The sequence below is a fragment of the Silene latifolia genome, chromosome 8 (genome assembly GCF_048544455.1).
Source record: "Silene latifolia isolate original U9 population chromosome 8, ASM4854445v1, whole genome shotgun sequence".
NCBI classification, from domain to species: Eukaryota; Viridiplantae; Streptophyta; class Magnoliopsida; order Caryophyllales; family Caryophyllaceae; genus Silene; species Silene latifolia.
Window position 1 is genome coordinate 63,812,663 of NC_133533.1, and position 72,089 is coordinate 63,884,751.

Here is a 72,089-nt window from a genome sequence, read left to right on the forward strand (position 1 = left end):
GGACGAGGTTCAAGAAGTAAAGATTATAATGGAATTGATACAAGGTAATGTTAAAGGTAAAGTTGTTGAGAATGACGATACTGAACCTATCAATCCCGACCGATAAAGTTTCCATTGTCTTAAATGTTAGACACTAGAGAGGAAACTACCCCAAATTATTGAAGAATCAACAAATTAGTTGTGGGACATCTAATAGGATCTTCTTCTTTAAATGTTTATATGATTTAACATAAATTTTGCTATTAGAAACCGATGGTGGTTTTCATCATTGTATGCGATACATAGAATGATTAGAATATGACGACTAGCAACAATGATGTTGAGAGATAGAGTCATTGTGTAATCAATCTAGTTTTGGGTTTATAGTTGTACTTAATTATGACTATTAAGTGCATAAACTCTAAATAAGAATACAAACTTGTTAAGATACAAAAGAGGTTTCACTTTTGTGACCCTATACACCACGATTTGATGTATGGCTAGCCCATTATCAAGGTGATTATATTCTAAAACAAACTAGAATGATATATCATGAATATGATGCAAGACTCAAATTGGTAACCCAAGATTAAACCTTAAAATCTGGAATGATGAACGCAAAGAGTTATCGAGTACTCTTGAAACCATTAGATCTTATGGTATATGCGTATCTTGTATTCAAAGCAAGATGTCTCGTGCCTTTTGGTTGAAAAGGAGATCGAGGTTGTAAATCATTGATCCAAAATAGGTTGATCATTTTCTTTTACCAACGATTTAAGTTGACGCTAATGTGTTCACTTAATAAGGTAAATAGGGAATCCTTGAAGAAGTTCAAAGAGTTCAAAGAATCATGATTTAATCATGATGAGATTATCAAAGTGAAGACTTTGATATAAGCCAAATGAAATGTGATTTAATATCACAAGTTAATCTCTCTTGACACACATTATGGGATAATGTGTGGTTGGATAAGAAATCAAACGCTATTCGATATGGTTTGGACTTCAATCAAGTTACTTTGAGTTACTTGATACTTTTGGGGATTTTATCATTTTGTCTAAATTATTTTTCCACTAAATCTAAAACGGATCATATGAGATATGATATGGTAGGGTACCATGCTTGTAAGTTTTCACAAAGAAACAAATGCTCATTTTTCCCTTTCAATTATCACGAGTACGACGGGTTTGCGGCTCATGAAGCTGTCTTTCTAAAATACAAGTTTATTTCTAGAAGACAGAGTGGGAGAAATTATTCAAGAGCCACAAAGAATGCCACAGAGAATGTTATGTCGCAAGAAACTGGTCCTTCTTGACTACATGAGACGTTTTGTGTAAGATGTTGTTTCTTTAAAACCTAGGAGGTTAAATTTGTCACTTGTTGAAAATGATGAATTCATGCTACTTTTAAGAAAGTAAAAAGCTTATAACTTACAAAGAAATTGTTTGATTCAAGTTACTTCTGGAAAGTAATGACTTACATAAGAGTGTTTAAGTCACAACTCACTACAAGGCTTAGAACCATGAAAATCCGAAATTAAAAGGCTTGATTAGTGTCAAAGGGTTTTTGCACTAATAAAGAGAGATTTCAAAGCAAGATTGGTGGCAAAGAGTTTTGCACTGGTTGAAATGCTTAAGTCTATTTCGATCTTCTTAGGGATTATGTTTCATTATTATGAAATACATAGCGAGTGAATCTAAAACCCACTTCTTCAATTAGAAGGAATGTATTCAATACATGTCTTGAGTTTTGTAGATTCTTGCAATCCTAAGATAATGAGTTGGAATCAATGTTTTGATCATGTTATAAAACTTTTCTCGATAAGTCGAGAAGTTGTGTTTATACATGAAGTTTAGTGGGAGTTACGGAAATTTTAAATAGTCTTATATGTGGATGACATATTGATCATTGCGAATGATTTAAGACTTTTGGAGTAATATAATACATCTTTACTATCTAGATTTATGAAGATAAATCTACATAATATTAGCGTCTAATAAGAATTCTTATGTGGATAAGATTCATGACTAGTTCTATCAAGTAGAACATATTTGATTGATTCCATTTGCTTCCGCTGCCGAATCAATTAAATAGGAAATGATGTATAACACTTCATATACTTTGAGTATGATGAATTATTTTCAAAATCGAATTTAAGTAATCTCTACCAAGTAAGCCATAAAGATTACCCTTAAGTGCCTGCAGAAGCATTAAGGAAGTAAAGCAAAGTGTTTATGATGCAATTTTGTGTAAAGGGGTTACACAAGTGACAATTGACAATTGAGATTGCGCATGGTTTCCGACAAAACCATAATCAAAACACATTAGGATGGTTAAGATACCATTGTGGCTATGTTATTTAAGAAGTAGATTTTCTAGAATCGTTCTAGGCAATAAAGAATAATGAGAAATATTTACAACGGAAATTGAGTACACTTGCAATCATGGGATGTGCAAGAAGGATGAGTCCCGAACACTGTGAAAACAGTGGGAGCTATTCTAAGGCTAGAAGGCCAATGTCTTGATTGGATCTCGACACGTACTCAGAAAGTTTTGTAATGCAAATGTATACATTACAAAGGAAAACGAGTATGTAGTAAGGTTGAGTAAAGTATAAGAAGTTGATAAAACCTACTAACCAAAGCCTTCTCATAGGCTTAACATGATGAGTCATGTCATTTCAATTAAATTGAGATGAACAACTACATTCAAGATCAAATTAGATTATAGAATATGAAATAGTAATCAGGCATTGACTATTCATATGTGATAATCGCATTTGTCGTTCGAGTTTTTACTTTAAAAACTCTTTTATTATACTTTGTTACATCCAAACGGGTTGTAGAGACAATTGAACCCCGTTAAAGTGAACACGGATTAGCATTGTATTCGCCCATAGTCACTTACATGAGGTGACGTCTCGAAGTGACTAGAGTGTGATGCGATTGATGGCAAGTGCAAGTGTCATAGAGTCATGTGAGATGACTAGTCGATCACATAGGCAGACTGTTAGGAACACTTTGTCGGGCAGTGACCGCTTATAGAGTTCTGGCAAATTTATATAGCCTGGTCGTGGCGAGAGCTACTATAGTATTCTAATGAGTCGATTCTTTTGACTAAAGACTGTTCGCCTAAGGTGACACAGTTTCAGATTAACTTTGATTTGTGTTACTACGACCTTCGTAAATGGGGTCAAATGGGCACATTTTGGGTTATGATGGCTGTGGCTAGTCGAAGGGAATAAGTGTGATAGGAATTGTCCACCCCCTTGTCAGGGTTAAAACAATATCTCAGGGCCACTCGAGGAGTAATGAACTGGAAATGCGTGGCCACGCTCGGAAGGTATCTATGATAGATAAATCCGGTCAATTAGTTATTCTCCAGATCGAGGAAACCACTCTCGATATGATCACTTGCAAGTACGACCCGAAAGACACCTTGCATTGAGTGGGAGATACTAATAGGACAAGAGAATTGGTGACGCACACTTGTCGAGGACAAGTGGGAGATTGTTGGAATATGTGTCCTCGGACAATAATGCGATCACAACTGTTGATCATGATGATCACATGTTTAAATCTCGTTTTAAGAATACATGTGGGATGTAATAATATTTACAGTCAACTGGTCCACACATATCGGTAATGATTGGCTGACTAGAGTTTGACATTACTGTCGTGCGACGGTGGTGATCAGTTGATCCCCTTAGGTCATACCTATAGGGAATATACTCTTAATTGATTATTTAATTAATCGTATACCGATACGAGTTAATTAAATTGCTTAAAATTGACGGATGATTTTGTGAGTATAATTAACGTATCTTATTGTAATATGATTAAATGAGACACGGTCTAAGTAATCGAATTGTTTTATTACTTAGATGAAATTATTGTTTACGGAAACAATTGAAACGAAATGAATAAATTATTATAAATACAGAATGTTGTATTTTATAATTCGGAAACACTTTTGGTACAAGTAATTACGAATTACTAGTCAATTTTGTAAATGACATATTTTGTGAGTATGTTGATTTTTAATATGTTAAAAATACATTACATTGTAACATGTCATGTAACATGTTACATGTGACAAAATTGACAAATGACAAAATAAAATGGACCTTCCATTTTATATTGTATGTACCGAAATATTAGAGGGTTTTAGTGGAAAAATTGTGTTGATTATTTTAATAAGAGAAAACACAATGATGACCTACCTATATGTAGCCATGCAAGCCTACAATTCTTGGGTAGAAAAACTAGCCCATGCATTGGGCACATATACTCCCTCCAACCGGTTTCACTATGAGAAATGTAGAGTGTTTTTCCTCTACATTATTATTCATTCACTCTTATAAAAAAAATTTCTAGTGTAAGAAATTTTTACTATTCTCTCTACATCTTATGACATTTATAGAGAAATAAAAACTCAAAATCTCCTCCCTCTTGAAACAGATTTTTAAAAGGACAAATTAATTTTGTGTCATATTTTAAGTATGATTAATATTATTACTAGATCTAAATAATATTAGTTATTCTGAGTTTTTCCTTGGGTATATGCTTTTGGGAGAGATTCTATACTTGAATCTTGTTCATCCATCATTGGAAAGCTCAACAACTAATAAGAAAGAGATCTTGTTGGTGCCCATAAAACCGAAATCATGTAGTAAGGACAATGATTTCTTCTCTTTTAATTTAAGTTTGCATGCATAAGATTTGTAAATTAATTTTATGACTAAATTAATTGAAACATATATGAATATGTAAAGTAATGAGATATAGATTTCTAACAGGTGGTGGTATTAAAAATACACTTTTCTCCATTAAAATTACACTTTTTTCTATTAAAGTTACTCTTTTTTCTATTAAAGTTACATTTTTTCTGTTAATGTTACATTTTTCTATACTATTAAAGTTACATTTTTCTCTATTAAAATTACACTTTTATCTATTAAAATTACACTTTTTTCTGTTAAAGTTACATTTTCCTCTATTATTAAAGTTATACTTTTATCCATTAAAATTACACTTTTTTTTGTTAAAATTACATTTTTCTCTATTATTAAAGTTACACTTTTCTCCATTAAAATTACAATTTTTTCTATTAAAATTACACTTTTTTTGTTAAAGTTACACTTATCTTTATTAAGGGTACCCTCTCAAGGACTAAATTTTATACTCTCAATGGACTAAAGTTACACTATCAAAGGACTAAAGTTACACTCTCAATGGATTAAAGTTACACATTGAATATGGACTAGAGATATACTCTCAATGGACTAAAATTACAATTTAATGGACTAAAATTACACTTTAGTTGGCTAAAGTTACACTTCTGGACTAAAATTATAATTTAATAGACTAAAATTACAATTTAATGGACTAAAATTATACTTTAATTGACTAAAATTACACTTTAGTTGACTAAAGTTACACTTCTAAAACACTAAAGTTACACTTATAAGTTATAAATCACTCAATTTACAATGAGTTGTCTTAAAATTTGAAAAAAAAAAAAAGTATTTCTCAAAAATTGACGTAAAATTGCTTCAAAATTTCAAATTTGTCGTAAAACGCAAAATTTGTCGTAAACTTGCTTCAAATTTTGAAATTTCAAAATAATATCCGTCAAAACCGTTTTCTTTTGGTTAAAATTACACTTTTTTTGTTAGAATTACACTCGTAAAATTTGTATAAACTTTGAAGTATAAGAAGACCTTTTTTTGTTAAGTGTATAATAATGAATTAGTGAATGTATAATAAAGTTAGAGAGAGAAAGTGGGATTAATTAGTGTATAGGAAATTCATTAGTGTTAAGTGTGTTTGTTGTCTTCAATCTCAACCATCTATATTGGAGGATCTAATGGTAAGGGATAAGACTTAGGGACTCAAAACATATGGTGGACTTATAAGAACTTTTCTCTCTCTCTCTCTCTCTCTCTCTCTCTCTCTCTCTCTCTCTCTCTCTCTCTCTCTCTCTCTCTCTCTCTCTCTCTCTCTCTCTCTACTTTTAAGTCTATAAGTTCTATTAAGAGCCTTTGGATGGTGAAAATGGATGGCCAAGATCAACCCCAAAAAAGTGTGTTTAATGGCTAATCTCACCATCTCTCTCCTCCCTCACTAATCCATCATAATTAATCACTAATTTACTATATATTTGTTTTCCACTCACTCATTTCTCTCTTTTACACATTTCACTCCTCTCTTCTCTCAAACCCTCAAAAAAAATCCAAATAAATAAAAAAACCCAAAAAATTCAAATAAATAAAAACCCAAAAATCCAAATAAATAAAATAAAACTCAAATAAATCAAAAAACCCAAAAAATCCAAATAATAAAAAAACCCAAAAAAATAAAAAATCCAATTAAATCAAAATCTTTTTTCCTTATACACCACTACCTCACCCAACGCCACCCACCCAACGCCATCGTCTCACCACCCGATCTCGTTTCACTTTCAGTTAACATTTTTTTTTTTTTAGAATCTGTCTTTTTTTTTTTTTTTTTCGGTTTTGTGTTAAATTAGTTGTTTGGAGTTGTTTTTTCTATTTGTTAGTATTAATCTTAGACATATTAAAGTTATTATAATGCATATTTTGACATTTCAAATATCGTCTTGTTTTTTATTTTTTCAAATGTCGTTTCTTTAAAATTCGTCTTGTTATATAAATTTTTCAGTTTTAGTATTTAAATTTAAATGTATATTTATTTATTTATTTTTCTCAAATTTCAATGTTTATAACTTCAACCTCTTATTTTATAAAATTATTTAAAATCTCGTCTTGTTAAATTTCGTCTTATTTTATAAAGTTTTCAGTTTTAGTATTTAAACTTCAACGTGTATAACTTCACTGACATTATGTATAACTTCAATCCACATTATGTGCAACTTCAATCTCATCTTTTTATTGTGTTGGTTTCAAATCTGAATTTATATTTATACTAAAGTTATACAATTTTGTATTAAAGTTATACAAAAAAATCATTATAGTTATACTATTATGGACTAAAGTTACACGATTTTGGATTAAAGTTATACAAAAAAGGACTAAAGTTATAATATTATGGACTAAAGTTACACAATTTTGGACTAAAGTTATACAAAAAATGACTAAAGTTATACTATTGTAGTCTAAAGTTATACAGAAAAAGATTAAAGTTATACTATAGGTAATTTATAGAACAAGTTTATATAAATTGTCATACTGTAATTGTAGTTTTTTTCTGTAACTTTAATACAAAATTATGTAACTTTAGTAAAAAAATGTGCAACTTTAGTCTAAATAAAAAGGAGAAATGAGAAGAATAAGAGATTTAATATTATAAATTTATAACTTTAATCCATAATGATATAACTTTTATCCTAAATATTGTAATTTTAATATTTAAAGGGGACAACTTTAGTCGTAAATAGTGCAACTTTAGTCCATAATAGTATAACTTCAGTCATTTTTTGTATAACTTTAGTCCAAATTTGTGTAACTTTAGTCCAAAATTGTATAACTTTAGTCCATAATAGTATAACTTCAGTCATTTTTTGTATAACTTTAGTACAAATTTGTATAACTTTAGTCCAAAATTGTATAACTTACACAAATTTGTCAGTGAAGTTGCATAGTATAACTTTAATCCTTATTTGTATAACTTTAGTCCAAAATTGTGCAACTTTAGTCCAAAATTGTGTAACTTTAGTCTTTTTTGTATAACTTTAGTCCAAAATTGTGTAATTTTAGTCCAAAATCATGTCACTTTAGTCCAAATTTAAATTCAGATTTGCAATCAACGCAATAACAAGACGAGATTAAAGTTGCACATATAGCCATTGAAATTGCAGATAATACCAATGAAGTTGCACATAATGAGCATTAAAGTTGCGCATAATGAGCATTGAAGTTACACAAAATGTGTAATAAAGTTTCAATAATGGTCATTGAAGTTATACAGATTGAAGTTTGAATGGTGTAACTTTAATGTTTATCTAACTTTAAAATAAACAAAAAACTAACCAACACAATAACAAGACGATATATGAAAAAAACTCTTCAACACTGAAAATTGCAAAATTAGAATTAATATTTTCAAATTCAAATTGTATAACTTCAATTTATACAATGTATAACTTTAAACATTAATAGTATAACTTTATTTTGATTATTCTATAACTTTAGCACAAAATACGGAAATTTAAAAAAAGCGAAATAAAAAAAACCGAAATACTAAAAACCAATTCTAGATCTGAAAGTATTGTAACACTTCAAATTGCAAAAAAAAAAAACCAACAGTAATATTGCAAAAAAAAAAACGATTACAAATCGAAAAAACCAACAATACTAACTTTAAACCAACAATTCTAGATCTGGAAAAAAAAACTCATAATCTAAAAAAAAAAAAATGTAACACTAAAAAAATAACATTACCAACAATAAAAAAACGGAAATTTAAAAAACGTAATTTCTAAACAAAAAATAACCAATAAGTCAAAAAAAGAAGATTCCATTTTATTTATTATGTTGAATTTATGTAAATTTAGTATTGTAATACAAAGTATATGTAACTTTAATTTTACAAGGGTGTAACTTTAGTCGTAAATAGTATAACTATTGTCGTAAATGGTATAACTTTAGTCGAAAATTGTATAACTTTAGTCTCATAGCCTAAAAATGTCATTGAAGGACGAAATTTTGTAGATCTTAGATAATATTTATAATTTACTAAATCTATTCAGTAGTTCTAAGATTAAACCTAAAAACATTAGATCTGAAAACACATATAACAAGACATATTTAAACAATACGAGATTAAAAAATTTAACCAATAAAATAATTCTGAAAAATAAAAAAACCTTAATTTCTCAACAACATCTCCATCACCAACCATCACTTAATTTAACAATAACAAAAAAAAAAACAAATAACAATAACAACAAAAAAAAATCAAAACATAACACAAATCATACTACAATAATAACAATAAATAAGATTTGAAAAATAAAAAGATCTAAGTATAAGAAAAAGGGGCGGTGGTGGAGTAGAAGAGGGAGGTCGGCTGGTGGAGGAGAGGAGGTTGTGCAGTGGTGGTGTTGTTGCTGTCGTTGTTGCTGTTGTCGTGGGGCGGCAGGAGGCGGTGGTGTTGGTGTTAGATCTGGGCAGAGGAGGTCGCGTGGTGGTGGTCGTGTGGTGGGTCTGGTGGTGGTGTTGATGACTGTGGCAGTGGATGGAGGCGGCGTTTGAGGTGGGTCCAGCCGAGAGGTTTTGGTGTTGGTGGTTGTTAGTTAGTGATGGTGGTGTGGTGGGGACGGTGGTTTGGGGAGGTCGGCGTGCGTGGTGGTGAGTGGTGGTGGAAGGGTGGTTGTCGATGAAGTTGTTGTTGGTGTAGATGTGTTGTCGATGAAGTTGTTCTTATTTTTTTTGTGGTTTGTTTTTTGTGGTTTTTTGTTTTTTTTGAGAGAATGAGAGGAAAATGAGAGAGAATGAGGGTATGAGAGAAGTGTGAAAGAATGAATAATGAGAGAAGTGTGAAATAATGAATAATGAGGAAAATGAGAGAGTGTTTTGTTTTTAATATATATACACACACACACAAAATACACTTTTTTGTTTTTTACCAAATCTCAGATACACTTTTGACTATCGTAGGTACACTTTTTACAAGAATTCTATATACACTTTTTAATAATGTAGATAAACTTTTTTTTTATCAAATCTCATATACACTTTTGACTATCGTAGGTACGCTTTTTACGAGGAATCTATATACACTTTTTAAGAATGTAGATACATTTTTTTTATTCGGTACACTTTTTTCATCAATTCTATACACACTTTTTAATAACGTAGATACACTTTTTTTAGGTACACTTTTTACCTCAATTATATACACTTTTTAAGAATATAGATACATTTTTTTTCCTAACCTAGATACAATTTCTACCAGAAATATTGAATATATCTATACTATAATCAACTTATCTAATAATATTTGGACTAATAAAACACATCCCTGTTCCCAACTCTCCTCACCAGGTTATAATGCCAACAATCATCCAACATAGTTTGAACAACTTTGCACGTTAATTACACCATGATCAAACTAAACTGGCTTATATTTGCCACCAAAGATCACAATATGAACCCACTATTGCTGACTGTTACATCGTTGTAGACCAAATGTATACCACCGACCACCCATTTTGAGGAAATTGTGCTCTAAAAAGCGTGCTCGTCTGCCGAAATTGTTATCGTCGTCGTAATGGCACCGGTGGCATTGTAAAAATAATAGGTTAAACTCCAATTACCAATAAATCAATCACAAAACTACTAAAGAACACAAATTAATCAAAGAAACATGCTCATTGCCCAAGAAAATTAAATACCAAGAAGACGTAAATGAATGGAACCCACTAACCCAATGTATCTAATTGAAAAAACCCACCATCAAAAGTTGTGGAGAGTCGATGAATGAATTTATTTCAAAATGTGGATTAGTTATTAACCCCGGCAAAAGACTCAAGCATTTTTCGTGAAAATGGGGGTCAACCAAATTAATCCAACTCACTCAGTAATGGCGAGCCACATCGACTCCGACGATTTTTAGAACAACCTTGGACAACATGGGTGATGTCGTTGGTACGCCGAGTCATATGCGAGGTTGAAGATGAGGATAGAGGAAGGAGAAGGGGAGAAGAGTTGTCGGGGATAGGACGATTTCGACGGCGTGTTTGATCCCCATCACCTGTGCAGCTCGACGGTGGCGGCAACGTGGTTGTCGGTGGTTTTCATCGTTGCCATCTAGTGGTGGTGGTTGGTGGTTGGTGGTTGGTTCAGCTTTTGGTAGTAGATCAGGATGAGGGAGAGGGTGGTTATAAGTAAAAGGATAAGAATGAGGAAGAAAAGGTAAGGTTAGGGTTGATTTTCGGCAATTACACGTCAGGGTATTAATTTAGTTGGTCTTTTTAGCTTGTTCTCACCGTTTTCACCGAGTGATCGTTCTCACCGGATCTTGACTATATATATATATATATATATATATATAGGGTTGGGGTCAGGTGCGAACTAAAGTACGGTGCGAACCGTACGAACTAATCAGATACACAGTCTAATACTCCTAGATACACATCGTAAAAATGCTAGATACACATGGTATAACTACTAGATACACATGTATCCCGTAGTAATACGATGTGTATCCGGGCCGGTACTATGTGTATCTACCGCTCCACTAGGATCAACAAAGCCCACCACCACCTGCCACCACCATTGCCGCCTCCACCATCACCACCACCAGCCTATCACCACCCACCACTATACCCGTAGTAATATCATGTGTATCCGGGTCGATATTATGTGTATCTAGGTGGTATTTTGCGTGTCCACCGCCGCCGCCACCACCACTTCCCTACCGCCGCCACAACACTAGCCTCCCTGGACAGCCCCAATCCACTGCCACCATTAGCCCCCACCACCACCGCCACTACTACCACTACCTAGAAACACCACTGCCGCCATACTACCACCGACATCAACAAACACCACACCCAGTAGCGACATCACCATCACTTACCAGCACACGACCATGACTTATATCCGGCCCGTTTCTCCTCGCCATATCATCACGCGATCCACTATACCACCCACCTCACTCACCAGCGACATCACCATCCCTACCATCAGACACAACCATGACTTACCTCCGCACGATTCTGTTTTTTTTATCTCGATTTAAATATTAGATCTACAAAAAATAAAGTAATATTTCAACAAATTAATTGTTCCAGCGACATATTCGGCAAATTTGGACCCGAAAAATGGTCTTAGTCGACGTTATTATCGCCGGCGAAGAGCGAAAACAAGCGATGGTCGGTGATAAAATCTGCGAGGAAAGAGAGGGACGAAAATGGCGCCATCGACGAGCGAGATCTGATGGAGGAACATTGGTGGTGTGCCGACGAGGTTGATAGTGGTGCACGGCAGTGTTAGGGGTGGTCGCTGATGAAGGTGGTGGTGTTTGGTTTGGAGGAAAAGGAAAGACACGGTTATGAGAGGAGTGTATGCATTATAGGTGAGGTGAGAGAATGTAACGTGTGATTTGGTTTTTAAGTTAGTTCGCACCGAACATTACGTTTGCACGAGATCCTCTCTCTCTCTCTCTCTATATATATATATATATATATATATATATATATATATATAGTCGGGTTCCGGTGAGAATTCCTAAATATTTGAGGATTGAGTAACGAATGAAATATCACACCATATAAAAAACAATATCGTGAGAGAAATTGACAAACAAAACCCCGTAAAACTCCCAAAATCAGTGATACGTACATTTTATATAGCCTTTTTAGTCTTATTTTGCACGTATTTCTATGCATTTCTACACCGTTTTGTATTGCAATATGCCCCGAATTGGCTACTTTGGTTTGTTTTGTCTAAATTGCAGAAACGAACCTGAGAGTGGTGAAACCGTACTCTTTTCGTCCTGTTTAGCATGCATATTGAGGAGATGGGAATGTTAGAGCGAGAATTATGCCTTGAAGTGCGTGAAGGGTGGTCAACGAAGCAGTCAAAGTCAACTTGAGAGGCTGATATGAAGAAAAGCACTCGATCGAGAGGTCTTGATATTCGATCGAGTGGTTTGGAGGACACGAGAGGTCGATCGAGTACTTTTATTTACTCGATCGAAATGCTTGAAATTGGAAGTCCTCGATCGAAAAGGATATCTGCTCGATCGAGAGGAATAGCTTGAGAAGACCTCGATCGATTGGTTTGAATCCACTCGATCAAGAGGTTTTAGTTTCACACGGGCTTTAAGTGACCCGTGATTAATTTTATTTCGTTAAGTTTTATTTTCCTATGTAAGCTTTCATTAATTAGGTCATTAGGACGTTTTCCATATCTTAGAACTCTCTAATCTTTCCTTCACACTCTTTACTGTAAACTTATTCTCTCTTCCTTGAATCTCTTGCTTGGATATTGGATTGATCTTTACGCCGGATTGCTTGAGATTGTAATCATTCTCTCCTTATTAATCTTAATCTCATTGTTTCTTTGCCTTAATTCCTGTTTTCTCCTTAATTGATTCTGCCCTAATTTAGTTTATGCACAATTATTGTTATTTCATTATATCTTCGATTAGTATGCTTTATATTATTATTGTTGACGCCATTAGCAATATGAGTAGCTAATTTCTCTTATGGCGGGATTAGGGAATCCATGGTAGGATTGTGACGATGTAGCGAATAGAATAGATGATTTATTTGTGAGAACCTGTAACCATAGCAATTTAACTGTAATATCGACTTGGTTGAGTGCACGCTTCTAAGTTACCTTTAATCTGGTTAAATTTACTCCTGGATCGGAAGATTGGATTAAATAGACCTGGTATGAACAGTAGACTACCCTAATGAGGACGAAAGTTAAGTTAGTGGAAATCTAGGATAGAAAGTGGACCGGAAGAACCTTTCCTGTATCCTTCTCACAGTAGATTGTCTAGGCTATTTGCGGTTGAGTCGATAGACTACCATGGTGAACCGAAATCCTGGCATGCTTTCTCTATTTGATCATCTTTATTATATTTTCTATCTTTATTGCTCTTGTTTAATCTCTCTTTCCCTTAATCCTTTATTAGATTAGAAAACAAAAATCAACCCCCCCCCCCCTATTGTGACCTAAATAGACGGACCTTTAACAGATATCTTGCCTCCCTGAGGAGATCGACCCTGCTTATCACTAGCTTCTTTGTTAGTTTTAATTAGGTTTATTTTTTGTACAAAACGACAATATCAAATTTTGGAACCGTTGCCGGGGAGGCAATAGCCCTATCTGTTTTTGTTTTCGTTTATTTTTATCCGTCTCAGGGAATTTCTATTCCTTGAGGCAGTTCTCACTTATTTCTTTCAGTGTTGTGTATGCCCATGTCAAACAGGTTGGATTTAGTTCCAGCTAATCCTGAGCCAGAAAGACTGTTTCGGCATAGACTCCGTCTGCAAAGAGAAATTCAAAAGGAAGACTTGAGTACTTTCGAACCCGAGCTACAACACTTCTTATTTGCAGAAGAACCATCTTTTGAAGAAGGCAATCTCATTTTTACCGACAAGCCAGTAAAGATGCCTAATATTACAAGTCACTCAGAGCCCAAAGCATCCTCGATCCCTAAAGGTTTCAATCTCACAACTGAGGATGGTAACACTTTCGATATCCGCCCATCTTACATAAATCTGGTGGAAAGAAATCTGTACCGAGGTGTGGCGGGTGAAGATCCGCGAAAGCATATGGAAGTCTTTACTGACTATTGCTCTACTATTTCCGTCACTAAGGGAGTAACACAAGACAAGATAAAGGAAGTGCTTTTTCCTTTTTTCTCGATCGACTCGATCCGTGAGAGTGGTCGATCGATCTTGACCGATCGCTCTTCTTTGGTATCACCAATCGGGAGACTCTCGCACTTGCCTTCTACAAAAGATACTTCCCTTCACAACGCACTAATCAGCTGAGGGGTAAGATTACTAGTTTCAAGCAGGCACCTGATGAGACTTTCTATGAAGCTTGGTGCCGGTTCAAGAAGTTGGTGAGGTCATTTCCTCACCATGGTTTTGATCAAGGGTTTTTGTGCAATCAGTTCTACAATGGGTTGTACGATGACCACAAAGCTATACTTGACGCCTCATCCAACGGGAGATTTCAAAAGAACATTGATGATGATAAGGGATGGGGCATTATTGAGGAGATAGCGACCCATTGTGCCGAATATGGGAACCCACGGGATGGTATTCGAACGGTCCATTCGGTTGATAAGGCAGTCGTGGCTCAGCTGGAAGCCATGAATGCTCGGTTTGATAGATTGGAGCTGCAATCTGCTGGAGATCAACAGACGGTTCATCTGTTGACTAGACAGGAAACTGTCACTTGTGAGAGGTGTGGAAGCAATGACGGTCATACTGCTATTGACTGTCTGACTAAGAAGGAACAAGTTCTTGCCTTTCAGCAATACATGCAAGGAGGAGGTTCCTATTACAATAATCAAGGGGCAGTCCATCCCAATTTAAGGTGGACAAGTCAGAATATTCTTAATCCCACTCCTTCACCGCAGCAGCAGCAGCCTTATGTCCCTCCTCATAAAGCTCAACAAGGCTTCCAAAAGCCTCCTTCTTTTCCTCTACCGCACCAAGGAGCTTCATCTTCTAGTGGGGTAAGTGAATTGGGTGAGTTAAAGTCGATGATTCAATCATTGACTAAGCAGCTGCAACTAAGTGACCAACAAAAGGAAGCATCCATTAAGTCACTTGAAACTCAAGTTGCTCAACTCGCCGCCAACCAGTCCACGAGGAAACCGGGTCATTTGCCATCTCAATCTGAGAAGAACCCGCACGAGACGGTAAACTTGATAAATTTACGGAGTGGTCGTTCTTATGAAAGACCAAAATTGTCGACTTTAGATGACATATCAGACCCGGGGGAAGCTGTTATTGATGATGAACAGGCGTATAATGCTGAAAATATGCCTATCACGAAGAAAATACTCGATCGACTGATTTCTGGTGGTCGATCGAGTAGAAATGATGCTGAAACTACTCGATCTAAAGGAATTGTTACTCGATCGAGTAGTCTGGATAATCAAGGAACCGATCGAGAGGTTGAAACCACTCGATCGAGTGAAAATATTGAAGAATTTGTTCGATCGAGTGGAAATATGCCTCGATCGAACACTGTTGCTGATACGTGCCTAATGTATAGTCTTTTTAGCCTATTTCAGCACGTATTTCTATGCATTTTCATATTGTTTTTATGGTATTTTGCCCCGAATTGGTTACTTTGGTTCGTTTTGTCCATTTTGTAGAAATGAACGCGAAAGTAGTGGAATCGTACCCTTTTTCGTCCTCTTTGCATGCATTTAGAGGAGACGGGATTTTCCTGAGTGAGATACTGTGTTTGTAAGAGTCGTGGCACGCAATACGAGGCACTTAGACGCGGACTTGAGCTGAAATGAAGATGAAGTACTCGATCGAGGAGTTTTACCACTCGATCGAGTGGTTTTCACGTCCTCTGATGGTCGATCGAGTGGTTTTTCAATCGATCCTTAAGCTGCACAAAGATCTGTTACTCGATCGAGCAGCTTTCCAGTCGATTGAGTAGAAATTGCTGAAGAGTTGGTCGATCGAGTGGTTTAAAACCACTCGTTAAACCACTCGATCGAGTGGTTTTAAACCACTCGATCGAGTGGTTTCGTTAGTTTTGGGCTTTAAACAGCCCGTGAGTTGTTTATTTTCGCTAAACTTATTTTGTTTGCTATTTAAGCACGCTTTACTAGGTTAATTAGGATATCTTTTCATCTACAAAACTCTCTACTGTTAACATTATTACGTTGCTTCATCCTTCTCTACTGTTACTTTATTTTCGGGATTGTTTCACTTGGAATTTGTGTTCTTTACGCCGGATTCGCTTGGGTTGTAATTCCTTCTCTCCCTTTAATAATAATTAATCATTTGTCTGCTTTTATTACTTGTTTCGTTGCATTTACTTCTTTGCCCTAATCTTCCTTATTGCAATCTATTGTTATTTCATTATGTTTTCTCACTTTGGAATTTTAATTCTTTGTTAGTTTAATTAGCGATATGAGTAACTAAATCCCTTTCATGTTGGGATTAGGGAATCTGCGGTAGAAATATGACGATGTGGTAAATGAATTAGATGAATTAATTGTGAGACCCTGTCACCATAGCAATTTAACTGTGATTATTCGACTTAGTTGAGTGCACGCTTCTATGTCACCCTTTAATCTGGCTAAAATTAATCCTGGATCGAAAGATTGGACTAAATAGGCCTGCTATGAACAGTAGACTACCCTAATGAGGACGAAAGTTAAGTTAGTGGTATTTTAGGATAGAAAGTGGGACGAAAGGACCTTTCAACATCCGTCTCACATTAGTTTGTCTGAGTCATTTACAGCTGAGTTATTGGACTACCGTAGTGAACCGAAATCCTGACATGTCCCTCTCTTCTTGATAGTTTAAACCGATTTTCTGCCCTTATTGCTTTTGTTTTTATTTCCTTTTCCTTTAAATCTCGTAGTTTAGAAATCAATTCAACAAAACCCCCCATTGTTACTTTAGGACTAGAATTAGGCAACTGTTAATTACATTACCTCCCTGTGGATTCGATACTCGACTGCCTCTGCTACATTTTAGTTGAGACCGTTAGGTTTTATCTTTGATAGGGTTGCGATAGCCGTGTCAAATTTTGGCGCCGTTGCCGGGGAGGCAATTGTTTAATTTATTTGTTGCTTTGTTTTTAGTCCTTTTCAGTTTAAGGGACATCCGTTCCTTAGACTATTCTTATATCCTATTTTTAGTTTCTTCTTATGCGCAGGTCACAGGGTGGTGAATTATTGCCTTATAATCCTGAGCTTGAGAAATCTTTGCGCGAGTTGAGACGATCACAAAGGGTATTACCGACGAGGAGGAAGAGCCGAGTACTCTGTCAAGCTTTTTACGAGAACGAGCCATTCGAGGAAGATCCACCTTCATCTCTAGTTTCCAATTCATCAGCTGAAATAGTCACTTCTCCAGATTTTCTAGAAATGGCAGAAGAAGCAACTATTGCTAGTCACTCTGAGCCGACAGCTGTGAATCTCTATAAGGGGTTTGTACTACCAGGGGAGGCAAGAAAATTCGAACCGAAACCTTCTTATATCAACTTGGTTGAAAGGAACCAGTTCGGGGGAGCTGCAAATGAAGATGTAGCTAAGCACATGGAGACCTTTATCGATTATTCTTTGCTCCATACCCCACCAATCGGCGTGACACCGGATCGATAAAAGAAACCATGTTTATTTTCTCACTCGCGATCTTTGCAAGAGAGTGGTATAGGGATCTGGACCGGGCTGCTCATGGGATAACTGACTGTAATTCACTGGCTTTAGCATTTTATAAGAAGTACTTTTCTGCATCGAAGACTATTGCCATTAGAGCTCAGATCACGAGCTTTAAACAAGGGCCTGACGAGAACTTTCACGAGGCATGGGTCCGCTTCAAGAAGTTGGTGCGAACCATTCCGCACCATGGGTTCGAAAAGTGGAGTCTATGCAATCAGTTCTATAATGGGTTGTACGACGATCAGAGAGCTATTTTGGATGCTGCAGCCAATGGCCGATTTGCTGAGAATATGGGAGAGACTAAGGGGTGGAAGATCATTGATGATTTGGCCACCCATAAAGCTGAATATGGGAACTCCAGAGGCAATCAAAGAAGAGCTGCTGAATCTTCTTCTGTAGCTACACTTGAAGCTCTCACTGCAAGATTTGATAAATATGAGTTGGGAGGAGCTTCCAAAGGAGGGATGTATCAGGTGAATGATGTGTCAGACGGTCCTTTCGTCTGTAGAAGATGTGGAGGAGAGGGACATGTCTCAGATCATTGTCCCAACTCCTATGAGTCTTGTGCTGCCTTCTAACATTACAGGCAGAACAACACTTATTACGAGCCGAACGTCCATCCCAATTTGAGGTGGAGCAGTCAGAATGTGCTCAATCCCACTGCTCCTCCGAACCAGCAGCAGTCGTATATTCCTCCACACAAGAATCAACAGGGCTATCAGATGCCGCCGTCTTTCAATCCTCCTAACCATGGTGCCTCATCTTCCGATGGGGTGAGTGAAATAGGAGAGATAAAGTCTATGTTGCAATCCATTACAAAGCAGTTGCAGCTGAGTGATCAACAAAATCAACAGAAAGACGCGTCTATTAAGGCACTTGAAACTCAAGTTGCCCAACTGGCCGCAAATTAATCCTCAAGAAAGCAGGGTCATTTACCGACTCAAAATGAGAAAAATCCAAATGAGACGGTACATCTAATAGAATTGAGAAGCGGTCTTTCTTATGAGGGACCGGAAGTGTCGAAATCGGACTTGGGAAGTCCGCAGAATCGATGGTGAGCGAGTGTCTTGTCGAGAAAAAGGGCTCACGACAAAGCAGTTGCTCGATCGACTGAAATCTGGTGTTCAATCGAGTAGAACTGAAGATGAAAGCCCTCGATCGAGTGGTTTTTCCACTCGATCGAGTGAACAGGAAGAACAGGTTGATCGATCGAGTAGTTTATCTACTCGATCGAGTGAAGCAGAAAGTGGAGTTGGTCGATCGAGTGGAAATTGTACTCGATCGACTGACATTGATGAAGAAACAGCTCGATCGAGTGAGCAAATTGGTCGATCGAATAGTATTGATGACGGGAAGCTTATTCGAGAGCCTGCTAGTGCTCGTTTAAGCGAGAAATCACCGGAAAGACCTCGTTCGAGAGGTAAGAAGCGTCCAAAGGATACAGAACTTGCACCGGAAGATACATTGGAAACGAGAAACAAGGGACTTGAGATACCTATCACGGTTCCCTTCCCGAGGCGGCTGCAAAATACTAAAGCTAATCAACAATTCGGCAAATTTGTCGAACTTTTTAAGAGCTTGGAAGTCACCGTGCCGTTCGTTTGAATTGCTTTGACTAAGGTACCCTCTTATTTAAAGTTTATGAAAGAAATTTTAGCGCGTAAGAGGACTATTAATGACAGTGAGACCGTAGCTTTGACTGAGGTGGGGTCAGCCCTATTTCAAAATAAGTTACCCCCTAAGCAATCAGACCCGGGTAGTTTTTCAATTCCGTGTCATATCGGTATGCATTTGATTGATAATGCGCTATGCGATTTAGGCGCCAGCGTGAGTGTCTTACCTTTGTCTCTGGCTAAGAGATTTGGTTTGACAAAGCTGAGTTGTACCAACATGACTGTTCAGATGGCCGACCGTAGTTTATCACGGCCACTAGGTGTAGTATAAGACGTACCTGTTCAGATCGGGAAGTTCTTTATTCCCGACGATTTTGTTGTCTTAGATATCCCCGAAGATGCACACACCCCTATTATTTTAGGGAGACCATTCTTGTCCACTGCCCGTGCAGTTATAGACGTCGGGGGGAAGACTTTGACCTTTCAGGTAGGGGACGAGGAGCTGATTTTTCATCAGTCTAAGTTCCGGAGAGCTCCCATGCAAGCCCAGCCTTGCAATGCTCTCTCTTCTATTGATCCTAGTATTGACACTCCAAATGAAAATTTGGAGAATTGTGCCGCTATTGTTAACCCTCCGCCTCAGACTGAGAGCAAAAAGGAGGAAAGTTCGTCTGTTTTCCTCGCTGTAGGTACAGATGAAAGCAAAGGGGAAGTTGTCAAAGGACATGGTGCAATCATTATCAATCAAACTGGAGATGTTGACGTTAAAGTTGGTGATAAAGGAGCAAGGACGAGGAAGGTTCACGCTTATGTGGATGTGAACTACTCCCCTCCTACCGTTTCAAGTGATTACTCATGCTCATGGAAGTTGAAGAGGACAGTCAATGTTGTTGAGGTGACGTCCTCCAGTCAGAAGCCCACCAAGGGGCTACTGAAATTTGATGGGAATTAAACGGGGAAATGCCCCGTGTAACACTTTGTAATAGATAATTTTTGAATTTCTTTTGAATTTGTTTTATTGCGTTTTAATTAGGACAATTAGTTTTAGACAGTTTTTAGCATAAACGTAAGACTATAGACTGTGCTTATGCGTATTTGGTATTTTGGGAAATTTTTGCATGTGTTTTTATGCAGGTTTGGGGAAGTTTTACGCATTCCGAGGAAGAAAGGACGAAATTCAAGAAGCTTACGCGAGAAAAGTCCTCGATCGAGTACTTTTTGTACTCGATCGAGTGAAAATCCGGTCGACCGAGCAAAGCAATAAGCTGGACTACTCGATCGAGTAAAGTTTACTCGACCGAGCAACAGGAACATCAAAAGTCCTCGATTGAGCAGTTTAAAACCACTCGATCGAGTGGAAATGAATAAGATGCAGGGAGTGTTTTCCTTAAACTCTCTTATTTTGTTTCTAATTCATTTTATCCCTTAATTCCGTCTAACCCTTCCCCATTTGCGATCAAAAAACCATCCCCAAATCCCTAATTTTCATGCCCAATCACCAAATCCGCCACCTACAATCCCTTCCTTGCTAATTGATCTTCAAAAGCCCCTTGATTTCCCCTTTATTTGTGCTCGTTTTCTCGATTTTAAAAGGGTTTTAGGGTTTGCGGATTTTTCGACTGAAAAATCGCCTATTGTTCTTGATTTTGAAGATTAATTGCTTATTGTAGGATTCTTATCATCGAGTAAGTGTTTCTTTTACCTTGTTTGTATTTGAATTCGGTTATTTGGGATTTTATGAGGTAAAAATCGAATTTAGGGTTGAATATCCAATGTTGGTCGATTTTTCGACTGTATTGTGTTTGTATACCCTTAATTAGCTTGCTTGATGATCATATTTCCCTTTCCTCGCTGTTTTGCATGCTTAAATCGAATTTTACATGACTTTTGCGATATGGGTTCAGGACAGTCGAAATTTTCGACTGTCGCTTGGGTGATCTTCTTTCATGAATCTGTCTAAATTAGCTTCATTATCACTAATTTGCTGTTGTTTTAGATCGTTATCAACCCCTGTCAATGCTTAGCATGTTTAATTTGAGTCTTGTGCGAAGTTTCGCAATTAGGGCTTCTCAGTCGAAATTCTCGATCGTCGACGGTTCACATGTTTTCATGCTTTAATTAACCTCAGTCATTGCTTGCTAGCTACTGTTGTTAACTACTACCCCGTCCCCTACTGCTGCTTACATGCTGATTCGAAATTTCTGAGGATTTTTGGAAATTGTATCTTTGTAGGTCGAAATTTTCGACTGGTAGGGGAGTGTTTATGGTTTCACATGCTGTTTTTCTGTTGTCTTAGCCTCTGTTAACCATTGTTTTCCTCTCATATCCCTTACCCTATGTTTGCAGGATGGATTCTAGTACTTTGCCTTCTACCAGTACCACCTCCAGTCCGTCCTTGAGTGAGTCAGTGGCCCCTGTTGTTGCCCCTACCTCCACCTTAGTCACCACTGCAGCCCCAGTTTTCCTTGTTTCAGCTGCAGGGACAGTTTTTGCTCCAGCTAGCTCAGCTGGAAGCTCAGTTCAGGCTGCCACTTCCTCTACGGTCACCACCCCTGCTAGCATTCTTTGCGCTAGTCCCTCTTGATGGTGACCACAGCAGGCCACTACGTGTACACCGGCCTCTACTTTTGCACTGTGGCGGACTCACTGCGGTTTGTTGCCTTGAATCGCCCTGGTTCCTTACACCGTCCGAGAGCGAGCTGCTGCCTTGCGTTCCATAGGCCGGGGTCGTAGACAGTCTCGAGCTACGCCAGCTCCTTCTACCTCTACTTCCGCCCCTAGCACTTTCTACAGTGCCGCTCGCTCGCTTCTACTGGGACGATTAGTTCGAGGGGACACTTCCCTCGATTCTCACCCAGATTATCCACAGGTACTCTTTGTTAATGCTTTACACCGTGATAAATTTTATAACTTGTTGAAGTGTATACATGTGCCTTCCCGATTTTTGGATAAATCGGCATTAGATAAACTCGGCATTTACGAGTCAGTCTGTACTTTACTACGGGCACGGGGATGCCTGGGCTCATTACTATGAGAGGCCACACCTTCTTAGAGCCGAGTCTCGAGTTTCTCGCCTCTTTTACCTTCTCCCGGATGCACATAAGACCGACCCCGAAACGGTCTTTCAGTCTCCTTCCGGTTGTTTAACCGGACTTTTCCGATGCCTCTAGCGGAGTTTGGTAGGTTGCTTGACCTTACCTCCTCGGGTGTGACATCAGACTCGAGGAAGGTTTACCGTCAGGTTTGGCGGTGCCTGGCCCAGACCCGTTTCCAGGAGCGAAAGCTCCACCAAGTCCACCATCCCCCCGTCCGTTGTTTTCTTAGACTGATGGGGAGCTCTATTTTCGGCCGAAAGGAGCCGAACAACATTACCAACACCGAGCTCGCCATCCTGGGCGGTTATCTGAACGTCGACTGTGAGGGTCCTTTTACCTTCAACATAGCCTACTTGACCGCCCAGTACCTCCATGACCAGGGGAAGAAGGAGGCGGGAACCATTGCCTGCGGTGGCATAGCCACCATTCTTGCCCACCGCCTTTTCCCCACCTGGCCACGTGACTTGCGGCAAAGACCTCCCGGGAGAGAGGTTATCGAGTCCGGACGCCATGCTCGCCCAAAGATTGGGCGACCCCTGCACCGGCGGACTTGGAAGATTGACGGCTCCTTGTCTGTTGACTTACCTTGTGACAGTCTCCCCCGTCTTGAGCCCTTACCTACTGTGGTAAAGGGCCACCGTCTGCCTGCTTTGCCTCTACTTCACCTTCCACTTCAGTCTCGTCCACCTCCTGCTGCACCCGCCGCTAAGAAGCGGCGACTTGAGACTGGAGAGGGGTCCACACCTTCAGGGAGTACCCAGCCTTCCACGGCTACTCCCGATCCGACCCCTACTCCCACTACTACTACCACTCCTACTCCTGCTCCACGTCCCACGGACTGACCTGACCGAGCGGTCTTCCGGCTACTTTTAGACCACCTCCTCCCTTTGTAGCGCCCGCGGTCCAGGACCAAGGGGGCGCAGTTTACGGTTTGTTGATCGAGCATGCAGAGCGTCAGGCTCGTATGGAGAGGGACTTAGCTTTGACCCTACACCCTCTGTACGAGTACCACTTGCGGCGACACAGACCGATTCCGGAGGGTTGGCCACACCCTTCCTTCTTCCAGTACCCAGCTGAGGGGTACCCGGCGTCAGAGGAGGAGGGGGAGGACGAGGACCCCGAGGTTGTAGTGGAGAGAGCTCACGCTGAGGAGCGGAGGAGGCGAGAGGAGGAGGAGGACCCGGAGTACAAGGTGGATGGAGACGACGACGACGACGAGTAGCTACTGGTCTACTCACTTCCCCAGTTTTCTGGCTGGTTTGGGGAAGTTTGTATTTTGTATGTATCTCTTACTCTTTTATTTTGTCTCCTTTATTTTATTATTTTTATTTTGTTTGTTGTATATTCCCGTTCCCCTGTATATATCTGCTGGTGTATGCTGGAGGACAACGAGGGCATTGTCCGTTTTGGTTTGGGGAGGGTATTGCATCCTTTTGAGTCTGCATCTGCATTTGTTTTGCATCCACGTTTATTTTTCAGCCTGCCTTGCATTGTTTTATTTCATTGAAAAATCCAAAAAAATTGAAAAATTTCAAAAATTCAAAAAAATATTCACGTTTATTTCTGCATATAGGTTGAGTCGGAACGGTAGATTCCCATGATGACAATGCACTATAACTTGTCTTTTTGCTTGAGCCTTGCACTTTTATTGATAGTTATTAGCTTTGTCATACGCATAGTCTACGAATTTCTGTTCAAATATAGCTGACTGTTTAGACTTGACTGATAAATTGGCAAACTACTTAAAAAAATTCTGAGTTTTAGAGCCATAACTGGTGACATTCATGACCAGTTCATTAGGAATTGAGAGTAGTACTCCTTGCATAGCATGTTCATCATTTTTGCACATTCATGACATTCAATTTCTTGTTAAATGCACATATTCGGGTTTGTGGTTGGTGTCACATGCAGGGAGGTGTTTGCAAATTCCCCTTTCCTTATACTTTTCACCCATTTAGCTCCAAATTAGCCAAAACTTGCCTTTTTGACCCATTAGCTACATTCCAAATTAAGCCTGCCTAGTCAAGCTAGTTTAGTATGTTCTTTTGTGGTATGAGTTTTCGTCTGCAGTTTGGCCGTATCCCTTTTGTATGGAGTTGTTGGAAAGTTGAGGAGAAGGAGAAAGAAAAAAAAAAGTATTGAAAAAAAAAGAGAAAACGTGAAAGAAAAAAAAAAGACAAAAATAAAGGCTGGAACGTGTAAGAAAGAAAGAAAAGAAAAAGAGAATGTGAAAATGGAGGAAACAGACGTGCTCCTCTTGTCTGAGTTGAGAAGATGTTCGAAGATGTACAATCGAAAAAGGTTGATTTGTTTCAGTTAGTTATTTCAGACGGTGTTTAAAAGGGAAGTTTGTGACCGTCTGACTCCTCCGTTCTATCCCATATTTTTTTTGAGGAGATTGTGTTTTGAGTCTAGTGAGTTTTGTGCCGAATGAAGGGCACCTGTACTTAGTCTTTTAGTCAGTTGAGATTCGGATGGTTTCATTATGGTCATGTTAGGAACTAGCTTGACGCTTTTACCTCCACATTTCCATAACATGTTTTGCCTTTTCTCACCTGAACCTTACGATTCCCAAATCATTTGCAAACCCTCGGCTGTGACGGACATTATTGGTTGGAATGTGTGCATTAGTACTTGAATTGTCTTTCATTTTTGTTGCATGCATGTTATATAGGTCGCAGTTAGGTGAGTGACTGTCTTTCCTTCTCTCTTTTACATATAACATTCACCCTTTTGCTTCATGAGAGAAGAGTGACCACGAGAAATTCCGATTTTGTTGGTCTTGCAAGGTCGAAAGGTTGGCTATATTTCTGAACAGCTTATAATTCGTTTGCGTATTGACTGCTTAGCTTTAACTGTTAATTTTTGTTGCATTAAATTGGTTCAAGTAGACAAGTTAAGCTAGCTCTGAGTTATCATTTCCGTTCCATTAGTGTATAGTTTTGAGTTTACTCGAGGACAAGTAAAGGTTCGGTTTGGGGAGATTTGATACGTGCCTAATGTATAGTTTTTTTTAGCCTATTTCAGCACGTATTTCTATGCATTTTCATATTGTTTTTATGGTATTTTGCCCCGAATTGGCTACTTTGGTTCGTTTTGTCCATTTTGTAGAAATGAACGCGAAAGTAGTGGAATCGTACCCTTTTTCGTCCTCTTTGCATGCATTTAGAGGAGACGGGATTTTCCTGAGTGAGATACTGTGTTTGGAAGCGTCGTGGCACGCAATACGAGGCACTTAGACGCGGACTTGAGCTGAAATGAAGATGAAGTACTCGATCGAGGAGTTTTACCACTCGATCGAGTGGTTTTCACGTCCTCTGATGGTCGATCGAGTGGTTTTTCACTCGATCCTTTGCCGCACAAAGATCATTACTCGATCGAGCAGCTTTCCAGTCGATCGAGTAGAAATTGCTGAAGAGTTGGTCGATCGAGTGGTTTTAAACCACTCGATCGAGTGGTTTCATTAGTTTTGGGCTTTAAACAGCCCGTGAGTTGTTTATTTTCGCTAAACTTATTTTGTTTGCTATTTAAGCACGCTTTACTAGGTTAATTAGGATATCTTTTCATCTACAAAACTCTCTACTGTTAACATTATTACGTTGCTTCATCCTTCTCTACTGTTACTTTATTTTCGGGATTGTTTCACTTGGAATTTGTGTTCTTTACGCCGGATTCGCTTGGGTTGTAATTCCTTCTCTCCCTTTAATAATAATTAATCATTTGTCTGCTTTTATTACTTGTTTCGTTGCATTTACTTCTTTGCCCTAATCTTCCTTATTGCAATCTATTGTTATTTCATTATGTTTTCTCATTGGAATTTTAATTCTTTGTTAGTTTAATTAGCGATATGAGTAACTAAATCCCTTTCATGTTGGGATTAGGGAATCTGCGGTAGAAATATGACGACGTGGTAGATGAATTAGATGAATTAATTGTGAGACCCTGTCACCATAGCAATTTAACTGTGATTATTCGACTTAGTTGAGTGCACGCTTCTATGTCACCCTTTAATCTGGCTAAAATTAATCCTGGATCGAAAGATTGGACTAAATAGGCCTGCTATGAACAGTAGACTACCCTAATGAGGACGAAAGTTAAGTTAGTGGTATTTTAGGATAGAAAGTGGACCGAAAGGACCTTTCAAGATCCGTCTCACATTAGTTCGTCTGAGTCATTTACAGCTGAGTTATTGGACTACCGTAGTGAACCAAAATCCCGACATGTCCCTCTCTTCTTGATAGTTTAAACCGATTTTCTGCCCTTATTGCTTTTGTTTTTATTTCCTTTTCCTTTAAATCTCGTAGTTTAGAAATCAATTCAACAAAAACCCCCCATTGTTACTTTAGGACTAGAATTAGGCAACTGTTAATTACATTACCTCCCTGTGGATTCGATACTCGACTGCCTCTGCTACATTTTAGTTGAGACCGTTAGGTTTTATCTTTGATAGGGTTGCGATAGCCGTGTCAGTTGCCATTAAGGAACTCGATCGAGAGGCTGGAATTGCTCGATTGAGTGAAATATCACCTGGAAAGACTCGATCGAGAGGTAAAAAGACTCGATCGAGTAAAAAAGAACTTGAACCTGCTGAGACGTTGGAAGAGAAGAACAAAGGGCTCGAGATTCCTATTACGGTGCCCTTCCCAAGGCGATTGCAGAGCACCAAAGCCAATCAACAGTTCAGGAAATTTGCCGAGCTCTTGAAAAGCTTACACGTTACTGTTCCATTCGCCGAGTTGCAGACTCAGGTACCCTCTTACTTAAAGTTTATGAAAGAAATTTTGTCGCGTAAGAGGCATATAAACGATCATGAGACGGTAGCTTTAACTGAGGTAGGGACTGCCCTAGTTCAAAATAAGTTGCCACCTAAACAGTCAGACCCGGGTAGTTTCTCAATTCCGTGTCATATAGGAACCCATTTGATTGACAACGCGTTATGCGATCTTGGCGCTAGGGTGAGCGTTCTACCTTTGTCTCTCGCTAAGAGACTTGGTTTGACTAAATTTAATTGCACTAACATGACCGTTCAGATGGCCGACCGTAGTATATCACGGCCGTTAGGAGTTATAGAGGACATACCTGTCAAGATCGGGAGATTCTTTATTCCCGTAGACTTCGTAGTGCTTGATATTCCCGAAGACACTCACACCCCTATTATTTTAGGGAGACCATTCTTATTCACTGCTCGCGCAGTGATCGATGTCGGGGGTAAGACACTTATGTTTCAGGTAGGAGATGAAGAATTGATTTTTCATTAGTCTAAATCTCGTAGGGCTCCCATGCAAGCTCAACCTTGCAGTGCCCTGATACGGTCGTTTCTGTACCAAAAATAATACCTAAATACAACTAACAGAAGCTAGTAGCAAGTAGGGTCGATCTCCACAGGGAGGCAAGGTATCTATCCGTAGTCCGTCTATCTATGTCACAATTGGGGGGGTTTTAGTTTGGTTTTCTAAACTAATGAAGGTTTAAAGGGAAGAGAAATAAATAAGAGCAGTAAAGGCAGAAAATGGGGATAAACTATCAATAAAGAAGGGACATGTCAGGATTTTGGTTCACTACGGTAGTTCAGTGACTCAACTGTAAATAGCTTAGATAAATTACTGTGAGACGAATACTGGAAAGGTCCTTCCAGTCCACTTTCTACCCTAGATTCCCACTAACTTAACTTCTGTCCTCGTCAGGGTAGTCTACTGTTCCTAGCAGGTCTATTTAGTCCAATCTTCCGATCCAGGATTAAATTTAACCAGATTAAAAGGGTGACTCAGAAGCGTGCACTCAACTAAGTCGGTAAATACAGTTATATTGCTATGGTGACAGGGTCTCACAATCAATTCATCTAACCTATTTACTACATCATCACAATTCTACCGTAGATCCCCTAATCCTAACATGAAATAAATTAGCTACTCATATTATCAATATTGTCAAGACTAATAATTATGAATGAACTAATAATAAACATAATGAAATTATAATAAAATTGCATAAAAGAGATTAGGGCAGAAATTAAAGGAACGGAACAAGAGAATTAAAGTAAACAAAAAAAAGATTAAGATTAAAAAGGAGAAAGGAGATTACAATCGCAAGGATCCGGCGTAAAGAACAACTAGATCCGAGCAAAAACAATCCAAGTGCAAAACTTACAGTAAAAGAGAGAAAATAACGTAGTGTAGCAGTGAAAGATGAAAGATAGATAATAGATTAGATGCCTAATAACCTAATTAATCGAGCTTAAATAGAAAAATACTAAGTCTATAAGCTAATTATAAGTTCACGGACTAATTAAAGCCCATGAAAGACAAAACCACTCGATCGAGTAACTTTATATCACTCGATCGAGTAAAATTAAGCTCAAACCACTCGATCAAGTAGAAAATCTACTCGATCGAGTAAACCTTAAAACACAACTACTCGATCGAGTAGAAAAAGAACTCGATCGAACACAATTGTACTCGATCGAGTACTTTCCAAAGACACAATTCGCCGCGCACCTTTGAACTTCAAACGGCTGCCATTTCTTCGTTACTTGGGCAAACAGGGCGTTTCCGGTGGCGTTGGAAAGGTAAGAGGACAATATTTCATCTCCAATTAGAATCACCTGAATATCAGTTTTAGAACTAGATATATGGCTCTTCAAATTAGGCACTAGCAATTTGAAGTTCTTCCTTTGCTCGCCTAGCTATCTTACTTCTTTGCGCACCTCAAGACAACTACATTCCCGCTCCAAATTCACTCTTCCTCCAAATACGTTCTAAAAGGATGGTAAAAGGCTCGATTTCACTAATTTCTGGTCCATTTATGCAAATAGAAACAAAACAAACCAAAGTAGCATATTCGGGGCATTTCGTAGCATAAAACTACGATAATAGCATAGAAATACGTGCATAAAAGGCCAAAAAGGACTATATAAAATGCACGTATCATGCCCTATCCTCTACTGACTCAGAAATAGACACTTCAACTGAGAGTGTTGAATTTTGTGCTGCTATTGTAACCCCTCCGCCTCAGACTGAGAGCGAAAAGGAGGAACATTCTTCTGTTTTCCTTGCTGCAGGTATAGATGAAATAAATGCTGGAGTTGTCAACGGTCAGAGTGCTATTAAAGTCAATCAAAATACAGATGCCGATGTCAAAACTGATGGGAAAGACAAAGGGACGAAGAAATTTCTTGCATACATGGACGTCAACTATTCGCCCTCTACTGTTTCAAATTCAAGCTCATAGAGATCGAAGAGGACGGTCAAAGACGCTGAAGGGACCTCCTCCAGTCAGAAGCCCTCCTTTGGGCTACTGAAATGTTTTTGGAATTGAGCGGGGAATGCCCCGTTGTAACAAATTGTAAAACTTTTTAAACTTCCATCAAACTTCCTTATTTGCATTTTTAGAACTGCTAGATTTTAGACTATTTAGCGTAGCTAGAAAAGACTATAGACTGTTATTTTGCGATTTGGTATTATCGGGATATGTTTACGAGTATTTTTATGCAGGTTTGGGGAGATAATGTCGCATTGTGATGAGTTACACAAAGAAAATAACTCGATCGAGTACTTATTGTACTCGATTGAGAGGAATGCACAGGAAAAGGGTTCAATCGAGTAGTTTTCAAATACTCGATCGAAATGGCGAAAATAGGGATTTCTCGATCGAGTAGAATTCTGTTCGATCGAGCAGAATGAAGGCCAGACTCCTCGATCGAGTGATTTCAAATCACTCGATCGAGTGAAATTGATAATTACACGCAGGAAGTATCTCTTTAACTTCTATTTTTCTTCATTCTAATTTATTCTTCATTTTTGCCTTCCTTATTTGCGATAATCACCCCCAAATCCTTTCTAATTCTTGCCCAATACCAAATCCTTCACCCACATTATTTATCTTGCTCACATATCGACTAAAGCCCTCTATTTCTCCCTTAAAATTCGTCCTTGTCGCGATTAATTTGGGTAATTAGGGTTCGCGGGTTCTTCATTCGAAAATCCATAATTTGCATCAATTGTTGTCGATTCTTTTGCTTAACTTGTGGGTTTTGTCATCAAGTAAGTTTCCCCTTTACTATTTTGTTGATTAATTGTTTTATTTCATAATTATGTAGTAATTTGGGGGTTAGGGTTTATGTTTGAATTCGAAAATTTCGACTGGAATTGGGGTTTTTGCGGTTTATTGATTCAATTGCTTATTATTCCCCCTTGCTTACTTAATTAGGATGGAAAGTAGTTCATTACCATCAACTAGTTCGACTGTTGTTCCGTCCTCTACTGAGACGGTGGTCCCTGCTGCCACCACCGTCAGTACGACAGTTAGTACCGTTGCTGTTTCACCTGTTGTTACTGCTGGTGCTACTGTTGTTACTGCTGCTAGTTCCGTTTCTATCACGGCTAGCTCCGCTTCTACCTCTGTGTCGACTTCAGTTTCTGCTAGCACTGCCGCTAGCTCTGCTTCTGTTTCCGTCTCTGCTGCTTCTACTGTTGCAGCCACAGCTAGCACCTCTGGTACGATGACCACCCTTGCTGCGTGGTCGCCAGCTGCCTATAGGGCCGCTCTAGTACCTCGTCTCGCTACTGGATGGGCTTCTTCTTCAGGTACTAGAGGCCGGGGTCACGGACGAGCCACGCCTGCTGCTGGCCCCGTCACTATCCGAGTTGACGACTCACTTGGCCCGCACCCCGACTACCCTGAGGTAATTTTCGTTAATGCTATACATCGTCAACGTTTCTTTGCCTTAGAGAGCTGTGATTTTCTATGTACTAAATTTTTGTGTCGTAAGTCACTTGATAGGCTAGGTATTTACGAGCCTGTTGTTGAGATTTTGAGGGGTACGGGGATGTCTGGACTAGTCACCATGAGTTCCTTGACCTTCAAGGAGCTGACCCTTGAGTTTTTCAGCTCCTTTACCTTCTCTTCTGGCGCCTACGCCACTGACCGACTTGTGCCTCTGTTTCTTTCCGGTTGTTTAACCGGACTATTTCTTGGACTTTAGAGGAGTTTGGTACTAGGTTAGGTCTTTCTTTTACGGGTGACACTGCCGCCCCTAGGAAGGTCATCCGCCAGTTGTGGAGGACCTTGGCATAGACTACCTACGAGGAGCGTAAGCTCGCTCAGGTCCACCTTCCCCCGGCCCGTTACTTCCTGCGTCTCATTGGTGGGACAATATTTGGCCGTAAAGAACCTAACAATGTGAACAACATTAAGCTGTCTATTCTTGGTGGATACCTGAACATTGACAGTGAGGGACCCATTGTGCTTAACATTGCTTACTTGACTGCTCAGTACTTTCACACGGTGGGGCAGAAGACTACGGGCACCATTGTTTGCGGTGGCATAGCCACTTTTCTTGCCCGTTCTATCTTCCCCGCCTTTCCCCGTGACTTACAGTACCTAGACACGGATAAGTACCTTGACCTGGCAGCTATGCTGTCTATGACTTGGCTTACTTCTGACCATCAGACATGGAAGATTTGCGGTTCCTTGTCTGTACCCATGCCTTGCACCACTTTGCCTCGTCTCGTTCCCCTGCCCACTGTTAGGGGTAGATTACCTCCACCACTACCCATGTATCACCTCCCGCTTGCTCCACCTCCTACTATGTCCGCTTCTAAGAAGCGGAAGAGACCTGAGACCGGAGAGGGATCCACACCTTCTACGGGTGGCCAGACTTCCACGACCATTCCTACCCCGATCCCTACTCCTACTCCTACTCTGCATCAGACCAGACACAGCCGGTTTACCCGGCTAATTTTATTCCTCCTTCACCTTTTGAGGCGTCCGCGGTCCTTGACCAAGGGCGCCGTGACAGTTTGTTGCTTGAGCTTCTTAGCAGGCAGGCTCGTATGGAGCGGGACATAACTCTTACTTTGTTCCCTCTATACGAGTATCACATGATGCGACAACGTCCAGTTTCTGAGGGTTGACCACACCCATCTTTTTACCGGTACCCAGCTGAGGGGTACCCAGAGCCAGCCAGTGACGAGGAGGAGGACACAGCTGAGGTGGCAGCAAGGACTCGGGTTGAGGAGGCGAGGAGGAGAGAGTAGGAGGTGGACCCAGACTTCACGGTGGAGGACGTGGAGGATGAGGCTGACGAGTAGCTACTGGTCTACTCACTTCCCCAGTTTTCAGGCTGGTTTGGGGAAGTTCGTGTTTTGTATATACATTCTTGTTCTCTTATTTCTTTTGTCTCCTTTTTATTTATTGTTTTTCATACATTTGTTGGTTGTATTTTCCCGTTCCCCCGTATATATCTGTTGGTGTATGCTGGAGGACAACGAGGGCGTTGTTCGTTTTGGTTTGGGGAGGGTAATGCATCCTTTGAGTCTGCATTTGCATTTGTTTTTGCATTCACGTTTCTATTTTCTGCTTGCATTGTTCTCTTTTATTTCAAAATAAAAATCATAAAAATCCAAAAAAAATTTAAAAAAAAATCACGTTTCATTTTGCATATAGGTTGAGTCGGAACGGTTGATTTCCGTGATGATATTGCACTGTAACTTGTCATTTTTACTTGAGCCTTGCATCTAATTGACAGTTATTAGTTTAGTCATGCGCATATCTACGAGTTAATGTTGAAAATATAGCTGACTGTGTAGACTTGACCTGATAAATTGGCAACCTACTCTATAATTTCTGAGATTTAGAGCCATATAACTGGTGACATTCATGACCGGTTTACATAGGAATTGAGAGTAGTACTCCTTGCATAACATGTTTATCATTTTTGCACATTCGATTCTTGTCAATTGCATACATTCGGGTTTGTGGTCGCTGTCACATGCAGGGAGGTGCTTGCAAATTTTCCTTTCTTATATTTTTCACCCATTTAGCTCCACTTAAGCCAAATTTAGCCTTTTTGACCCATTAGCTACACCCAAAACTAAGCCTGCCTAGTCAAGTTAGTTTAGTGTGTCATTTGTGGTATGATGATCCATGTTGCGAGTTTGGCTCGATTTTATTGTTTGGATTTGGTGGAAATGAGGAAGGAGAAAGGATGAAAAAATGAGAAAAAAAAAGACATGAAAAAGAAAAAAAAAAAAAAAAGAGAGAAAACGTGAAAGAGAATAAAAAATGAAAAAATTGAATCATACGGGACAGAGAAGAAGAAAAGAAAATGAGAAAACAAAAAAATTGAGTTGTATGGTTTGAATAAATATGACCGTATTAAAAAAGGGAATTTTATGACCGTCTCACTCCTCTGTTCTTATTCATATATTTTTGAGGAGATAGTGTATTTGGTTAGTGAGATATGTGCCAAATGAAGGGCACTTGTGCTTTATTTTCAGTCAGTTGAGATTCGGATGGTCTTATATGGTTGTAACACCCCAAGTTATTGAGAGTAAGGTTGTCCCACATCGGGGAGGATGGTGTTTATAATGGTCTTGTTTAAGTGAGACAAATAAGCAAAAGTTACACCCATCTTACCTTCACATTTATAAATAATTTGTTTTGCTTTTCTCGATCAAGCCTAAACCTCACTTTCCTATACTATTTTATAATGGATTCCAAGCTTTTGGGCTTAAGTGAGGACAAATAATCGGCCCAAAAGTGCACACCCATCTTATTGGGTTGTGTTACGGACATTGTTGGTTGGAGTTGTTATAATGGTCAGCTTAACGTACCTTCACATTCCTATAATTTGTTTTGCCTTTTCTCTTTGAACCTCACTTTCATTTTTGTAAGCCCATGTGACGGACATTGTTGGTTGGAGTGTATGCATAGTACTTGAATCGTCATCATTTTTTTTTTATGCATGTTATGTAGGTCGTGACTTAGATGAGTGATTTGTTTCTCTTTCTCTCTTATACATATATAATTCACCCTTTGCTTCATGAGAGAAGAGTGACCACGTGAGAGTCCGATTTTGTTGGTCTTGCAAGGTCGATAGGTCAGCTTTGTTTATGGACATCTTATATTTTGTTTGCGTATTGACCGTTGTAGATGTAACTGTTGATTTTTGTTTGCATTAAATTGGTTTAAGTAGACAAGTTATAGCTAGCTCTGAGTTTTCATTTCCATTCCATTAATTGCATTTAGTTTACTCGAGGACGAGTAAAGGTTAATTTTGGGGAGATTTGATACGTGCATTTTATATAGCCTTTTTAGTCTTATTTTGCATGTATTTCTATGCATTTCTACACCGTTTTGTATTGCAATATGCCCCGAATTGGGTACTTTGATTTGTTCTGTCTGAATTGCAGAAACGAACCTGAGAGTGGTGAAACCGTACTCTTTTCGTCCTGTTTAGCATGCATATTGAGGAGATGGGAATGTTAGAGCGAGAATTATGCCTTGAAGTGCGTGAAGGGTGGTCAACGAAGCAGTCAAAGTCAACTTGAGAGGCTGATATGAAGAAAAGCACTCGATCGAGAGGTCTTGATATTCGATCGAGTGGTTTGGAGGACACGAGAGGTCGATCGAGTACTTTTATTTACTCGATCGAAATGCTGGAAATTGGAAGTCCTCGATCAAGAAGAATATCTGCTCGATCAAGAGGAATAGCTTGAGAAGACCTCGATTGAGTGGTTTGAATCCACTCGATCGAGAGGTTTTAGTTTCACGCGGGCTTTAAGTGACCCGTGATTAGTTTTATTTCGTTAAGTTTTATTTTCCTATTTAAGCTTTCATTAATTAGGTCATTAGGACGCTTTCCATATCTTAGAACTCTCTAATCTTTCCTTCACACTCTTTACTGTAAACTTATTCTCTCTTCCTTGAATCTCTTGCTTGGATATTAGATTGATCTTTACGCCAGATTGCTTGAGATTGTAATCATTCTCTCCTTATTAATCTTAATCTCATTGTTTCTTTGCCTTAATTCCTGTTTTCTCCTTAATTGATTCTGCCTTAATTTAGTTTATGCACAATTATTGTTATTTCATTATGTCTTTGATTAGTATGCTTTATATTATTATCGTTGACGCTATTAGTAATATGAGTAGCTAATTTCTCTTATGTCGGGATTAGGGAATCCATGGTAGGATTGTGACGATGTAGCGAATAGACTAGATTATTTATTTGTGAGAACCTGTAACCATAGCAATTTAACTGTAATATCGACTTGGTTGAGTGCACACTTCTAAGTTACCTTTAATCTGGTTAAATTTACTCCTGGATTGGAAGATTGGATTAAATAGACCTGCTATTAACAGTAGACTACCCTAATGAGGACGAAAGTTAAGTTAGTGGAAATCTAGGATAGAAAGTGGACCGGAAAGACCTTTCCTATATCCTTCTCACAGTAGATTGTCTAGGCTATTTGCGGCTGAGTCGATAAATTACCATGGTGAACCGAAATCCTTGCATGTTTTCTCTATTTGATCATCTTTATTATATTTTCTATCTTTATTGCTCTTGTTTAATCTCTCTTTCCCTTAATCCTTTATTAGATTAGAAAACAAAAATCAACCCCCCCATATTGTGATCTAAATAGACGGACCTTTAACAGATATCTTGCCTCCCTGAGGAGATCGACCCTGCTTATCACTAGATTCTTTGTTAGTTTTAATTAGGTTTATTTTTGGTACAAAACGACAGTATCAATCAGTCGTCAGTTTCTCTCTCTAAAAAATTTACCAAAATCAATCAAAAAATTTCAAACAAAATCCTCTTTGGAATCTCGCTGAAAATCCGCAAAAAACTAAAATCTCAAAGACGATTTCAACTTCAACCTTTCTAGATTAATTCGTTCACTACAATTGAATTATATAACTAGATTTTTCTCCAAAATCATACAGGTAAACATTCGTTTTTCGTTTTTTTTTTTAAATCCTGCGATTTTAGTAACTTATATACTATTAAATTGATTATTGATTATGCATGTTGATTTTGTTCGAAATTATTGAATGTAAGTTGGATTAGATGAACATAATAGGATTAAATCAAAAATATCGAACTAATTGCGATTGATTTGTGGTGCTTTCATGTTCTTGCTTTAAATTGCGTTTTGATCCGAATTCAAGTGATGATCTTGTTCGATGATGATCGGAACTTAACGATGATGATCTTGTTCGATTCGCCGATGTCGCTAATCAACTCGCTGATGCCGCCGGCGTTGTCATTTGCAAGTTTTTTAGGAACAAATTCGATATCGTTGATAAAGATGATCTTAGTGAGTTTTTTCATTGACGCTGTTGATTTCAAGCAATTTAATTTTACATATTGTTATTATTAAGCTTCAGTTCATCGGCTCCTTTTGATTTTAGAGTATATTGCGTTTTTTGCGGAACAAATTGAATCTTGGATGCGGTTGAATTCAGGCAATTTACTTCTTAGTATCTGCTGATTGAAGTTCAATTCGAATTAATTAATTGTTCGTTCGGGTTTAATTTTGTTTATTCTATAGAATGCAACTGAGTGTGTGACTGTGTGAGGCATTTTTACTAGTAATGTTCGGAGTATGTGTTTTCGTCGCAAATTAACTATAATTTATGTTTTGTGTTTGTTAGTTCAATGCCTCAACGTAGCTATCAGTTATACGTTTAGTTCACTGAGCTCGAAGTTAAGTTAGTTTTCTCACTTAATTTAATCGAATTCAAGCAATTTAAACTCTCTGATCAGGAGTATAGCTGCAACTGTGTACTTGTGAAAAAATTTGGCTAGCGTGCCTTTAGGTCGCAGTTTAAAGTTGGCGTTTGATTTGTTTGTTAGATTGGTTTAGTGTTTAGTTGTTTGATTAGTTAGAGGAGCTAACTTATGGATTAGGATTTCAAATATTTTTAGTTGTTTAATTGAGGAGATTTTGATAGTTTTTTTATCTATAGGGTATGATGTTTGTGTAATGTTAGGTGTTGTAGATTTGTTGAAACTAGCTGTGCTTTGATTTGTGTAGATCTGAGTTAAAGGAAGAACTCTCTTGTACGCCAATCTCGGTACCCTATTTAGTGGGTGGATGGCGTGATGAGTAATAGTTTTAACAAAAGACTTAGTGGCGGGGGTGGATTACCACTCTTGAAGAAAGTGACCTGACTTACTGTGTCAAGAATAGTAGGATTTCACTTTTGACGTTCGATCAAATATGGTTGGCGTGTTGACTGCCAAGGGTCCATCAGTTTTCTCTGGTTTTATGAGTTTTACTTATTTTTTGCCAAGCGTGAAAGAATCCTATCTAAGTCGGTAGTTCTAGAATTATTTGAATGGTGATGTTCATCATTTCATTGCTAATATATTTTTCTGTTCATCTTGACCAAATTTGTGATACCGTGAAACAATATCAGGAGCATTAAAATAAAATACCACAAATCCTTAGAAACAATATCACAATTTTGTTATTAATGTGTTAAACTTACTACTGACATTATGTTTTTGTTCTTTGTTTTTTTTTTTTTTGCAGATTTCTTCACTTGCGGATGTTGACTAAGAGCTTGTGTGCATGCTGAGAAAGTCTATATTATATCATCAACTTAGCAAAATCGTCTTTTTTTACTCATTATAGTCACATATACAAATTCTTTTATGCTTAGATGTAATTCCAAATGTCAAAAATTTTGTATTCTTTCTCCATTTTTGGTTAACAATATCATAAAACCTCGGAATCAATAATATAGTGTTACCAAGATTTGCCTTTTGTATTTTACAATATCACACATTATTGTAAACAATATCACACTTCATTTGAAACAATATCACCATTCTTCTAAAACAATATCATCACATGCATGACGCTTAATTGTAGACAATACCCCTTGTGTGTTATTGTTATACAATATCACATGTACTTATAAACAATATCATTCTGTATACAAAACAATATCACGGTTAAAAGTATTTTAAAAGCAGTATCCAAATTTGTGCTACTGTAAAACAATATCACAACCAGGTAAATAAAATACCACAAGTCATTAGAAACAATATCACACTGTATGTAAAACAATATCACACTATATACAAAACAATATTGAAGCAAAAAGGATTTTTAAATCACTATCCACTTTTGTTATATGAGAAACAATATCACAACCATAAAAGTAAAATATCACATGATATTTGAAACAATATCACACTTTACCAAGAATTATATCAGAGCCAAAAGGAATTGTTTAGTCATAACTACTTTTGTAATCTTGAGATACAATATTCACTTACACCAGAAATAATTGAGGATTGAGTAACGAATGAAATAAAGAAGATGTGTAATTGACAGTTCTTGAAAAGATATGCTGCTTCTTAGAGGAGCTATCACATGTAAAGCTCACTGAATTCACTTCCTCGGTTCTTACAGAAAAGATATACTGCTTCTTAGAGGAGCTATCAGAGTCAGAAGAAGATGAATTGGTTGTACTATCCATGTCGTAAAGGAGATTATCCGTCATTGTTGGCAACTGCTTTTTCTCTATTTATGGACCTGAATATGACCGCCTCCTCATCCTTACCACGCTTACAACCTGTGATAAGCAAGAGTCATTAATTATCTTATCTGATTTCATCATTTATGCTAGTGTCTAACTCACAGGTACATATACTTCAGTATTTAACATGATGTCAATCAATCTAGCTTGTAAAGTCGTGAAGTTCATGACTTAGTAGAACTCCGAACTGGTAAATTCGAGAAAGAATATTCAGGTCATATATTTGGCTTCCTAATTCCTATTAGTCTCACAAATAGTCTCATTATCCGTGTTTGAATGCCATGTTGTCTGAGGATTATCGAGTTTTTGCTACATACTCATCAGTATTTGATCCTGCATAAACAATGACGAAAAAACATTCACCATCGTACAATCGCGGAATTTGATACAATATACAACCACATTATCATCAGAAGTAAATCCATAAGAAGTTACACAACTAATAACTTCTAAAAAGAAAGTAAAATAAGCTTGTCTTACAATAACTCATAATATGTGATACTTTAGCAGCAAATATGTGATACTTTAGCAGCAAATATGTGATATTTATAAGATGTCAAACAATTTAGAACCTAAATCGGCTAAATGTATACTACTACTAGCTAACAGTAAAGAGTAACAATGTAAAACAGATGTAAATCAATCTGACACAAATTTTAAAAAATTTGAAACAAGATACTACACATGTAAATTAGGTTTACATGACAACAAAACTCGAACAAAGTGAAATAATTTAAAATCGCAATCAAATAACAAGACTATGAATCAATCTCATCAAAATTATAAATCGAGAACAAAAAAATCATAACAACAGGTGGAATTGAACATAGATCAGGAAAAATTACTGAATATATAACAAATTCGTAACTTGTTCAAATTAAATTAACCTAGATGTATGAGAAAGAAGACAAATAAATCATATGAAATCCTCACAAATTAAACCTAATTTAGGAAAAAGAGATACAAAGCATTGAGGGGTTGTTTGGTTCAAAGTATGGAAATTGAATGGATTGGGATGAGAATCCAGGGTGAAATGGAGTTAGAACCCCATACCTTTTAACACTTGTTTGGTTTGATTTTGCAATGGATTGTATATGCCCCTCACCAAATAAATTGAAAAAATAACAGTGTGTTTTCAGTTAAATATGTTTGTATACAACAACGAGAACAATGATGATGAATATTACAAGAAGTTACAGCAATAACAATCAAGAAAACCAAAAGGCAAGCATGATGAATATTATATTGTCTCTCATACAAAACGAAACATCAATTGAATCACAACGGTAAATTTTTTCAGAAAATGACATAATTCAAACCCTAAAAATCCAATATCCTAAATCATACTTCGATCACCATTAAAAAAAAGTATAATGAAATTGTATTGAAAGTAGAAGATGAAGACTTACATAGAGTAGAATAATAGCAATTTGGATTTTTTTTTCTTCTTTCTTAATATTAGGTTTTGTATCAGGGGAGATTGGATTTAGAAACTTGGGGGAGGAGTAGAGTATGAGATTCCGGGGGGTTAGGGTGGATTGAGAATCCACTGGGTTTCTAAATCCATTCCAAATGTGGCCAACCAAACACTTGAATGAGTGATATCCATTCCATTCCATTCCATACCTCCCAACCAAACACTCCCTGAAATCACGATGAGTAGCTACAAAATCATAACAAACGCAGTAAGATGACTAGTAATTGCAAATATATGTAGCGAAAACAACAATCACATGAAAATAAAATTGAAATTAAAAATTAAAGATAAAGTAGATGTACCTGACATCGCGATTTCGATTGAAAGAGTATGATCGTTGATAAGAAATAGAAGAACGACAAATGATTGAGCTGAGATTGAATTCGAAACAAAGAAATCACGAAAGCAGGAAAATTAGAGATTGCGTCGAAGAAGATAGAAGGTAGAGAGAGAAAGGCTTTGGGCGAGAATGAATGAATTAGGTTTATTTCGATGGAATAAGGAGTATATATGCGCACCCGCGAAATTACCATATTACCCTTACTTATCCGCACTAAATCATGGACGTTGGATCTCTTAGATCTGAGAGCTAGTATTAATCCTCAATCCTTAAATATATGAGTTATACTCACATGATCCCAGTCCTCTATATATATATATATTAATTTATGGTAAGAATACTCGTAGAGTCATACTAGACAGAAGATGATCCAATGAAAGACTAAATAGGGTTTTTTTGATAACTTCAGATTATCGTTTTAAAACTTAAAGACTACTACCAATAAGTTTGATCCAAACCCAATAAAACACAATCTCACCAATTTATTTTTGAATTTCCATCCTAAGTTGTTAATTTTATCCCTTAAACTAGTTAATTTGATGAAGTTTAAGCAACTTTTTTACCTTAATTAAGTTAGATAGGTGAATTAGATGAAGCTAATTTAAAGTGATTTTGCCCAAAATGATTGGCAAACGGTAGTATTGGTAGTGTTAAAAGGATAAAGTTCCAATGAAAGAGTGTTAAGTATAGTTTTTAAACGAAAAAAAGGGAAAGACAAAAGGCGACAACTGAAAACAGCTAAGCAAAATAATTAGATGATGAAAAGACTGACGGGTCTCACCTCCTCAAAAAAACACAGCGGAATGAATGAATAGCTGCTGCCTGCTGATCCCTCCACATTCAACAACAACAACAACAACAACAACAACAATAATAATAATAATATCTCATCATCATCATTCTTTCATTCATTCCATTCTATTGTTTTCAACATCTTCAAAATGAGTTCACCATCAGATACAGAAGCAGGCGACCTTCGTAAGCCATTTTTGCATACTGGAAGTTGGTATCGTATGGGTTCTCGTCAATCTAGCATGATGGGTTCTTCTCAAGTCATTCGTGATTCTTCTATTTCTGTTCTTGCTTGTGTTCTTATTGTTGCTCTTGGTCCTATTCAATTTGGTTTTACTGTAAGTAAAATCCCAATCAAATACATAACATTTCTTTTACATTCACTTTCAATTGCTTACTTTTCGTATCTTTGCTTCATTTCAGTGTGGTTATTCTTCTCCAACTCAATCTGCAATTACTAAAGATCTTGGCCTCACGGTTTCCGAGGTATTACTCAATTATTAATTTTTAATTCATCATTTTCTTTTATGGGTTTTAAGCATATATCATATATGGTGTGTGTAGTACTCCTGGTTCGGCTCTTTATCCAACGTGGGTGCCATGGTTGGCGCAATTGCGAGCGGTCAAATATCTGAGTATATTGGAAGGAAAGGGGTATGACTTGATTACTTTAATCTCTTATTATTATTACTCTCTCCGCCCTGTTTATTTGTTTGCCTATTCCATTTTGGTGTGTCTCAGTCAATTGTTTGCCTTCCTATGTTAGGAATGCCTTTGATGGGCATTTGGTTGCCAAAGGCAAACAAATGACGGGGACGGAGAAGGAATGTTTTTAGTCGTATTGATTGCAGTTGAGTGCATATGTGTCATTAATTTACTCAACTTTTCCCTCCCATGACAGTCTTTGATGATTGCTGCTATTCCTAACATTATTGGATGGCTGGCTATATCATTTGCCAAAGTGAGTACTATCTCTTGTAGATCTTTGAACTTTATTTGAGCATTTGTTTGGATTTTTGGGTTAGTTCAGTTGATTTCTGAGTTGCATTTTTTGGTCTATACAGGATGTTTCATTTCTGTATATGGGAAGGCTGTTGGAAGGCTTTGGTGTCGGCATAATTTCTTACGTGGTAATGTCTATGTTTCAGTTTGGTTCTTTGGTTGATACATGTAACTATGCAAAGTATAAAGTAAATCCTAATGTAAAAGTTGCTATGATATAATAGGTTCCGGTATATATTGCTGAAATAGCACCTCAGACGATGAGGGGTGCATTGGGTTCAGTAAATCAGGTATGTGTTGAATTCTGGCTTGAACTTTGTCAGTTGAGGGTATAGTTATGCAAGCATTGGAGGTGGGCTAATTCGTTCAGTTTCCGATCTAGTCATATCCTTGCTTTGGTTTGTAGCTATCAGTCACAATAGGTATCATGCTGGCATATTTGTTGGGGCTTTTTGTTCAGTGGAGAATACTCGCTGTCTTAGGTAATCATCGGCCTTTTCATATTACATACTGCATGCTTTAAGAGTACCTTAGTATGATGTTTCTATTCGATTGTTACTAATTTCCTTGTGTAGTACTGTAGTAGGTATGATTTGTTCCAGTTTTAGCGTTATTGCTCACCTGGTCGTTCTCTTAGTAGTTTCTTATCTTTCTAAAGCTAGCGTTTGAAATACTTCACTTGCTTGAGTATAAAGATATTTGTTTCTATAAAATCACGTTGGTTCTATTTCACGTGCTAAAATAAGTAAACAGGGTAGTCTGAACTCTTAAGAGCCATTCTTGTATCAGACTGTCCGACCATAATATTGTCGTCAGAATGTCAGGTCTTAAGAGTTAAGATTAATGTGTACGGTTTTAATATAAAGGTTTTTGAAACCTTACATTGATATTTTTTTAACCTCACGATTTTCTGTTTAAACCTCGAGTTTGAATCTATACCATTTAGTTTAATCGTGGAACTTCACAAGTGACTATATCTTAATGACCAGACATTCTTATTCATGCTTTCTTGATAATAGATAAATTAGAAAGCACTTGGACATAACTTGCTTTACAAGACGGGGAGTTTACATCATTACCTTAGCAGCTACTTTTAGGCGTATAAGTCAAGTACTTCATACTATGTACATTTTTGACGTATTAGCACTTGGTTAGTTGGACAGAAATGCACCTCTATGCTCCTCGAAAGTCTTCTCTCTGAGCTCTATATAATTTGTATGTAGTATACAGTTAGGAGTTACATTTGATGGTTTGTGTATTAATCAGACCGAATAAAAAAAGAGTCTCTTCTCTATACTTTCCTGAGATTCAGGGTGCATTTTCAGGACCAGGCTTCCTTTTCATTTCAGATAGTATTATCCACTTATCCACCTGTGTCACTGTGTGACCCATAATCATTTTTTCCTTACTGGTCATAGCCTCTCATATACCACAAGAGCTTGCTGATAGCAGCTTTATCCAGAAAGCCGTATCACCATAGGCAAAATAATCCTAATACTACTAACTAATAGCTAGTCGTAAGTAGGGTATCAAATCCATAGGAAAACAGTGAATTTGCCTGTCTATTCTATGAGTCGTTTAGACTACTGCAGGTTTTAACTGAGTTTAATCCGTTTGGTTGGTAGCAAATGAGTAAAATAACAATCTAATCAAATTTGGGAAAAGTAAGGGTCTTGGATCCACATATACAATGATTAAGGTGAATTGGGATCGTGTAGATAGTCTCGATTGATAGATTGACTGACAATGGTACATCCTTTAGGACTTATATCTACTTAGGTTAGATAATCTTGCGGGCTCTGGCAACTTACTAGGTCCTTCCTAAATAGTGTTATGGTTGCCTTATTCCTAATCCAGGCTTTCGATCTTAGGACTAGGCAACGCATAGTTGATAACTTTCTGGCGTCCTCTCAGTCTTACTAGCAATTAATAAAACACGTTGTATGCATAAGACCAATAATAATCATACCAATTGATAAACTAGTAGCACTGTAGCAATCACCAATCATAGAGCCGAATCAATCATACACGATTCCCCTTTACCCTAACAAGTGAGTTAGCTATGCATAATTGAAATTAAACTAACAAAGATATTGAACATAAAGGAATGAATAAATTACCAATTTATGAAAAGGAAGAACTTAAATTGTTGATAAAGAATGAATCTTGATCCTTGAATTACAGATGAAAAATTGAAAGATTAAATCTACTCTAATGTTTATTGTAGAGGCTCATGTCCCTGTCATGAAACTTGACGTCCCTGATTTGGGAATGCTCGTTCCTAACATGGGATTTGGTGTCCCAAATTCGGCAATTGCGTATTAAAGTTTCTTCACTTCTGCCGTGGAATGAAATCACTGGACCAACCTAAGTACTCCCAAATCCTCTCCAACAATCTTGTTCTCTTCAGATTTGTGTTCTCTTATTTCAGTACCACCGCCACCTAACTATCCCTAGCCCGTCTAGCAATAACTAGGCTTGGATTCTTCGCACGTTCATCTTTGGCTCATCAAAAGTGTATGAAATAGTACTGAAGATTCCACTATGATCTTATATAAGCGATTATATCATCAAATCATCTAATGGAGAAAATTATGCAATAAACCAACTGCGAATACGGTTCGGCATCTTCAAATGGCATCAAATTAGACTCAAAAACCTTATACAAAATGGGCACATCATCCAGCAATGCAAATGCCACAACATTTGAGCCTTGTAGTTTCTGCATGCTGGTTTATTTTAGCTTAATATTCTATCATACTGTATGACTATACTCCAGTTGGCTTGAAGTCCAAGAATTGGTCCTGGTTAAGACTTTCTTGATCAATTTTCTACTTTCCATTCTCGAGTGCGGACTTTTTATAGGGCTACTGAGTATATATTATAGATTTTTTTTTTCCCTTTTCGTTTGTTCTAGAAAATCATAATGTGTAAGTAATAGTATGGCTCTGTTGAATAGATAAACCCGAAATACTTTGTTTTTATTGTTAAATAATTCATCTATAGACTATAGAGTCTCTCAATTAGGAATCAAGAATCAAGAGTGTTAGACCTGATCCATGTTATATTAATGTTTTCCAGGAATACTGCCGTGCACCATCTTAATACCTGGATTATTCTTCATACCAGAATCTCCTAGATGGCTGGTGATTTCTAGTGCCTTAGCTCTGTTTCTTGGTTGAACATATGATTGTTGGTTTTGAAGCTTTGTTTTTCCTTCCAAGGCAAAAATGGGCATGATGGAAGATTTTGAGGTTTCCTTGCAAGTTCTTCGTGGTTTTGATACTGATATATCTCTCGAAGTGAACGACATCAAGGTAATATAAGAGCTATCAATCTTGTGAGGCGGGGCTTCTATTCTCTATGTTTCTCTACAAAATCCTCTAATATTGTCGTACAATTATCTAACATTGTGTTTAAATGTTGATGTGGTACATCTTGCAGAGATCTGTGGCTTCAAGTAGCAAAAGATCTACAATAAGATTTGCACAACTCAAACAAAGAAGATATTGGTTACCTTTGATGGTAATAACTGTTGTCTGCATTCTTCACCCTATGTTGTCAGTTCTTATGTTTCAACTTCAGAAATTATATGTGCAAGTCCTTTCAGATAGGCAATGGATTACTCATCTTGCAACAACTCAGTGGAATCAATGGTGTCTTGTTCTATTCAAGTACTATCTTTCAAGAGGCAGGTTAGCAGTTATATCGTTAAGTTGATTGTTGAGATGTTCCTAGGGTTCAATATTGAGTTGACAAGAACCACATAATTCGACAAAGTAATCCTAAGTTCTTTATTCAGTTTGTGGTAGTCATTTTTCTGCTTTTTACTCTGTCAAGCATTATCTTGTAAGAAATTTTTTAGTACTGTAGTAGGTGGGGAGTATTATTTTCGATGGAAATGTTGTTGAGGGGTCAGATTTCTTTAGGTATCTAGGATCTATTATTCAAAAAGATGGGGAGATAGACGGAGATGTGGCTCACAGAATTAAAGCGGGATGGTTGAAATGGAAAAGTGCTACAGGGTTTTTATGCGATAAAGATATGCCCCCATAGATTAAAGGGAAAATTCTATCGCACAACGTTTAGGCCTGCCTTACTTTACAGCTCCGAGTGTTGGGCCGTGAAACACTGTCACATTCAAAAAATCTGTGTGGCGGAGATGCGTATGTTGAGGTGGATGTGCTGCCATACAAGGAAAGATCGATTAAGGAATGAGGTGATTAGGGAAAAGATGAAAGTGGCGCCAATAGAGGACAAGATCGATTAAGGAATGAGGTGATTAGGGAAAAGGTGAAAGTGGCCATACATGGTTGTTGTTGTTGTTGTTGTTGTTGGTTATTTGGCTAAACCGCATATTTGTTAATTTGACTACACAAATAATACCCAGGATGATACATAAAAACATATTAAATACTTATTCCATAAAAAACATATAAAAACATATTAAATACATGTGATTTGCTCAACTTGCCGCTGTCATCAAGGCACCAACCACAAGATTACCCCAATCCTTCGAGTGTTCCTGCAAATAGTGGAGTATGAGTGGCTTGGATGTACGCGGTCCAACCCCTGAGGTTGTTTCCAAATGACATAATGAAAACTGTGTAGAATGTTACATTGAAAAACTGCCACTAATAATAAAAAAAGAAGTGAAGCTAATTTATTGAGCCATTTAATCACTATCTTGAAAAGTTGTCTTCTACCTTGATGTTATAGTAGTTTATGCAAAACTGCGGGCTCATGTCCTTTAATCTGTTTGCTCTGGGTCAGGGGTTACCTCGAGCAACGCTGCAGCAGTTGGTCTTGGTGCTATCCAGGTGTGGCTTAATGTGCCTTTGTTAAACTAGTTAGGATGTCAATATGCAATTTTAAAGTCAACTTATAATGTCTTTCTGCTCAATTCTAGGTTATGGCTACTGTTGTCACTACTTGGTTAGCAGATAAAGCTGGTCGCAGAATTCTCCTAATTGTAAGTATTTACTGTACCTGTAAATCTTAGGGAAAGTTTGAAAGTCTTATTAAATCTTCCATTTCTGTCTTTAATGTAGGTTTCTTCAGCAGGGATGACGTTGAGCCTCCTAGTGGTATCAATATCCTTCTACTTGAAGGTAATGATCTAAGTTTCTTAATGGGTTTTATAATGATTTTGAGTCATTTAGCCTCCTAGTCATTGTTGTCAGAATCCCGATCTAAAAATGTTTGACCGATCCCAGATTTTACGATTCTATCATGATTGTAGAATCTTACGATCCTATTCATTGGAAAATTTCTAGAGATATAATCATAATACGATCCTACGATCCGATTCCATAGTAAAAATATCAATATATATTCTTGTAAAATGACATCGTAAAACCCAAATTTTGGTGCAAATTGTTGAATCATGTTCATACAACGATACTAAAATAATAAATTATCAATATTTCATGGATAAATATTGATAAATCAGTTTTTTTACCTCCGATTATATGTTTTTACCAAATAACATGCTATATTTAGTGAATTTGTAGAATCTTACGATTCTAGGATCCGATTCTATCGATTCGATCTTACCCTCCCCATCGATCCAAAGTAGAATCCCGATCCTAACAACATTGCTCCTAGTGGTATCAATATCTTAAATTTGCTGCCAAAATAGTAGCAAAATAAGAGGAAAATAGGGCTTGTTTTTTAAAGGGTTTTCTGAGATTTTAAGGTGTAACAAAAGAAAACGAAAATTTTCAACAAATAAATGATATAGAAAATCTCCACTCTTAATTTTGCCATAAAAATCAGCCTATGGCTAATGACTAAGGTTAATCTTTAACCACAAAGGCTAAGCTAGCATTCCACAAGGAAAGATCAAGATTTGCACAAACTTCTTCATTGAAAGAGTACTGAGCAACAAACCTATTTTGTTCCTAGAAGGCAGCTCAAATGCTTGATTTATATTTCCAAAGGACTCGTGTATGTGGCTGAAAATACACCACGACTAACAAGCTCATTTGTTAATCATGCAACAAAATCTCAAATGTTTGAAGTCCTTTCCATAAATGTGAGGGATTTCGACTGATCCCTTACTGCCTCCTTATCTTGTGGCTCACCATTCACGAGTTTACAGACAAGAGAGGCAAGATATTCATCACATTCTTTCGCACATCAGCTTGAGCACAACTTTCTCTTCTTTGGCTTTTATTGTACTTTTCTCAAGTTCCTTCTATTAAACTACCAAAAGAAGACTTAGATTAAGAAGAAAGTGCCTCCTACAAATGCTTAAATTGATAGGGGTCGCCCAGACTATGAAACGGGTAGCGCTTTTAGAACCTACTTTCCTTCGAATTCTTAGCAAAAGTGATAGAATCGTAAGTCAATATAGGAAGTTTGTATGCCAATATTGGCCCATATGAATAAGGATTATGAGTTGGCTTCTAGAGTACCCTATCTAATAAGGAAAGATCATACTTTTCTTGCCTACTTAATAAGGCGCTCCTTCTTAGTCTCCCTTTTGCATACCGCTGGTATAAGGCTCATACGATTTTAACAATGACTCCTATTTTAGGAAAACCAAAATAGAGGACCCTTTTTTTTGTTTTTTTTTCCCTTTTTTGATTTTTTCTGGTGGAGCTACTGTGGAGGTAAGAGCGGATCTTTGCTAACGGTGTAAGTGTATGAAGGAAACAGAAAAAGAATAAACTCTAGGGCCAAAGCCAAATTTCTGAAATCAAGGTTAAGTAATGTAATACTAATTCAAAACAAAGAGAAGATCTTAGTTTTTAAGCCACTCCTATAAATTGTGCATTTTGTTTCCTTAAACAACCCAGAAAACTTTTGCAAAACCAAGTTTGTTTTCTTTATTTTCTGACCATCTAATCTCAGAGTATGTTTGTAGCAACAAATTTGTGATGTTCTTTCCTCTTGATTCTCCAGACTTTTAGCATGCTTGCCTGACTTCATTTTTGTTATCTCAACCTTAGAAAAGAAACCCAATTCCCTTTGTTTTTCCTCTGTTTGGCTTCTGCATTTTCAGATCCAGCTCTGGTCATTTCCCTTGAGTATAAAAAAAAAAAATGAAAACTGAAAATCCGTATTAGTCCCCATGTCTGTGCTGCATATGCCTTAACTATTCATCAAAAATATTTCCAGTTGTTACCAATACTTTCTTTTGCTAATGTTCTCTTTAAATCAGGATGTCGTGTCCAATGATTCTTCATGGTATAATGTTTTCAGCATCCTCTCAGTTGTTGGAGTTGTGGTATGTTGATTTCTACTCATTTTTGTGGCAGTTATAGTAAATCTACCTTTCATTTATGGAAATTTATGAATCTCGTTTAATCATATTCTTTCAGGCTATGGTGGCTGCTTTCTCATTAGGTGTTGGAGCTATTCCTTGGATTATAATGTCAGAGGTATCTAGTTATATCAGCATATGACATAATGCATATTTTTGCCCACTTTGTACCCACACAGACGTGGACAAGCAAAATGCACACGCATATATTTGTTTTGGTAGGACTGTTCATTTGGCTAAGGTCGTATTCTGGTCGTTGTCTTAGGCAACCATTTTCCATGAGGATTTATTGCCTTGAGCGGGACCTTACATCATACATATCCTTGTATAATTTATGGACAGGGACGGTTTTAATAGTACATTTGAGTAACCACTGTGGGCCGTGGAAATAGATGAAATGTGCTATAGGTATATATGACCAAATTTGGGAAGCATGAGCAATATTTATACAGCATTTTGATGGGTCACAAGTATTTGTGATTTTGGTCAATGTGCTTCAGTTTCCACGGGGCTAGTTCTGAAGCTGCTATATAGTGGAGTTGGATACTCTATAGTATGCGTTCCTGATTTTGGCAGCTAATCTGTGTGATTGAAGAGGAAGTCAATTGGTATCATTCATTCATTGTTAGCACTTAGCAGTTCCTAAGCAATTGTGTCCACGTAAGTGTGTAGAATCCTTACCCTGTTTTGCCATCCTTGCCCTGTTCCTAAAATATTTGGCACTAGTGTCATGGCAGTCTAAGTCCCTCTTACCCTCATAAGAAGTCTTAGTTAATAATGGATCTTCTCTACTCACTAGATGCTTTAGAATGAAAACTGTGCCGTGTAGTTGCCACTTAGTAGATCGTCCACAACAAAAAATCCTTGGCTAGTGATAAAAAGAATATAGAAAACTAATCATGGGGTTATTAGGTTCTTGTACCTTGAGACAAATAATGAGAGTGAAAGAATTGCCTCTTTTGTGGCCTTAAGAGCAAAAGGTTAATTTTCCAATATTCTTATACTTAAATGTTACTTCCTCTAATTTTTCGGAATTGCCCCATTTTTTACTCTTCGCATATTCTCAGAATTGCTACATTTCTACTTTGAGCATGTTTTGTGTGGCTAAAATTCAATATTGAGATGGTGAGACCCACTACCTTCTCACACCCATTTATATTCCTTAATCTTTGGGCAAATGTAAATGGAGAACTTCCTAAGAATCGGAGGGAGTACAAAAAAGGAGATAATGCACTATTCTTTAAATTTTTAGAGGATGGTTGAGAAATAACTCACTACTCCGTATTATTTATAGAGGATGGATAAGAAATAAGACATTCTGTTATGGTTTGGGGTCTTAAATTACACAAGGGAAAGTATATTTAACACATTACCATGTACATGAACATTAGCAAAATAGACTCTCTATGAAGTTGAGTATATTAGTGAAGATAATGAAGTCCCCATAACCCAACTCCATATACCAAATCCATATCGAGCTTTCACAAAACGAAGTTCTTCTTTCTTCAAAGTCATTTGATATGCATTTGGCCGCAATAGACCTTCTCTCTCCATATTAGCATTTATCCAATAGTAATGTGCTATAGTCGTCTAGAGTTTATACTGGATGCCTATAGGGGCTTCAAAAAAATGTAACTATAGATGAACCACATTGGGACCAAATTGGAAACAAAATGCACAAGGAGTTTAAGCTTGGTTAGCACTATATCGTCATAAAAAGAAAAAAGAAAAAACAGAAAAGTCACAGTAAAAAATGATGCTCTAGTGATTCATGCAATTGAAGCTATTCATCTGTATATGACAGTTTTTGATGTTGAAACTTGGAGTCATTGTAGAAAAATAAAATGATCAAATTCTAAGAAAAATGTGTGGAGAACAAAGCTAGTACCCTGTGCCTGTGATTGAAAAAACTTTGGTGTTGAAGAGGATGGGTTGGAGAGAAAGAGTTCTTAGGGCTTGATTATAATCGTCTTGTTTGGCTGTATAATTTTCTTCTGTTTATTTTCAAAACATTTGTTCATCTGTGTCTCTTATTAGTTCTCTCAAAGGTTCTCCTTCTTTCTATATTCTTCACACTTATTTTTTAACCTATCTCGCTTTCTTTTGCTTTTGTGTTTGTCCATCTTTTATTAATTGTTGTTTCCTACCTTACAGTGAGTGTTTCATAATATTATTCACGCTAGCCAACCCTTAATTATTTTGGGACTAAGCTATATTGTTGTTGCTGCTGCTTATGATGTGTGTGTAAATAATGTTTTTCGTTGTTATGAATTATGATGGTGTGATGGTTAACATGCTATCTGACTTCTTTCCGCATCATTGAAAAGGCCGAAGATCTGTCTTGGGCTTGCCTGGATTGAGGGTAATTGGTACCGGTATAATGAAGGGGAAGGAACAAAGAAAAAGTAGGTGATAATAGTAGTGGCGGATAGGGGAAGGAGAAGAAGATGGACTAATAAAGTTATAACTACTCCATTTTACCTACCCTCTCCCAGGGTAATGTATTTATCTCATATGAGAATAGTAGTTCCCTATCATCCTTTTCACCACCATCATTTCCTTCTTTTCTCCTTAGATTTTTGAGCTCCATTACTCCCGTAGTAATTACCCCCACCTCAATACAAGCGAGAGTGAAGCCGAATACTGTTGGTTTGCTACATTTTATTTCAATCGAGTTTGCTGTCAAGTGGTACTATCTATGTGTTCCTCTACCAAGATTGTGTTTCAGAATCTGCTTTCTTGTTTGCTTCTGTTGTCTATTTTTCGACAGGTTAATACTCTGAAGTCGTGTCGTTACTTGACATGCATTAGCTTCAAATCCTAACAGATGTACATCAATTGTATAGAAACTTTTTTCGGTTATGTTAGGCCCAGAAAATCAGGCACTGCATTTATTGGAATTTTTGCACTACATTCTTGAAACTTGCAGATTCTTCCTGTCAACATCAAGGGGCTGGCTGGAAGTATCGCTACACTTGCCAACTGGCTCACGGCATGGGTTGTCACCATGACTGCAAACTTACTGCTGACATGGAATAGTGGAGGTGCGCTTCTATAACGATTTTAACTTTTTTCTTCATAGTGCCATCACGGTATAAATCAAGGTCTAAAACTACATCGCGACAAGTTTGTAATATTCGAAAGACTTCCCACCACTTCCTAAAGCAATTTGGAGTATTGGCTATATCAACCATTTTTTATTGCGTGTTTATACTGCAACAAGTTATGTTACTCTGTATTCCCTACCCGACACTCACCGGACCGACAATTTTCCTAAGAGGGACACAAAGAGTGCGTCTTGCATGACAAAAGAAAAGGAAAATAAGCGTAGATGAAGCATACAATACAATATGATTTATTCTTATTGCCTTATTTGTCAGATGTCAATCCATGTCACGTTAAAAAGTCTAAATATCTCATTTTTTTTATTAAGCGTCTGTTTTGAGATGTATCAATATACTCGTATTTTCATTTTATTAAAGTGCTCTATATCTCAATATTTTTCTTCATGGCCAGTCCACACTTGGTTATCTACCTACGTTGGAGACCCATACCAATGTTCAAGTTACATAGGCGATACTCGATTCTGCTATCACGACCAAAAAACGAGTTTGATACCATTCATCATTTATATGTCTGGGTAATGCTTTGCTTTCTGTTTTGTAGGTACTTTTTCAATATACACGGTAGTGTGTGCTTTCACTGTGGCATTCGTAGTCATCTGGGTCCCGGAGACAAAGGGGAGGACTCTGGAGGAAATTCAGTGGTCATTTAGATGATCCACACTTTATCCCTCTCCTACTCATCAAGATTTATTCGTATAAAATCAACAAACCATCTCCATCTTCGGTGAACATAGCAATACTCGGGTCCGGCTTTGTAGATGCAAATGTGTGCCTGTATCATAAAGCAGAACGTCGTCTTAGGCAGAGCTGTCTTTTGCTGCGTTGCTGTTCTATAGCTGAACTTTTTGTTCATAAGGGATCCTGTATCAATTATAATAAATTACTCCCTCCGTCCCGGTCATTTGTTGTCCTTTGGTTTTGGCACAAAGACCAAGGAAAGAGGAGAGGACCAATAGCTAAATGACATGTGGAACAAATTGAGTGTGAATGATCAATTTACTCATCAAGTTCATTCTTAAAATAGAAAGGATAACAAATGACTGAGACACCCCAAAATGGAAAAGGACAACAAATGACCGGGACGGAGGGAGTATATGATTATTTTCCTCCCTGTATCATTTATAATAAATTATCTGATTATTTTCCTCCCGTCCACTCTTCTACAAGCGTTAACACATCAATCAAATGAAGTATCGAGGAATTTCTGTTGTGCTCCGTATCCTTGTATGGATAATGGTGAATTTGATAGGACTGAAATAGGCTTGTGAGTGCACCCTTCATGAAATTAGTACTTATAACTCCCAAGATTGGCATATAGACACTGCAGTCGGTTCTTCCTTCTTTGCTTGTTTTGCCCCACTCCCTTATTCACAACATCACAACCATATGGTCCATGGAAGTGAATGAAAAGTTTTCAAATTGTTATCACGAAAGTGCAGTAACAATGAAAAAGAGAGAATAGAAAATTATAACCCGATTCGTAGTGACGTGGTAAAAGAGCCACTATCTTGAAAACTATTTTTCGGTATGACCGGTGTGGCGATCAGCAATTGAGTTCCCCAAGGATTTACACTACTGCATTTAGGCACGCTCACTCAAGACTGAGAGCATTGGAACGATTGAAATATCTTTACCCAGAAAAATATAAGAGAGAAAGAGAGGAGAGGAAGATCAAATTGTTGTTGTATGTTTCTGGAGTGAAGGGAGTTGCTCTATTTATAACAAAATAGAGCAACAGACGGAGCCAAAACTGCTCCACAAAAACAGCAGTCAAGGACGTAATTAGTGGAGCATTAACAGCTCCTTAATCGCTGCCACTAACAGTCACAATTGACTAACTGATACAAGTCTCACAACCATTACACTGAATGTGGACAGTCCACTTCACACACAAGTCCAAAAAGATAAAAGTGGGCCAAGGCCCGCACCGCAGGTGCTCTACCCGAGTCTGAGCCCGAGCCGGGCCGACGCGCGTGTGTGTGTGTTTAGACGCAAACCCACAGGCCCAACAATCCCACCAAAAGCCTATTTGGTCCACACAATTAACTAGAGAAAGACCAAAGTTAACATAAACCAAAGGGGAAGGGGGAAATCCACCGATGTGGGATAGCATGCAAAACTTGGACAAAACCAAGTTGGCTTTTACAGCCATCATTTCCAACAATCCCCCACTGGTGACGAAGAAAAGCAAAAGAAGAAGTTTCCGAGTAAAGGAAGGATTGGATACTTAGGTATCAATATCTTTCGATTTGAATTGACACTTTAGTGAAATGAGGAAACAACTTACTTACAGCCAGAGAATATCTTGCGATTTGAATTCCTAACTGAGCTTCAGTTGATACCCCCCACAACACATATCATACCTTCGAATTTATGATCGTTCCGCAATTTCAAAGTGCAACGCGCTTTTAAAGCCATGCGTTTACCTTGGCTCTTATAGATGTGTTCACAAGACTTCTCATAGTCTTTATGATCAACACACCCGCGTAGGTGGCTCAAGTGCTTCTCAATAGCACTTATTACACGAGCCATTAGGGACATAAGTCCAACCTTGTGTATAATTCATCAAGTGCGTCTCCAAAGCACCACCGTTAAGGCTATGAATCATACTACGCCATAGGAATAGAAGCTTGAGACCTAGTCACTCTTGACTTAAGGACTTAAGCCCCATTTTCCTCGACGTTTCAACGCCTAGTCTTCTAGAAAGGGGTTCAACCAAATTGCTTTCGCACTTCACATAGTCCAAAGCGATAACTCCATTGTCAAGGAGTTATTTTACTGCAGCGTGCCTGATTCGAATGTGTCGTTTCTTCGCATTATAGACACCATTCTTAGCAACACCAATAGCTGCTTGTGAGTCACAATGTAAGGAGACCGAGGTCTATCGTCCTCCCCACACTGGTACATCTGCTAGTAGGTTTTTCAACCAATCAGCCTCTTGTCCTGCCAACTCAAGAGCTATGAACTCCAACTCCATGGTAGAGCGTGTAATACAAGTCTGTTTAGTAGACTTCCACGATATAGCACCTCCACACATGGTGAAGACATAACCACTAGTAGAACAGATCTCATCGTTACCTGAAACCCAATTTGCATCACAATATCCTTCTAACACAACAGGAAATTTACTATAATGGAAACATAAATCAGATGTTCCTTTTAAGTATTTTAGTAAACGACGAAGAGCATTCCAATGTTCACTACTAGGGTTATGTGTATAACTACTAAGTCTAATAACCGTATATGCAATATCTGGTCGAGTACAGTTCATAAGAAACATCACACTACCTAAGATTTTAGCATACTCTTCTTGGGAAACACTCTTACCTAAGTTTTTACATAAAGGTATACTAGCGTCGTAGGGTGTTCTAGCAGGCACTTCATCAAAACAGTTAAAACTTTTTCAACACTTTTTCCACATATTGAGATTGACTTAAAGAAATTCCATTAGAGTTTCGAATAACCTTAACTCCTAGGATTACATCAGCTTCTCCTAAATCCTTCATCTCAAATTGTGATGACAAAAAAACTTTGGTTTTAATTACTACATCCAAATTATTACCAAATATTAACATGTCATCAACATAAAGGCATATAATCACACAATCAGATTCTATCACTTTTGAATAAACACATGAATCAGAATTCTTAACCATATAGACATTACTTACCAAAGTGTTGTTAAATTTCTCATACCACTGTTTAGGTGCTTGTTTTAGACCATATAGTGATTTGTTCAGTTTACACACTTTATTCTCTTGACCTTTAACCACAAAACCTCCAGGTTGCGACAAATAGTTCTCTTCCCTTAGTTCACCATTCAAAAAAAGCAGTTTTAACATCTATCTGATGAATAATAAGATTATGAATAACAGCTAAGGCGACAAGAGTTCTAATAGTCGAAATTTTAGTCACAGGAGAATAAGTATAAAAAAAGTCAATATCTTTCTTTTGTGTAAAACCTCTAACCACAAGTCTAGCTTTGAACCTTTCTATTGTACCGTCAGGTCTCACTTTCTTTTTAAAGATCCATTTACTCGTAATGAGTTTACTACCTTTAGGTAAATCAGTCAACTCCCAAGTCTGATTAGAGTTTAGACACAATAGAATCAAGTTCACTTTTAATAGCATCTTTCCAAAAATTAGCATCAATAGATTTCATTGCCTCATTATACGTTTTTGGATCATCTTCTATTAAAAAAGATGAAACAAACTCATCACTAGCACAAACAGTGTATCCATGTTCAGACAACAAAGTTGAAACAAAATCAGCTCCAAAGTTCTTTGGACCTCTGGGTATCTTAGTCCTTTTAGGTTCAACAATATGATCAATAGAAGTGCTACTACTAGCATGTGAAGAGATATCATTAGATGTAACAGGTAAACTAGGAGATGATACAACATTCTTCTATAATGGAAAAACATGTTCAAAAAATACAGCAGCTCTAGCTTCAGATATAGAGCGATCACTCAAAGACATGAAACGATAAGCATAGCTATTTTGAGCATAACCAATAAAAACACAATCATAGGTTTTCGGTCCAACGGTAGGTCTTCTAAAGTCAGGCAAACCTACTTTAGCCAAACACCCCCATACCCTAAGGAAGCTCAGGTTAGGAGGATAGTCTTTCCAAATCTCGTAGGGTGTCTTATCAATTTTCTTATGAGGTACATGGTTAAGAATATGACAAGCCGATAGAATTGCTTCCCCTCACATAAGCATAGCATTTATCATTTCTTTTAAGGTTCTATTTTTCCGTTCAGCTACTCCATTAGACTGAGGTGGGTAAGGTGGAATAGTCTCATGAATTAGACCGTTTTTCTCACAAAACTCGACTAGATAATTAGACTTATACTCGCCTCCTCTGTCAGACCTTACCCTTTGGATTTTCCTGTCGAGTTGATTTTCGACTTCAGGTTTGAAATTTATAAACGATTGTTCTGCTTCATCTTTAGTTTTAAGCAAATATACTTTGGTGTATCGCGAACAATCGTCTATAAAAGTCACATAATAATTTTTTCCGCCTCTACTTGCAATATTCTCGAAGTCAGCTAGGTCGATGTGAATCAGTTCAAGAAGACTCGTATTCCTAGTGTTAACTGGTCTACTAGGTTTCTTTGTGAATTTAGTTTCAACACAGCTAGCACATTTAGAGAATTCTTGACTCGTCAAACTTGGAATTAAACTCATAGTTCTAAGTTTTTTTTTTAATATAATGAACATTCACGTGACCTAGTCTACCATGCCAAATATCAAGAGACTCAGCGATATAAGCAGAAGTAGATGCAATATTATTAAAAACTGAATCAAAGTTCAAAACAAATAAACCTCCAGAAAGATAACCCTTGCCCACAAATTCCCCATTACGCGATATTACAACCTTGTCAACCTCAAAAACAAGTTTCAAACCAGCTTTGTTTAATAAGGCACCAGACACGAGGTTTCGACGCAATGAGGATACATACACAATATTGTTTAGAGCAAGTGTTTTCCCTGAGGTGAGTTTGAGAAAGATCTTACCTTTGCCTGTGATCATTGCAGATGAAGAATTACCCATGTAGACACATTTCCCATCAGCTACCTCCTCGAACGCAGCAAATAACCCCTTATCAGCACATAGGTGTCTAGAAGCTCCAGTATGCAATCCCCATTCAGCAACATTACCCACCAGATTTGCTTCCACAACCACAACAACAATGACATCATCGGTCACAGCAACATTGGCTTTAACAGTTTTCTTTTGAGTGCATTGGTAGGCTTTGTGACCCGCTTTACCGCAAACATAGCAAACAAGAGTTCCAGCAGGTTTTTGAATTTTTGGCACTGGTTTGGTATGCTTTCCTGGACCATTGTTCTTAGCAGGACCATTTCGCTTAGCCTGACCACCCTCGGCCTTACTCTTACCCTTTTCAGCATTAGACGGACCACCACATTCAACCACGACAATATTAACTTTAGTAGCATTAACAGGAAGACTAACAAATTTGTCTTAATTTGAGGTGATTAGCCTCCTCAGTCCTCATGTGTCCTACAAGTTCTTGGAGGGACATGTCCTTTTTTTTATGCTAAAGGTGGTTTCTATAGTCAGACCAGGAAGGAGGGAATTTTCCAAGCAGCACATTAGCAAGAAAAACGTCACATAATTTCATCCCTTCATTAATCACATCAACACATAAATTCTCATAGATGTGGACTTGTTCCATTATTGGTTTACCATCCTCCACAATAAACTGGTGCCATTTCCCAACCACATATTTCTTTTTCCCCGCATCGTCAAACCCATATTTCGACTCTAAAGACTCCCAAATGACTTTAGCAGATTTATTGGGTGCAAACAAATCGAACAGGGTATTAGTCATGTGGTTTAACAAATGACATTTAGCAGTTTTGTTGTCTTTCTCGAATTTTTTCACAACACCTTCATTAGACTTAACAACAATAGTAGGAGGAGGTGTAGTCTCAACATCCATAGCAGCAATAAGTTTTGGTGGATCATTAAACAAAACATAGTCGACATCTAACTGCTCAAAAAACATTAACAATTTATGTGACCAACACTTGTAATTATATCCATCTAACAGTTCGAGTTTAGACAGGTCAGGAATAATTTTCGACAAAGCAGACATTGTTACAGCAACAAATAGTTTTCAAATTGTTTTCACGAAAGTGCAGTAACAATGAAAAAGAGAGAATATAAAATTATAACCCGATTCGTAGTGACGTGGTAAGACAACCACTGCCTTGAAAACTATTTTTCGGTACGACCGTGGTGGCGATCAGCAATCTACCGCAGTAGTTCTCAAAGGATTTACACTACTGCACTCAGGCACACCCACTCTAGACTGAGAGCATTTTAACGATTGAAATATCTTTACCCAGAAAAATATAAGAGAGAAAGAGAGAAGAGAGGAAGATTAGATTGTTGTTATATGTTTCTGGAGTGAAGGGAGTTGCTCTATTTATAGCAAAATAGAGCAACAGACGGAGCCAAAACTGCTCCACAAAAACAACAGTCAAGGACGTAATTAATGGAGCATTAACAGCTCCTTAATCGCTGCCACTAACAGTCACAATTGACTGACTTTTACAAGTCTCACACAACCATTACATTTAATGTGGACAGTACACTTCACACACAAGACCAAAAAGATAAAAGTGGGCCAAGGCCCGCACCGCAGGTGCTCTACCCAAACTCAAACCCGAGCCCGAGCTTGAGCTCGAGCCGGGCCAGTGCGCGCGCGCGTGTGAGTGTTTGGACCCAAACCCACAAGCCCAACAATCCCACCAAAAGCCTCTTTGATCCACACAATTAACTAGAGAAAGACTAAAGTTAATATAAACCAAAGGGGAAGGGGGAAATCCACCGATGTGGGATAGCATGCAAAACTTGGACAAAACTAAGTTGACTTTTACCGCCATCATTTCCAAGATGTTTGCTTGGCTTAGTTTAGTTTTGATCATTTTGGATGATTATACACTTTGGGTGGTGTTAGCTTCCACGTCTATATATGTTGTTCTTTTGGATAGATTGTACACTTCAGGTGTTGTTCGCTTCCAGGTTTTTATATGTATTGTTATCGGACCATTCAGATTAGGTGCCATCTTCCAGGTGTTTTTATGTCGAGTTTTGTTCTTTTCCAACCTTCTGACTATGTCAGTCTACAGAGTGAATCCGGCTCGGTAGAATTTTCTTAGGGACATCTTTCTCAACATTAGAAGCTCGAGAACTCTCACCTTTTGTACATTTTCTTTTATCAACATCGATAATCGTCTCCTCTTCATCAAGTATCTCAACCATATCACCCGATCACTCGAGATTTGTGGTCCCTTGTATTCGTATTGAATGACGTTGATGGTCTCATGTGGTTGCTTACTCTTCGGAGGGAGTATACCAAGTTGTCTTTGTGCAGTAACTCGGACTTTTGGCAACTTGACTATCCAAAATCTTGTTGTGGGCAACCGAGTGATTTGAGCGTCTTTCTTGGCTTGGAAACCATGCAGCCTTAATCTCAGTCACATCATTACTCAGATCATTTTGAGGAATCAATTGAAGTTGTTGTTGTGGAGGGCTTGACGTTGAAATTTATTTTAGGGGGGTTGGTTACGATGAGGAGGTACGACATAAACAGTTTGAAAGTTCGGTGTTGCGGTGGTGTTGGTGGTGTTTGAGGATTCAACACATTCTAACTCCTATACAAAAGGAGAGATCAATCATAACCAGGTTGATTGTTTGATGTAGAGCTTAGTCCCCACGCTATATCAAACACATTTATAAACTCTACAAACTTAGCATAGCAAGTAACCGGAGGTCGATCCATGGGACGGTTGAATTTCAAGTCCTAAGTTCATCTATTCCAATTTGTGCGGGTGTCACAATTGTTTGGGTTTTGGGTTTGTAATCTAAACTAGCGAATGTAAATAAACAATAGAGATGCAAACAACCAAAGGAAAGGAACTAGGATGAGTGGGTTCCTATAGATGACTAAGGTAACTAGTAGGTTGGGTCTCAACTCTTAAGTTGAAGGGCAGTCTTACTTAGGCAAGTGGGCTGAGTCTTTCGGTCTAACAACCCCAGCATAGACTAACACGAGCTAGCTTTTAGCGTACACAAGATCGGTCTACTAACATTATGCAAGTTCTAACACAATCCAAGGCTTTCGATCTTATGGGTGCGTATAAATAATTGAAGAATCATGCAAATTGTCACTCAAGCATTTCATCAAACATGTAGTGTGCATAAGTTAGAAGCAAGACAAGGATCAAACAATTTAACCCAACAAACAAGGATTATCCCTTAATCTTACCCATAATCAACCCACTAAACCTAGTAAGGTCACTACTCATTATGCTAAACATACTAACAACAACAATAAACATGTAATCTAAACAAGACATAATGAAATAAAGCAAGTAGTAACAAAGGACTAAAGGGAAATAAATGATATACCAACTAATAAGTAAAGATGAACATAAATAAAGGAGGATCCTTGCATAAAGATGAAAACTTGTCACTTAGTCTTCAAATACATACCAAAAAAATCCAAGATGTAAACTATTGAAGATTAAATTGAAAGAACAACTATTGAAAGAGATGTAAATTTTGGAAAGATTAAAGACTAATCTTAGGATTAGATCTAAACTAAGGAAATATTATCTCACACTAAGGTGGCTTCCTAGACTAATGAACCATAACTCTAAATTATACAAGAGCAAGCTATATATAGTAGATACAAGATTAGGATTAGGTGCGAGATTAGGAAAATGTGGAAGTGATGAAGGATATTGTCTTGGCTCGAGCGAGTTTGGTTCTCCTTGTAATTGCCTCTTTCCGTTGTTGCTGCCCCATGACTAGTGGGGATTGGCCATGTGCCGCGGGGTTTTCTCATAATCATCTCATATCTAGCATCTAAAGTCTACGAGTCTTCGTGCCTAATCTCCTCTTCCTTGCCAATCATCAAATGAGTCGATTTGCTTCTAAATAAGGCCGAAATCATGATAAAACCACTCCAGTTAGCTTCTTTCCTACAAATTACCATATAAGGGAGGAAATAGCAAATACGAAGCAAATGACCATGAACATGATGATAATTAGGTCAATTGGCATGAAAAATGAGGTTGGTTAACGGGTTAAAAGTGCGTAAATTAGAACCACATCAGTTATGATAAAGAAGATTGTTCCTATATGATTCCAAAGCATTCACTTGCTCTATCGTACTCATGCACTCTCGAGAATAATGACCATTGATGCGTGCTTTATTTATACGTTTGTTCTATCATTTCGCACACATTTCTATGCATATTGAGTAGTGATTAGCTACTATTCTCCCGTGAATTATCTACTTTGGGTTATTTTGCATTCTATGCGGATATTGGACCCGAATGCATATAAACAAGACAAAACCTGTCTTTAGAGCTGCATTCTTGATACTGTAGAGTTGAGCTCGAAAACCATCGCCTTAAGATGCGTGAAGATGAGAAGGAACAAACCGAGGTAAAGGATTTATGCTGCTGCTGCTGCGTTTGGTGTTTTGGTCGATCGACTAAGTTCACCTAGGCTGTTTTGTTGTTCTGGTCGATCGACTGCTCCATTAGACGATCGACTGGTTTTTGTTTTAGACTGTGTTGTTTCAGTTTTAATCTCGGCACACTAGTTGCTTGATTATAATTTACTCCTCTTATTATTTAAGAGGTATTCATTAAACATTATTAGGTTATCTCTTTACACTGTTAAACTCTCTTACACTACTTTTGCTCCTGAATTTTGGAACTGAAATTGTAACTTCTCTCCTTTAAATTGGTAATTCAATTAACCTTTGTTTTTGTAACACCCCAGTTATCCGGCCAAGATAATTGAAGCATTACCATCTCCGTTTCCCGAGGCGGTGAAATCGGAGTTGTAATTAAGAAACGATTAACATAAATAAGTATTTAGTGGATTACATAAACATAACTGAATAAATGAAATGATTAATACAACTCATGACTACTATACTAGTCTAATCATCTATGCTCGACTCGAATGTCATCACGGCTCGTCCCTTCTGTTACCAAGGCTAACCTCTAAACAACTGCTCCCCATATGATCGGAAATATCATATGGATCGACACAGAACCACCCGAAAATAGGTGACATTTACACGGACACAACAAATGTCAGTTTCAATACCCAAACATGAGACATGACTCGATAAGTATAGATGCGACATAATTATGTGAATGAGACTCGATTATGCAATCACCATACCGGTACCGGGACACGCCCAAACGTAGCCAAAACCACCAGTGCCAGGGACACGCCCACAACACCACACCTCACACAAAGGTACCGGGACACGCCCAGACGTACCGGGTCCGGAAGCCATCCGGATCCCCTGCCAGACATCGTGCCTCAACCACACAAGTCCTTCCTTGACTCAAGCCATTAATGTGCACATCCCCATTGGAGTGGGAAGCTCCAAGGGGCAACCCGAGCGTAAGACGGTTTCCCAACCGTCTTACGTCTCCTCAACAATCAAGTACCACCACCAAGGACTCCCAACAAAACACATTCACAACCATACATGACAAATGGAAGAACAACATTAAACATATAGCCCTTTCATGAATTCAATCCCATATGTTATGAATAACAACCCTTCGACCACCCATATGACATACCAACTGACTCATAAATGTACTAGCAAGGAAAAACACCCAAATATGCATACACAATATTAAAACCGAGTAGGATAACCTACCTTTTTGTATTCTTCACAAGCTACTTGATTCCGACTCGACTCCATCTCATAAAATCGTCTCATGAGATCGTCTAACCCTAAACAATTACACAATACTATCACAATGCATTCTATACTATTATCATATGAAACCCTTTATTATTAGTCACTAATTACTCATATTACATAAGCTAAATACTAATTAATATCTCTTAGTAAACCCTAATTCGAGATTAACGTAAGACAAAGAGGAAAAGGTGAGATTTTGACTTACAAAGGTAGATCGGGAATTAGGAGAGGTGTTCCATCATTAATTCAAGCTTGAAGGTCAAGGGGAAGGTTTAGGGAGAATTAAAAAAGGGGGGAGAGTGTCGTAGAGTAAGAAGGAAGAAGAACAAGAACAAGAATGAAGGGGATAAGGGTTTGGATAAAGATGAAATACCGAAATATCATTTCTCGGGTATAGCCCAGTGCCACTCGACCGACTGAGTGACACTCACTCGGTCTAGTATACTCTTTACTCGACCAAGTGCTAACTCACTTGGTCCACTAGAGGTTCTACTCGGTCCACTTGAAGTTCTACTAGGTCTAGTTTAGGTCTTACTTGGTCTCGTGGGGGGGGGGGGGGCATCCTTTACTTTTGAGTATAAGTGGATTCCCGCACGTGTCCCTAGGTCCTTTGTGGGTCCTAAATTATCCGAGTATTACAATTTTTCATTTAATTCTCTCTTTATTTCTTTTGCTCTCCTTTCTCTTTATTTCTTTTGTCTAATGTTTGATTGTTATTTCCGTTCTTCCATCATGCTTAATTTGATTATCATTATTATTGTTAATTTTGTTATTTTGATTATGCGTAGCTTCGGACGTAGGCCACCCGCACGCCAATCTGTGGACATACCGCGGTCAAAAAGCCACGATCGACGACGTAAGGAAGATGCTTTTGTACGGATTGCTTTAGATCGGTCGGTTTCATCTCGGGAAAGGTCTCGAAACGATGCTAGAGATGTTCGGACTCGCCACCAAGCAATTATGGGATGCTTGGAAACCGTTCAAATCCACTTTATACCTTAGCCAAACAAAGCAAAAAGAGGTGCTTGGCATTGGTACTAAAGATAAGGACTCGTCGCTCTTTTAACATCCTATCGCTAGAATGACTCTCGTGCACCCTGGATAAGGCCACCCACTATCCAAAGGTTTTGAGTAAGAGGCGAGAGTACGTATTGGGAAGCTCTTTAATTGAACACCAAATTCCGGCCGCGGTAGCTGTAATACCCGCCATGTTTAAGGACCTGTTGACTGACCATTTGACCAAGGGAGATCTGTAGCAAAAGGACAAGAGACCTACATGACTGTTTGCTCGCCCTAGTAGAGGTTACTCGGCCGAGTAGTGGGAACACTCGACCGAGGAGGGCTTACTCGGGCGAGTATGACTACACTTGACCGAGTATCACGTCTGTTAATGCGTTATTATAAAACGCAAGATTGTAAACCTTATTTCATTTTCGACGGTTCTTTTATATTTCTAACCCTAATCTCTCTCTCTCTCTCTCTCTCTCTCTCTCTCTCTCTCTCTCTCTATCTCCCACCTTTATGCTCCTTCACTTAGCCTAGATACTAACCCAAGAAGGGGGAATGGTTCATGCTTGGAGTCATCGAGTCGGGATATCATCGTTGCCGACTTTGGTCCGCGTCTCAAGGTAAGTTTATGTTTCGTCGTTATCTTTCAGTAGGTTTTTGGGGTAGTCTAGTAATAGGATATGGTTGCCACTTGTAGGATTCACCTCGGAGTCTTGCTTGGCTAGTTGTTGGATGCACTTTCATGGAATAGCAAAGAGGTAGGGTTTCCCTACTCAGTTGATTGTATAATTGATTTAAGATGTGTTGTGATTTAATTGATATGATTAATATTGTTGGTAGATTGTTGTTGGTGGATTGGAGTATGGAGTATTGGAGTTGAGATGGTTTGATGATGTTTGCGAGGTGCGTCCTCAGCTGAGTGGCTTCACGCCCTTGATTCGCCCTTTGTGGAACCCGCCACAAGAGGGGATGTGCACATTAATGAACATGGGTTATCACTCGTGTGATGAGCGGGGCTTAGGTGGGCAAGGCTGCGGTCCCCCATTGGCGGCGAGGATTATCTGTTGCGGCAGTAATCTGGCAGGGCTACACACTTTAGTGTGTAGTCGGTTATGAGATGTTATTGGGAGTTGGAAATTGATGGTGGAACAGCTGTTTATCTTGTTGCATTTACTTATCTTTATTATTCAGTGAACTGACCCCGTGTGTTTTTAAAACTGTGGTGATCCATTCGGGGATGGTGAACAGTTGCTGTTAGGTTCATATACCCATAATAGACTCATCTAATGCATTTTATAAATTACCCATAATTTATACTTATGTGGATCTAGTGCATGCATAACTAAATTAGAGATGAAAGGAAAAATAATGTTCCTTACAATGTATTTGGTTCGAAATTATGGCCACAAATAAGGACACCTTCCTTATTTGTTCTTGAGCTTAAATGTCATGGATGATCCTCCAAAATCTCAAGTGTAGAGATTCTCCTCTTGTTGCACCCAAAATAAAACCCTTAAAACTAATATATTAACTAACTAGATTAATATATTAGTAGCCCTTAAATGATTCTAATAATATTTGTATTACTACACTAGTAATCATATAATGTGATATTAGAATTTAGAATGAACAAATATTAGAGATCTAAAAACTATTTTTAGAGAGAATAAGAGACGCTTTTTTCACCAAAACCTCAAAAATGTGTAGAATGAAAAATAAGAGCAAAATATGCTCTTATTGGAGCTAGGGTGGCCGGGTGAGAAGGGTGGAAGGCCAATGAATGACCTTATCACATTTCCTTTTGTTCTTCTCTAAACCTTAGGTATGTAAGACTAGTGAATTAGGGTCATCATTATTTTATTTTAATTATTAAAATAAATCACCCACTATCCACTACAACCCCTCCATTTCGGTCCATGTATAAAATGGACTTCCATTTTATTTTGTCAATTTTTAATTTGTCACACAATATGTCACATGTAGCATGTAACATGATATTAATTAATTTAATGCATATTTATCAAATAAATATCATTATATTAATTAATTATATTACATATATCAAATTGTCTAGTAATTCTTGATCACATAAATAAAATGGGTCATGTTAATATAATTCATAACATATTGTAATTATAATTAACCATTCATTCTTATCTCAATTGTTTCATAAACAATAATTAATTTTAGTAATAAAATCTTTTAATACTAAAATAAATCTTATTTAATCAAATTACAATAAGATATAAAATTCTCACTCACAAATGAATTGTTCAAATTTAAAGAATTGATTAACTTGTATCGTCATACAATTAATCAACTTATCTATTAAGGGAATTGTCCTATAGGTGTGACCTTAAGGGAACACCACCGTCAAACGACAGTAATGTTAAACTCTAGTTAGCCAATCATTACTGATTAATGTTGATCAGTTGACTTATAATGAATCATCCCTTACGTATTCTTATTATGAGATTTAATTATGATGTTTAATCATGTGATCGCACTATTATTGAGGACACTTACTCCAACAATCTCCCACTTGTCCGAGACAAGTGTGCGTCACCAATTCTCTTGTCCTATTACATCATCTCCCACTCAATGCAAGGTGTCTTGTAGGTCGTACTTGCATTTGATCATATCTTGAGTGGTTTCCTTGATCTGGAGAGTAACTGTCTGACCGGAATTATCTACCGTAGATACCTTCCGACCGTGGCCACGCATTTCCAGTTCACTACTCCTCGAGTGGCCCTGAGATTTAAGATAACATTGACAAAGGGGTGGATAATTCCTATCGCACTATTCCCTTCGTTTAGCCACAGATCATCATGACCCAAAATATACTCATTTGACTTCAGTTACGATAGTTGTAGAGTATAAATCAAAGCCATTCAGAAATTTGTGCCAACTTGGGCGAATAGTCTCTAGTAAAAAGAATCGACTCATAAGAATACTATAGTACCTCTCGCCATGACCAGGCTTTATAAAAATTAGCAGAACTTTATAAGCGGTCACTGCCCAACAGAGTGTCCCATACAGTCTGCCTATGTGATCGAATAGTCATCTCTTATGACTCTATGGCACTTGAACTTGCCATCAATCGCATCACACTCTAGTCACTTCGAGACGTCACCTCATATAAGCAACTAAGGGCCAATACAATGTTAATCCAGTTCACTTTAATAGGGTTCAACGTTGTCCATACAACCTATTTGGATATAACAAAGCAATAAAAGAGTTTTTAATAAAACTCAAACGATGAATGCATTATCACATATGTAAAATTGATACCATATCAATTACTACATAATCTATAATCCATACTTCATATTGTATATAACTATACATCTCAACTTAATTGAAATGGCATGACTTATCATGCTTAGCCTATGAAAAAGCCTTGGTTAGCAAGTTTTAGAAATACTTTGCACTTTCCCTAACCTTACTATATACTATTTCCCATTCTTGTTAATCATCTTGTATTATAAGAACTTCTTTGAGTACGTGTCTAGATCCAATCTGGACATAGGCTCTCTTGCCTTTGAGTAACTCCCACTGTCCTCACAGTGAGTAGGGATAGGACCTTCGGTTATTGGAACGAGCTACCATAGTTCCTCCAATTCATAAAACCGAATCCTAATATCATCCCTTCCTTCTTGCATATCTCATTATTGCAAGTATACTCAATTTCCGTTGTGTATATTTCATTGTTCAACTGCCTAGGATGTTCCTAGCAGATATCTTCCTAAATAATATAGCCAAGATGGTTCTCTAACCATCCTTATGTGTTTAGAATATGGTTTTTGTGTAACTCCTTGCACATAAATCCATCTCAATTCTAAATGCTTAGCTTCATATTTTTAGTACTTCCTGAGTACTAACTAATGAACTATGTGGCTATATAGAGACTTCTCTTAAGGATTCGATTTGTAAATTTTCGTCATACTCCAAGTATACGAAATTTTAGAATGGTGATACATCTTAGCGTAATGAATTAATCCCGCAGCGGAAGCATGTGGATTCAATTTCTACATGTTCAATACTTTTGAACTTGTCAAGATTTTTATTAACATAAGAATATTCATTCAACGCTAATATCCTCTTAGAATTATCTTTATAGGTCTGGATACCTTAGAAATGTATTATTCTTCTCCTAAATCTTCCATCATTCAAAATGATCAATATGTCCCTTACACATAAGACTAGTAACACCATATTACTCCAACTAAACTCCATGTATAAACAGAACTACTCGACAATTCGAGAAACGTTTATCACATGATCAAAACATACAATTTAACTCCTTACTTCTACTTAAAACTTTTTCTTAAGTTTTCATCCTACGTTAGGATAGTTGAGATTTTCAAAAACTCATGCTAGATGATTTTAAAATCCAACTGTCAAATTATATCCGAATTCAATGAGGCGTTGTTGTTGCGCGCAAAACCCTTTGCCACCAACCAACCAAGCTAAATAAACATTTTCATGTTTATGCTCATTTCGGACTTTTGCGGAGTTGAAACTAGATAAAGCATCTTAATAAGTTACAGGTTTGTTACTTTAAAAAATAACATGACTCCTGTCCACTTTAGATTTCGAAGAAATAATTACTTATTTTGACCAAGAAGGAACATCTTCCTATGTCTTATTCTCAGTTTGTGGCTCTTGAACATTTTCTCCCACCCTGTCTTTAAGAAATAATCATTTTTTCTTAATAGATAGTATCACGAGCCACAAACCCTTTGTTCTCGTGATCATGTAGGAAGAGAGAGCACATGTTTACTATCGAAACAAGCTACAATTTAGGTACCATGCCCAACCATATCTCATATGAAAAGTAGATGATTGCTTTAATCATGTTTTATTTTAGTGGAAAATTTAAATGCTAGACAATTTTATAACAGAAACTACCTCCAACTTTAATGTAAAGATTCAATCATATCATAATGAAAGTGAACTTGCGATACGATATCACACTCTTTTTGGTACAGATAAAAGTCTTCACTTTATTGTTCCCCATTTTAACAAAGTACTAATACTTTGGTTTTATAATCTCTAGGTTAATCAATTTCTCTTCTTACCTGATTAAGTGGATACCAAGTATCTACCTAGTTCGTTGGTAAAAGAGATGAAGAAATAATAACCTTTTCGGATTGAAATTATATTCAACCATACACTTCAAAGTGTAAATATGGCGAATATCTTATTCTATTTGCTATACTTTTCAATAAAAGTCACGAACATCTTGCTTTGAATACAAGATTCGCACATTTCATGAGATTCACAATCAAATGGTGTGGGATACTAGTCAAAACTAGTTTTAATGCGACTTTCAATCAAGAAATGAGAAATAATTTGGGATCACCAATTTGAGTCTTATAAATATGACATTTTATTTCTAGTTTGAATATAATTACCTTGATTTGTATGGTCTCACCATAAACTTAATTGTGGTATGTAAGAGTACAACGCTTGTTTTAATTGCATAATGGTAAAACCCTTTACCTTTTGTGCAAAACTCAAAATATATTCTTATTTAGACATATTGTACATCATAACAATTATTGAAGTACATTTCTAAATACAAAACTAAAATGAGTACACTATAACACTTATATGTTCATTGATGAAATGGCAACTACCCTATTTCCATTCATGTAAATTTATGAATTTATTCTTGTTAGTCGTCAAACGATAATGCCAAATATCATGATGAAATCCATAAATTTGTATCAAATACTCATGATGTGGTATTTGGTAATAATGCAATGTCAATGTCATAGATATTCAAGAAGGAATATGTTGGAGTCACGCAACCAACTTCTTTGATCTTTACTTATTTGGGGTTTGTATCTATTCTAGTGTCTAACACCTTCTCTTTCGAGCCTAGTTCTATCCTTAACAATTAAGATAGGTACTTACTTCTTATTGCTCCCACTGACTTCAAGAATTTCTACTTGATGAAGACTTATCTTCATATAAATTCCTAGTTAATCCTTCACAAGGGTTAACTCTATTGTGGTATTTGGTTAATCAAAATTTCTAACAAATTAATTTACCAATTTAACATTGTCATGTTCTTAACAACTTAAGTGCTTGATGACAAGTGTTTAGTTTGAGCAATAAGACTTTTGAACCATGTATGCATAGAAGATATAATCAAAACATATTTTGACTAATCATTACCTCTAGTCATATTTCTTCACAAGAAATCATACATAGGTATATTAGGAATTCTAAGATGCTAATCTTATATGACATAGGACAACTCCTATGGAGTTCTATGGAATAGAACGATTCCTATGGAGCTAGTCCACAACCTATGATACGGTTCATTTTAGAAAGAGATTTTTGTCGTTAGCAATAGTGGTTTATCGGAGACACGTGTTACAATCGAATGATATCGCATATGAGTAGGTGAAATGAATTAGAACAACATTAAAACAACGAAATAGTCGGAAAATTAAACATTCATCGTTATATCTAAAACATTTTAGCATGTTTTAGCATTTTAATAATGACCTCCACCCAATTATATAAATGATTCCGAGATCCAAAATTCATATTAACTTGGATGTGAGCCAACGGGCCCTCTACACCTTTACTAATATAACTTGGTGGGTTAACCCTCTTAACTGATTCTACAATTAGAACTCTCGGTCGATGAATTTACGTTAAGTTCATCTTTAGCCCGAACCTATTGCGGCTACGGTCGCAAAATACTTTCGTTGAGATCAACCAAATTTTCGAAGTGTAATAACTATTTATCACCCCACTAACCCAACGTCAAAGAAAGCACCCCGGTATAATATTTCAATACCGTATTGTACCTATATGAAATTGGGATTCATGAGTTCCTAGTTATTTGGTAAGGCTAAGTCTCAATCTTTTA

The 72,089-nt window shown here is 37.5% G+C and overlaps 1 protein-coding gene and 1 non-coding gene across 2 annotated transcripts; one reads left to right on the forward strand and one right to left on the reverse strand.

Annotated features, from left to right (window-relative positions):
• Window positions 1–14,469: 14,469 nt before the first annotated feature.
• LOC141597799 (small nucleolar RNA R71) lies at window positions 14,470–14,575 on the reverse strand. Its single transcript, XR_012523014.1, has one exon. It is a non-coding gene; the product is annotated as a small nucleolar RNA R71 (small nucleolar RNA).
• Window positions 14,576–41,458: 26,883 nt separating this feature from the next.
• Window positions 41,459–53,891, forward strand: LOC141596904 (sugar transporter ERD6-like 6). Its single transcript, XM_074417179.1, has 18 exons — window positions 41,459–41,844; window positions 41,930–41,992; window positions 42,071–42,160; window positions 42,408–42,467; window positions 42,571–42,636; window positions 42,733–42,798; window positions 42,915–42,990; window positions 45,590–45,654; window positions 45,733–45,825; window positions 45,953–46,033; window positions 46,119–46,203; window positions 47,282–47,328; window positions 47,418–47,480; window positions 47,560–47,619; window positions 49,677–49,742; window positions 49,837–49,896; window positions 52,708–52,822; window positions 53,445–53,891. The coding sequence occupies exons 1-18, from the start codon at window positions 41,656–41,658 to the stop codon at window positions 53,555–53,557; spliced, it is 1,458 nt and encodes a 485-aa protein (XP_074273280.1). The 5' UTR covers window positions 41,459–41,655; the 3' UTR covers window positions 53,558–53,891.
• The last annotated feature ends 18,198 nt before the right edge of the window (window positions 53,892–72,089 follow it).

Bases quoted from the DNA above. Each gene is read 5' to 3' on its own strand.
- LOC141596904 (XM_074417179.1), top strand. From the start codon at position 41,656: ATGAGTTCACCATCAGATACAGAAGCAGGCGACCTTCGTAAGCCATTT. The intron at 42,468-42,570 runs GTGAGTACTATC...TGGTCTATACAG, and splicing joins TGGCTATATCATTTGCCAAA to GATGTTTCATTTCTGTATAT. The intron at 47,620-49,676 runs GTAATGATCTAA...TCTTTAAATCAG, and splicing joins CAATATCCTTCTACTTGAAG to GATGTCGTGTCCAATGATTC.